The 68883-nt window shown below is 44.5% G+C and overlaps 8 protein-coding genes across 8 annotated transcripts; 6 read left to right on the plus strand and 2 right to left on the minus strand.

Annotated features, from left to right (window-relative positions):
• The first annotated feature begins 4280 nt into the window (after positions 1 to 4280).
• Positions 4281 to 6818, plus strand: LOC136540235 (uncharacterized). Its single transcript, XM_066532239.1, has 4 exons — positions 4281 to 4944; positions 5034 to 5234; positions 5357 to 5590; positions 5681 to 6818. The coding sequence occupies exons 1-4, from the start codon at positions 4561 to 4563 to the stop codon at positions 6431 to 6433; spliced, it is 1572 nt and encodes a 523-aa protein (XP_066388336.1). The 5' UTR covers positions 4281 to 4560; the 3' UTR covers positions 6434 to 6818.
• Positions 6819 to 8513: 1695 nt separating this feature from the next.
• On the plus strand, positions 8514 to 9334 carry LOC136540236 (uncharacterized). Its single transcript, XM_066532240.1, has 4 exons — positions 8514 to 8690; positions 8788 to 8879; positions 8946 to 9111; positions 9227 to 9334. The coding sequence occupies exons 1-4, from the start codon at positions 8514 to 8516 to the stop codon at positions 9332 to 9334; spliced, it is 543 nt and encodes a 180-aa protein (XP_066388337.1).
• A 2373-nt stretch (positions 9335 to 11707) lies between these two features.
• LOC136540237 (uncharacterized) lies at positions 11708 to 13156 on the plus strand. The gene is made up of 5 exons (XM_066532241.1): positions 11708 to 11908; positions 12007 to 12110; positions 12231 to 12337; positions 12691 to 12740; positions 12848 to 13156. The coding sequence occupies exons 1-5, from the start codon at positions 11747 to 11749 to the stop codon at positions 13154 to 13156; spliced, it is 732 nt and encodes a 243-aa protein (XP_066388338.1). The 5' UTR covers positions 11708 to 11746.
• A 1501-nt stretch (positions 13157 to 14657) lies between these two features.
• Positions 14658 to 15203, minus strand: LOC136534274 (uncharacterized). Its single transcript, XM_066526730.1, has one exon. It carries the CDS (start codon positions 15107 to 15109, stop codon positions 14828 to 14830), a length of 282 nt encoding a protein of 93 aa, XP_066382827.1. The 5' UTR covers positions 15110 to 15203; the 3' UTR covers positions 14658 to 14827.
• A 110-nt stretch (positions 15204 to 15313) lies between these two features.
• LOC136534284 (uncharacterized) lies at positions 15314 to 19372 on the plus strand. The gene is made up of 6 exons (XM_066526736.1): positions 15314 to 15554; positions 15651 to 15960; positions 16526 to 16599; positions 17072 to 17151; positions 18659 to 18810; positions 19057 to 19372. The coding sequence occupies exons 2-6, from the start codon at positions 15684 to 15686 to the stop codon at positions 19125 to 19127; spliced, it is 654 nt and encodes a 217-aa protein (XP_066382833.1). The 5' UTR covers positions 15314 to 15554; positions 15651 to 15683; the 3' UTR covers positions 19128 to 19372.
• Positions 19373 to 22043: 2671 nt separating this feature from the next.
• LOC136534294 (rho GTPase-activating protein REN1-like) lies at positions 22044 to 46883 on the plus strand. The gene is made up of 23 exons (XM_066526747.1): positions 22044 to 23267; positions 23697 to 23776; positions 24238 to 24372; positions 24837 to 24873; positions 26830 to 26906; positions 27830 to 27897; positions 27981 to 28059; positions 28263 to 28407; positions 29353 to 29457; positions 31301 to 31378; positions 31623 to 31678; positions 31773 to 31842; positions 32014 to 32098; positions 32307 to 32550; positions 32650 to 32859; positions 39236 to 39448; positions 39531 to 39583; positions 43541 to 43601; positions 43679 to 43762; positions 45259 to 45375; positions 45459 to 45628; positions 45734 to 45998; positions 46137 to 46883. Exons 2-23 carry the CDS (start codon positions 23741 to 23743, stop codon positions 46305 to 46307), a joined length of 2559 nt encoding a protein of 852 aa, XP_066382844.1. The 5' UTR covers positions 22044 to 23267; positions 23697 to 23740; the 3' UTR covers positions 46308 to 46883.
• On the minus strand, positions 32919 to 38730 carry LOC136534265 (uncharacterized). The gene is made up of 5 exons (XM_066526723.1): positions 37967 to 38730; positions 37798 to 37892; positions 35700 to 37694; positions 35474 to 35592; positions 32919 to 35399 (listed from the first exon to the last, which is right to left on the minus strand). The coding sequence occupies exons 2-5, from the start codon at positions 37814 to 37816 to the stop codon at positions 34881 to 34883; spliced, it is 2652 nt and encodes an 883-aa protein (XP_066382820.1). The 5' UTR covers positions 37817 to 37892; positions 37967 to 38730; the 3' UTR covers positions 32919 to 34880.
• A 368-nt stretch (positions 46884 to 47251) lies between the features above and the next one.
• LOC136540238 (imidazole glycerol phosphate synthase hisHF, chloroplastic-like) lies at positions 47252 to 51947 on the plus strand. Its single transcript, XM_066532242.1, has 8 exons — positions 47252 to 47926; positions 48032 to 48201; positions 48296 to 48406; positions 49994 to 50081; positions 50157 to 50194; positions 50328 to 50433; positions 50983 to 51149; positions 51691 to 51947. The coding sequence occupies exons 1-8, from the start codon at positions 47800 to 47802 to the stop codon at positions 51748 to 51750; spliced, it is 867 nt and encodes a 288-aa protein (XP_066388339.1). The 5' UTR covers positions 47252 to 47799; the 3' UTR covers positions 51751 to 51947.
• Positions 51948 to 68883: the final 16936 nt, after the last annotated feature.

A 68883-nucleotide genomic window follows, 5' to 3' on the forward strand; every position in this document is an offset into this window, starting at 1 on the left:
GAGGGGGAGGAGGAGGAGGAGGAGGTGGGGGGCGCCGGCGGTGGGGATGCCGTCAGGGCGCTAGGGCAGCTAGAAAGCTTGGTTTCAAATTGCCGGTCTGTATGATGCACTTTGTGTCCAGCGATTCTGCTGGTTTGGTTGCTTAATGGAATGTAAATTCCCATAAAAAAAATTGTTTGGACTAGTCTTGTGGTGATGGGATGAATGAAGGTCTAAACTGTGAACACTGGACGTATCGCTGTCATGATGGGATGAAGGTCTAAACCGTGAACACTGGACGTATCGCTGTCACGATGGGACCAACGGTGGTCTCAAATTTCGGGATTGCTCATAGGTCCACTTATGACTTATTTAGTTTCCCTAAAGTTTAGTCCCTATCACATCGGATGTTTGATATATGCATGGAGTATTAAATATAGACTAAAAAATAATTAATTGCACAGATTACAACTAATTTGCGAGATGAATTTTTTAAGTGTAATTAGTCCATAATTTGACAATGCGTTGCTACAGTACCTATGTACTAATGACGAAATAATTAGGCTTAATAAATTCGTCTCGCAGATTACTGAGAACTTCTATAATTTATTTTATTATTAATATCCGAACACTCCTATATAACATCCCGACGTGATATCCCTAAACTTTACTTCTTAGATTTAAACACCACCTCATTCACTAGAGATTCTTGCATGGATTCCCACAGTTGGGCGACGAGGACAACTCCACCAACACCGGCAACGATCGAGTCATCACGAACTTGACAACTGTCCCTGACAGGTACGGCAAACTGACGAGCGAATACTGCTGCCGAGCTCCACGCTTTTTGGCACCAACCTGTGGTAAACAAAGAAAGCAGGACGACAAATCGGCAATGGCGACTGAGGAACGCGTAGGCACACTTGTGGTACACTCACCGCGAATTTAGGTGAAAAAGTGTTTCTTGCTGCATGATTATTTGACTCTCGCGGTAACTTCGGCAGGATGCGTGTGTTTCTGAAAAGGGAAAATGGATCCAGGTAGAAGCAGGATTGGTTGCCCAACGGTACACGTTGGAGGAAAGCGCTAGAGATGTTGGTGAATTTGGTGGCGCGGCGGCAAGGCTACCCGGGCAGTGCTTGACCAAGGACAACGCACTGCGTGCGCATCATCGCGTGCATCGCATCATGGCGAATTTGTATCGCGGTGCTGCTCACGGAGAGGCACGTACTATCATCCTATCTGTAGTTATCGGTGCATCTAGCCAACTGGGTAAAGGTAAGCCCGTGTTTAGTTCCCAACCAATTTCTTAAAAAGTGCTACAGTATCCATCACATCGAATCTTGCAATACGTGCATATAACATTGAATGTAGACGAAAAAAAACTAATTGCACAGTTTAGTTAGAAAATTATGAGATGAACGTTTTGAGCCTAATTAATCTATAATTGAACACTAATTGCCAAATAAAAATGAAGTGCTACAGTCGCCCAAATTCCAAACTCCCACCAACTAAACACGCACGCGCTAAGTAGGTAACGTTAGCTACCGCTCTATTTTGGCCGATGCCATGCCATGTCATGCTGAGCAGTTTGGGAAGAATTCAGGCTCATTCCTCGCAAAGAGAGAAACCGAACCGAACGGTGAATAGTTCTCAAACTATTGCTGTACTTGGATGTTGGAACCCGAAGTCCAGCGGTGACACAGACAGAGACCCGTGGAAATCAGTAGCCTCTTCGGTTGGCTGGGCTAGATCGTGGATTATGTACTGTTGATTAGTTTGGTTAGTTTTGTATGAGAGAAAAAAAATACTGTTTCAGCTTATAATCCATGATCGTATACGATCCACTGAACAGGCTGCAGATTAGATTGTTGCAGCGCAGGTTGCTGAGATAAGATTAAGCTCTGTTCACTTGTCTTATAATTCGTACTTTTCAGCTTGTTTTTTTAGCTGGAACCGAGTTTTTCTCTGGTAGCAAATCAGGCAAAACAGCGGTTTGTTTTTTTACGAAGCCATCGGGGCCTAATCCTGTATACTCCGAATCGCCTTCAGCTGCAGGCAGCCACGGATGAGGACGGGAACGACGACAGCCGACAGGTGTCCGCGTCAGTGCAGATGATGGGCTCGGCGCGTCGCTTTACACAACAACCATCACCCGAATAAATTAAAGAATCAGGCGCACGATGGGGCCTTTTTCCCCTACTAGTTTATCTGCAGCTCAAGTGACATGTATTGTATCGCTTGCTCCCCGCTTTGCCTTGGATCCATCACGGCATCATCATCCTTTGGCCTTTCTAATCCTGCCCAATTGCCCTGATCCTTTTATAACGCGCTAATAACTGAAAGATCACGCCGCGCGCGGTCTGTTGTGTGGCAACTGGCAAGAGCAACCTCGCGCGCGCGACGCATGCATGATAGCGCCACGCCTTTTCCCCCGTTTACTACGGCACCAGCACGTTGCAGGGGAACGTCGTCACGCTGAAAGGGGCATCAATGGTAAGCAAAAGCGGACTAGTACAAAATGACTGCAGACCCCCACGGGCCATGATGCGCGGCGGCGGCGGCAGGGTCGCCGATGCTTTTGCGCGGCCGTGCCTTGCAGCCTTCAGCCTGTTCGGCAGCGGTAAACGATCTTTAACGATAGTACATTATAAACTAGAACAATATTTTTCTCTCACATCAAATCAACTAAATCAACTAATAGTAAATAATCTACGATCCAACCCGACTAGCCGAACAGTCTGCTTGCCGATGGGCGACGCCACTCGTGACAAAATTCCCCTGACCATTAAAAGCGGCTTCGGAATTCATAAACTACTCCGGCCAGGCATAGTTGCATACAAACTGCCTTGTCACCGGTCACCACTCGGAGGTTTTAGGCTGTAAAGTGGCTCCAGTGCTCAACCGAAATCTTTTTTTCTTTTTCGAGACGCATATCTAAAAGTGTACTAGTTTGTAAAAATATTCACGGATAGACTCGTACTGTAAAGAGCTAGCTGCGTTGGATGAACGCATGCCTGAATCGATCCGTGTACGTACGAGAATGTTCTGTTAAGAAAAGAAGACGACGACGAGACAGACATTCGTCAATGAATATATTGTACTTTATTTATAGTTATATACATTATACATAGAACTACCAGTACCTTCCTCCGTAGTCAATTAAACATTCTGAAAATAGTAGCTTTCAGCGCTTACACAGTTCAGCTCTTGCGTAGTCTGCACATACGCATGCCAGTGCCACTGTGCATATGTAACCTGCATACACGCTTCGCACTTGTACAGTGTGCTGAACGTTATGATACGACGGTGCCAATTCCAACAAACGACGAGACGACGCTTGTGCGTGCGTGCGGCTAAGGCCCCGTTTGTTTCCGCTTACAAGTGGCTTGTCGGTGAAAATAAGCGAGAATCCTGTCAAACGTTTTTGCTTATTTTCACCGATTCTCATTTATGTGGTAAGCCGCTTTAGAGATTTGAACTACGAGAAGCGAAAAACGAGAAAATCTTCGCTTATATTATAATCGCCAAGAGAAGTGGAAACAAACGGGCCCTAAGTCACAAGCAAGCGCGTCATTTGCTACGAAATGGGGCGCCGACGAGTTTGGACGGGAGCGAGTGGCAGACGACGATGGTAACCCAGTCCGTGAACCATATATGCTGCGGTGGCTCTGCACCAAAATGCAATTCCCCTGGCGCAGGCAAACGAAGACACTTTATTCGTGCCTAAGAAAAGCTACCAATCAAGGATGATTTCGGCCTCTGGCGTTAGCCGGCAAGCCACGAATTGCTCCGATCCGCTCGGCGGCGTGTCCGTGTCTTGTCCACGGCGACATGATAGTGATACCGCTTTACAACTGTTATAGATTGTCCGTCACGGGCAGCAGCCAGCAGGGCTGCCGCCCAACCGCTCTAAATAAACTAAGATTGTGGCTTAGCCGCATAGGGGACTAAGCAAAGCATCAACGCCTGTACTCCAAGGTGGCTATCAACGGAATATTTAGAAGACATAGGCACAATGGAGGTCTAGGTGTGTTTCTCTTGTTTCTTTGTTATATCTGGTGATATGTTGTGTACCATGTGGTTTGCTCCTATGTTGTGTCCCATTGTACTTCTACTTATGTAATTACGTGGTGTACCACATTTATCAATGAGAAGTTCATGTCGTCTAAAACATTTCTATAGGTTTTATGCTTTTCAAAGATTTCAAGGCTTGCTGTTCGTTCGTGGATTGTAGGTCTTAGGATGGTTACAAAAAAAAATGGAATCAGTGATTATTTTTTCCCCTGTGATGAAGTCTCCATTTTGGCGTTTCTCATTTTGGCAAGTGACGCATACAAATGCACATCATTCCATGCACAAAACTTGGAGACTACCCAATTCCCGAAAGAAGAAGGACCGGCGGCACAGCAACAGCAGCGCAGGCTTGCCCGTCCAGAGCAAACTCCGTAGTCCACAAGCAAGTCAGGTTTCTTCGGCACAGAGCACCAATCCAGTGACCAGTATAAGAAGCACGCCATCAGCAGTTCACCGCCACAGCACCAACCCCCGACGCCACCGTTGGCAGCCGCAACCAGAGCCATGGGCCTCTTCGGCAAGAGCACCTCCAAGCAGACCGCCAAGCTCAAGTCCCTGGTCAAGCTCGCCGCGGCGCGCCTCGCCGTCGCCCGCCGGCCGCGCCTCCGCCGCCGGTCCATCGCCCGCAGCGATGTCGGGCAGCTCCTCTCTATCGGTCACCTCGACCGCGCGCTCGTCCGCGTAAGTGCACATCTGTCTGTCTGCTCGTGTCGCGTGTGCCGGTGTCTCTCCTTTTGCCAGTTTGCAGTAGTGATACGGAGTGGTGTGTGTTGTCGTCGAGCAGGCGGAGCAGGTGATCGAAGAGGACAACATGCTGGAGGCGCTGGACGTCATCGAGCTCCACTGCAAAATCCTCATCGAGCAGGCCGCGCAGCTGGAGAAACCCAAGTATGTGCAGAGTCTCCCCGTAATCGTTGCTCTTGGCTTCTCGTTTTGATTCCCCCGTTTCCTCGGTTCCCCCGCTCTCACACGGAAAGACTGCCACTTTGGTTCGTTCGGTGGAGTCCAGGGAATGCAGCGAGGAGATCAAGGAGGCGGCGGCGGGGCTGATGTTCGCGTCCGCGCGGTGCGGCGAGCTGCCGGAGCTGCTGGACGCGCGCGCCATCCTTGCAGACAAGTTCGGCCGGAACTTCGCCAGGGCGGCCAAGGAGGGCGCCCACGGCGTCGTCGACCCCACGGTAGCTTTAACTCCTTTCAACTAACTCGCTAATTAGTTTACAGGTTGTTTCCCCAACTGCACTGCATGATGGGAGTTGGAATTGGAACTGAAACTGGCTGTTGCACTGTTCGTTTGTTGCAGTTGGTGCGGAAGTTGTCCGGCGAGAGGGCGAGCTTGGAGCAGAAGAGGAGGTTGGCCAAGGGGATCGCTGCCGAGAACGACATCTTGCTGGAGTTCCCTGAGAACCCAGTAGAGATTCACCAAGATGGTCGCACGACCTCGCAGATCAACAGTCAGAGAGCAAGCGAACAAACGAAGAATGCACCGGCCAGAATATTTGACGAGGAGAGTGCGGTCAAGACAGATCGTCGTGAGGTTTGTGTCGTGATCGCACTACTACAGGATCATCAGAAATCCAGTATCCTTTGCGGTATTTGATTAAGAATCGATGTGTAACATGTGCAGGGGGAGCGGAATTCTGTTAATGGCAAGGTGAACCCGAGCCTTGCTCAGCTGAGCCTGGATGAGAAGGTGTTGAGGGAATCCAAGAAGTACCCCGACGTAAGGATGGCGGCGGAGGCAGCCTTCGCGTCCGCGAAGTTCGCGGCGATGGCCGCCCGGGCTGCCGTCGAGCTGTCCCGATCGGAGTCCCATGGGAAGGGATCGAGGGGCGGTGGTGGCTACAACAAGGTGCCCTCCGTGCTGACCACGGCGGCAACGGAGCAAGGAACGGCGCCGCCATCGTGGAGGCCGCACAAGTCCCCGTCGCCCTCGTGGAGCGACAGGAGCACGGCGACCTCGGTCGGGTCGGACGCTGCGCACAGGGGGAAGGAGGTCGTGTTCGACCAGAGCGACGAGAAACTGGAGGACGAAGTGACGGAGGACCTCGTCTGGCCCCCGTCGCAGCGCCGGCCATCCTACTGGAGGACGGCCTCCACGGTGGGCACAGGCGTCGGCCCGTGGCACGGGGACGCCGGCAGCACAGGCGCGCCCGGGAACAACACCCCGCCACACGCGCACCAGCAGCACAGGCGTCACGCCACGGAGTTCGCCGCCAGTAACGCCCTTCACGACTCCCTGGCCGGCGGCCAGCGCGGGCAGTACGTGACCCCGCCGTACAGGAGGACCTCGACGGCCAGCACGGGCAGAGACAGCGGCGCTGCGCGGGACGACGGCGGCGCGTACGAGAGCTCGTCGTACGTGCACCCGCCGTACTAGAGGATGGTGTCGGCGCTGGAGCGCAGCAACGAGCACATCGCGCGGCACGAGGAGGTGCGCAGGATGGGCACGGACGCGCGGGCGCTCCAGGAGCGGGTGTACGGCGCGGCGCCAGGGCAGGGGCAGGGGCACGGCCCGCTGAAGCCGGAGAGGAGGGCCATCTCGGTGCGCACGCGGAGATGAGCGGTTTCTGTGGTTTGGTGCGGGAACCATGGAGATTTCCTGCCTCTGGAAATGAAATACACATGGGTAGAATTCATGGAGCTGAATATAGATACATGCATACTGGTGAGTAGGCGGCCTTATTGCACGGAGGAAGGATTGAGTATTGAGTTGTGATTAGCTGCGAGTTGTGTTTTCTTTCCTGTAGAAACTGAGGAGTTTTGCTTCATGGCAGGTGTTCCTAAGCTGCAAAATTTGTCTGCTCGCATAGAGAATCTGATGAATGAAGGTTGCGACGCGTCAGGTCGCCAGCCGCAGCCAGCTCAAGTGCTCAACACCGAGGCCGAGGCCGGGCGATCGCCCTCGCTCGCGCGCGCCTCTGTGTTTGGCCCTTGCACTACTCGCGTGTCACGCGCTCCACCGCCGCACCACCGCGCAATTGATTCGCGCGCCCGTCGGGGCCGTACGGCCGTCACAACTACCGCATGTTCGGCAGCTAACTGCCATCGGACCTGATGATGATGAACTGGACGTTTGGACCACCGCTACTGACCTTTGACTGCGGACTGCCGCTGCGCCTCTGCTCATGTGTTGCAAGGTGTGTGTAGTGACTGCGGACTGCCGCTGCGCCTCGGCTCGGCACCTGTCCACGATGCCTAGTTGTCGAATGGCGGCCTGTCCTTTTATGCCACCTAGCTCCCTCTAGATCGCACGACACGGCTGCAGGTGGCCGGTCAACCGAGTCCCATGCGCTGCCGTGCGGCAGGAATCAGACGAACTTGAGAATTTTTCCCTTTTCATTTCACGTGAAAATTGAAATTAAACTAAGGGTTTGTTTGTATCTCATTTTTGTAGTGAAAATCTTGGTTCTGAATAGTGAACGTAGAATCTGAACTTCGGGGGAAAAAAGAAGAGATGTTTATATATCACTCCATGGTGATTAGTGTTTTTGTTAAATTGAAAACGTCTAAATAATAGGTTTGGTCTAGAATCCAACTACGAATCAATCTCTCTCTGTTGTCTCGGGCAAAAACACCATAATTCCTAAAGTTTAGCCATGTCACATCGGACATTCGGATGCTAACTAGAAGGACTAAACATAAGCTAATTATAAAACTAATTGTACAGGAGCAGACTAATTAGCGAGACGAATCTATTAAGCCTAATTAATCCATAATTAGCAAATGTTCACTATAGCACCACATTGTCAAATCATAGACTAATTAGACTTAATACATTCGTTTCGCAAATCAGTCTCAATATGTGTAATTAGTTTTATAATTAGCCTATGTTTAATACTTCTAATTGGTATCAAAGATTTGATGTGACAGGGCTAAACTTTTACTCAAACCCAGCCATCACTGAGAACAAAATTATGCACCATGCTAAATCTTCTCTTCAAACTTCGCTATATCATCTGGATAAAAAAAATCATCAAAACGGGAGGTGCAAGTTCAGATATCTAATGACTCGTTGAACTGACAGTAAAAATGAACTGAACAAAAGGATAGCCTACACACAGCTACACCACACCATTTTCTGCATGCTCCATTTGGTTACAGACCTTTTGCACGTTTTGTTTGCTTTGCGACCAGTAAATCTGAGCATGTTTAGCTCGCTACCCTTTTTTTAGGCACGCGCTGCAATGAGGCTGTGAACTTGCAAATGCAAAACGAGCTCATTTTAGACAGAACGGACAGCAGAAACACTAAAATTGGACTTCACAAGGCTTCTAGTACACCCCTATAAAATCTCGATCCCGCTAATTCATACTTCAGATCAATCCACAAATAAATCGACATCTTCTGCTCCTCTCTTTTCATCGATCTCCATCAGGCCAAAGACCAAAAAGAAAGCTGAACCACGGTGTTTAGATAAAAGAACAAGACAACAAGGAAGATTATTCGGACTCCACAGCATGGGTTTCTTCCACGGGAACACCTCGAAGCAGACCTCCAGGGTTAAGAAACTTCTCAAGCTGGCCTTGTCGCGCATCGCCATTGCCCAACGTCCTCGGCTTGCTCGCAAGTCAATCTCACGCCGCGATGTCAGCCAGCTCCTCGAGCTCGGCCACCTCCACCGTGCCTTCCTTCGTGTACGGACCTGTGATTTCTAAATGCACATCAATTGTGGTGCCACACTCTCTTCTAATTCGGTTGAACTAATGCTTGTGCACATCTTTCTTGGTGCAGGCAGAGCAGGTCATAGAGGAGGACAACATGCTTCAAGCCTTCGACATCATTGAGCTGTACTGCAAATGTCTTATTGAGCATGCTGCACATTTGCTAGTTATTGGCTCTCGCATGCTTTTCAGTTGCATGACCACTGTGTAACTGTGTTTGGTGTGCAGGGAGTGTAGCGAGGATATCAAAGAAGCGACAGCCGGGATCATGTTTGCCGCTAGGTGGTGCGGCGACGTGCCGGAGTTGCTCGTCGCACGAAACATCCTCGCAGATAAATTCGGTAGCGATTTCACTGTGGCTGCAAAGGAGGGAACCGGAATTGTCAATCCGATGGTAATTAATTTCACATTGTTCATTTCTGCCTTTCTGGCACATCCAATTGATTTGAAACTGAAAAAAAAAGGATTCCTAACATTCTCAGGATTGGTTCGTGTTACTATTGCTGCAGCTGGTGTGGAAATTGTCCGGTGACAGAACAAACGTGGAGCTGAAGAAGAAGGTGGCCAAGGAGATCGCTGCTGAAAACAATATACTGGTGGACTTCTCTGAAGTCTAGGAAGCATTGAAGTGGTAGGACGACATTGGCAACTGTCCAAGCTGCTGAAATTTTTGCCACAGACGATGCGAGAAGAAGGCATGTGTGAAATTTCATGGTCGGACTATGACTGTCCTGCCCTACAAAGACAACTTTCTTTCCCCACAAAAGATAGCTTTGGAGTTTGGAGTCTGGACTCGACAATTCCAATATGGCGGATCAAACTTTCTAGCCTTCAAATGCAACAAAATTTGCTAGCGTAACAGATGGATTGTGCGTGAAGCCATTGAGAATGTGCATATCTATGTTACTGATCTTTTGTATATACTAGTAGACGTGTACGTCTCGTACACACGTGTTTAGGGTTAATGATAGCAACGTTATATATTATCATTATTTTAGATAAAGTTTTAGATTGATCGGTACTTAAAGTAACATATGATACATCCATTATTTTGTTAATGGGACATCATGATTGTTTTTTTTTTTCTAAAAAGATGTTTTAAAGAGATTGTATGCAGTAAATAATCAAAGCAAATTAAATTAATAAATATTAAGAAAGGTCATAACTTGTAATAAATATATTAACGTGGTATGAAATGTAACAGTGCTTAAATTCAATTTGTCAACAACACTTCTCGTACATGGGTTAATCTTGAAGTACGGTGACGTCTAAGAAAGGAGGTTTTGAATTAGGCTACTTAAAAACTAATGGTCTCTAAAAACCTACTTATCAAAACCTATGCTACATATCTATCTAGATGTGCACTACGATTTTGCAAAGCATTACTATCTCTAATACAAAAAGAGTTATGCAATCTAGGTTCCAATCCTATTCAACTAACCTAACAAGCTAGAATAGAAATGGTGAAACACACAACCTAGGAAAAAAAAGTAAATGCAGAAAGCGTAAATGAGTTAGCGACAAGCTCGAATAGAAATGGTAAAACACACGACCCTATGAAAATAAGTAAATGCAAAAAGCGTAAATGAGTTAGAGATATACAAACTCCCGTGATGACGATTTTCCAGAAACGAATACGGATTTGGTTATGGATATTTTGGATAAGATTTGATTGGAAATTGACATCATGTATGTCCAAATTTGAGTATTCATATACAAATACAGTACTGATACTATATAACCTCGGATACGATACATTTCATATGAATAATCAATCCTTTGGCCGCTCTCTGGTCTACCTATACGGGCAATGGAGCAACAAAACAGATGGGCACAATTGAGTTTTTTTTTTTTTTTTGTTTTGGAATGGATTATTTTTTTATTTTGTCAAAATTTATGAAAAAGATGCATCATCTATATTATCATATTAGTTTCATATACCTGCTTGTGTAAATATAGACACAGCCACCTTCTCTTCCAACCACCACCGCCGCCTCCCTCCCTAAGGACACTGGCTCGGTCCCCCTCCTCTCTCCCAACTGGTGAGCTCGCTGGTGGACACAGGAGTGGGGAACCGTTTCCTTTCCTCTTTGTTGTTTTAGGTTAGGGCTGTGGATTCTAATTAATCTAGGACTTGGTTTCTAGTGTCATCGATGATGTGGTGGTGATGATGACACTTTGGAATAAGGTCTCTTCGGCATCTCCTCTCGATGACGTTCAATCTGATGTTGGCAAAGAGACGGTGAGACTTTGATCTATCGGATCTATTGATATTCTTTAGATCTTGACATTTTGTGTGCTTATCAGATGAAGCAGATGGTCGGAGAGTATATAGAACTCCTTCATGAATCCTGTGGAAACGGGGTTACATTTGAACTTACACAAAACCCAACATATTGAAATGGGGATAACTAGGATTCCATTCAATTTTGCACCAGTGTAGTGTTCCATACTAAAGATTTGTTTGCGTTTTTTTTTGGGTAGGGGTGAGGGGAATTCCTGCACCAAAATCAAAATCAGTGCCACACTTTCTCCTGAAGTCAGTAAAACAGATAGTAAAAATCTAACAAAAGACAGCAAAAACGAGCTAGTAACACAAAATATCAGACAACTTAGAGATAGCAAGACTATCTCTTTGCGCGTGTTCCATTTGCTCTCTGGCAAATATATTGCATGTGTAATTCGCTGCACCTCTATTAACTTTTCTTTCCACGTTTACCTCAGCTCCTTTCTTTAGGCATGTGTGCAAGTGCAACGGAGCTGTGATCTTGCAAATGCAGAAGGAGTGCGTTTAAACCGAACTGACAGCAGATACACCAAAATTGGAGTTCCCAAACAAGAACGGCGCTATAAAACCTTTGCCCCTCCGACAGACTTCCTCATCAGTTCACAAGCAAGTCATCTTCTTCTTCCCTGTCCTCTCAACCAAGCAAAGGACCAACGGGGCAACCAGGCTTGGCATTTACATAACAGAGTAACGAAGGCAGCACCAGGAACACCGTCCAAACTCCGGCAACAGGCGATCAACAATGGGCTTCATCCACAGGAGGACCTCCAAGCAGACCAGCAAGGTTAAGACCCTTCCAGGGCTCGCCTTGTCCCGCCGTCCCCGCCTCGCTCGCAAGTCAATTTCCCGCAGCGATGTGGGACAGCTACTAGCACTCAGACACCTCGATCGTGCTCTCCACCGTGTATGGCCAGACTATCATCCCTAACATCCTGTTAAATGAAGCTTCATACTCCTCAAATGCAGGCTTACCGATGCTGCACCGTCTCTATCTCCATGTAGGCAGAGCAGCTCATAGAGGAGGACAACATGCTGGAGGCATTCAACATAATAGAGCTATACTGCAATCGTTTCATCGAGCACGCAAAGCAGTTAGACAAGCCCCAGTATGCATCTTCTTTACACCCTAACATCTGAGCTTATCTTGTTCTCATATTTGGCACTAATGTTTGACACCACTTTCATGTTTGCATGACTAATCTGTTCAAATTTAATCTTGTGTGTAGTGAATGCGGCGTAGACATTCGGGAGGCAGCCGCCGGGATCATGTTTGCAGCCGGGAGGTGCAGTGATCTGCCGGAGCTCCTGTTTGCACGCAGCCACGCACTATACTGTCGCCTTGTTTAGTTCCTCCTCCCTTTCTAAAGTTTACTCCCTATCACATCGGATGTTTCAACATATATATAAAGTATTAAATATAGATTAAAAAAATAACTAATCGTACAGATTACGACTAATTTACAAGACGGATTTTTTAAACCTAATTAGGCCATGATTTGACAATGTAGTGCTGCAGTAAACATGTGCTAATGATGAATTAATTAGGCTTAATAAATTCGTCTCACGGATTACTGATGACTTCTATAATTTATTTTATTATTACTATTCAAACATCTCCATGTAACACCCTAACGTGACATCCCTAAACTTTATTCCCTAGATTTAAACACCACCTAAGTTTGGAAGCAGACTTTGCAATGATGGCAAAGGAAGGCACTGGCGTCGTCGACCCCATGGTAACTAGAACAATATCCTATATTCATTCATGGTCCCATCACATTCAATCGGAACTGGAAGCAGGAATAGCTGGAATTTACACGGTTCGTTTGTGCTGCCCTTTCAGTTGGTCTGGAAGCTATCTGGCAACAAAAGAAACATGGAGATGAAGAAAAAGGTGGTGAAAGAGATTGCTGCTGAGAACAATGTGCTACTGGACTTTTCTGAGCAGGATGGCAGCAGCAACGTTCCGCACGATCATGAACTCAACCACGAAGCTATATACCAAACTGACATGGATGAAAGTTCAGAGTCAGACTCTTATCATTCTCCCTCGCGCAACAAGGATCCATGCGATATGTCCAACTCTGATGGAACAAACAATGGGCAGCCGAAACAAAAGAACATGAAAACTTCGGTGCGCACAAGAAGATGAACTTTCAGAGCATCCAGCTCAGATGCAACAATCCAGAATGAGGAAATGCAATGTTTAGCTTCCAAACTTACCAAGTTATGGGTGTGCACATGTTAAATCTGTAACTGTAAAGCAACTAACAATGTCCAATTAATTGAGTCAGCAAAACCTTCCATTTCTTCATGAACAGCCACAGCAGTAGCCACCAGTTATATAATCAACATAATACTGCCCTTTCTTCTCCAATCCATCAAGTCTCTAAAAAGAGAAGCCTACCTTGCCACAGAATTTACATACAACCTAATACAGGTTCTTGACCATAGGCCATAGAACCTGTTAAAATATGTGAAAGATCTCCACTTGATGTGGTGTTTGTCTTTTGAAAATTCTTTGTGGATATATATTTGTGAAATCTACTTTTTTATGTTGTACATGTACTTGATGGGTTAATATGAGATCGCTACAAATGATGTTGAGAGGTCTCTTATGCACTGAGAAAATCACATGCTACTAAAACATGTGGTTTTAAACTTACTGTGTTTTAAAATGAATGACCTAAATATCTAAGGTGTTTTAAAATCAAAGTTAGCAAGAGGAAAAGAAAAATATGAAAGCACCAGCTAGCAGAGAGGGGCGGAGGACAGGCCACCACACCATGCTTGTGTGCTATGCAAGTCAGAATAAGGCACAACAGCCTGACACCAGATCTTCTCAGACTGAGAGACACGAATGATGGAATAACATAGGGCCTCTACCACAATAGCTTTCCTCTATCCCCCCTATCTAAGACTCCTAATTGCTGCACTCTCAAGAAACTAAGGAATCATGATTCGCCAGCAACCAAGAGGAATCTACTGGGTAACTTGACACGAAACATGTATGTCAGCAGGTATCGGTATCGCTTCATTCAGTCAGTCACACATTGCCTAATGCCAGTAGTTGTAGCCTAGCTGCCTAGGGCTCCAGAATAAGGTACTACATAGATAATCAGTAATCTAGTCTGAAGAAAGCCATAAGCTATCTAGTCTGGTTTTGGTTTTGTACCCTCCGTAAGAAAAAAAAGGATGCAATTTTGGCTTTGGACTAAGTAAAACTTTCTTAAGTTTAACTAAGTTTATATAAAATATTAGTAACATTTGGGACTCCAAATAGGTATACTATGAAAATATATTTCATGATGAGTCTAACAATAATTATTTGGTACCATAAATAATATTATTATTTTATATATTTGGTCCAAGTTGAGATAAATTGACTTGGTAGAAAGCTAGAATTGCATCTTTTTGGGATAGAGGGAGTAACTGAGATCAGTGTGTCAGTGGGGAAATTTCATCAAATAGCTGATGAGCACTACAATTGGCCCCAGTGCCCCACTGCGACCATGCCAATTCGGTACTGTGCTAACATAGTCGCGTCCAAAGTGCAAGCAAACAACCACAGCCAAAAATCAGCGTCAGCGGAAGAGTACTAGCGCAAGGCAATAACCGCAATCACTCAAGCAGATTGCTTTGCAGACGATAGCAAGAGATAATGGCAGTAGAATTTAGTAATTTATTGTACAGAAAGAAGCTATATCATGACAATCATCCAGCAAAGGTGATAACACAGCAGTTCATAGTTTCATCACCACACAAAAGGATCGAATCCGGAAAGGGAAACGACGAGGAAGAAAAGGGCGCAGCACCTCGTCCATCACTGTACCTTCAACTCCATCACGCTCTTGGCCTTGGGGGCGTAGAGCGAGTAAACCAACGCTTGCCGCTTCGCAACCTCTAGCTGCTTCTTCCCCTCCGCGAACGCCGCCGCGGCTGCCGGCGCGTCGGCGAGGGCGCGGTTTTCGCGGAAGGCGTCCGCGGCGCGTCGGCGCGTGTACTCGCGGATGTTGTAGTCCGAGAACTGCTTCGCCGTGCGGAGTAGGGACCGGAAGAGCGCCAGCACTTCTGCCCTCGTCGGGGCCGCCGCCGCCGCCGCCATCCTACCGTGCCGCGGTGCCGAAAGCGCTCGAGGAGGGGAGAGTCGGAGGCGGAGAGGCCTTTTGCGACTGCGAGTTGGTCTCCGCTCGCGAAGTTTTTTCTGGGTAGTGCGCCGTCCGATCCGAGGGCCTAATGGGCCAGATAGGGGTGTGTTTGTAACGGTGGCCCAAAACATGTAGAAAGGCTGAAAGGGCCTTCCAAATTGTCCCTTCTACACACTGTCGAGGAGGGCAGCGGCCAGCGGAAGGGACGAGCCGGCGGCGGCGGCGGTCGCGCAGCAGCGTTATCCTTCAGCTTCGATCACGTTGGTGGCGGCGCCGGCCACAAAAGGCTCACCCACCGAGGATTTGACGGAGTGCATTTTTCTCCTTCCCCCCGTCGTACCCGTTTCTTGGGCTTGGGTAACAACAGCTGAAGCGGTGGTGCGTAGTTCGTTCGTCGATTTGGTAATATCCGATCCATGTGGTGTTTGAACTTGTTTATAGGGCATGCCCTGAGTCGTGAGAGGTGACAGGAAACTTGTTTAATTTTCGCTGCCGTAGGTGCCGCAGTCGGTGTTCGGCGCAGGGGGAACAATGGGCTCGGTCTCGGACTGCCAGGCGAATGGCAACCACCAGCCGGCGGCGGCGGCAGAGGCGGAGCAGGTCGTCGAGGAGGGCGATGCCGGCGACACGATCAATGGCAACTACCAGCCGCCGCAGCCGGTGGCTCAGGCGGGGCAGGTCGTCGAGGAGGGCGATGCCGGCGTGACGATGGAAGGCGTCGCTTCCATCGCCTTGCTGCCTACCGGTGCAATCTCCGGCCATTTCATTCGGCTCCCGGGCTCCATCTGCTACGGGCTACACGGCACCCGTATTCATCTCTCCCCATTCCCCCTACAGCTGTTGCTGATTTGTTCCAAGTTTCACGCTTGAGAAAAATATTGTTATGCTGTTCTCATTTCTAACAAAAATCACCAAAACATTTTTTTTTCAATGCACAAGATGAATGGTAGTGTTATATATCATAAGGATGGTTTCTCATCTGTTGGAATTATTTTACCTCTTTTTGGTGCCACCATCCCGACCAATACCAGTCACCAGACCAACATTTATGCTCTTACCCAGCATTTTTTGGCAATAAAAAGTATGTATAAAATTGTATAACGTCTTGAGCTAGGAGCTCCCCTTTTATGTTATTGATTTTTTTAGATTCTAAAAAGGGGCTATATCTTCTTGGTAGCTTTGGTGAGATAACATGTTCTTAATTATTTTAGTGGATTTGAGATGGTTGGTTGGGAATACTTTGTTCTTTGCACTAGTTCACCATCTGCGTCTTTAATTTTTGCAATATGGAACAGGAGATAAGTTTGAAATTATATTGTCATAAGAAGATATTAGCTTATTTTGTTATTTTCTTCCCTTTTCTATTATGTAAGCGATATCTTGCGAGAGGGAATGTAGCCGAGGAGAGGACTACCGCCTTATAAAGCTCATCATCATTGATTTTAAGGTGAGGCATGTCTTATGTATTTGCTTTGCTCATCAACCATATCTTGTACTAATCAATAATCCTGTTTTAACTAAAAAACTATCTTGGTCATTTTTGGTCCATCGTAGTTGATGTAAAAAGATCATGCACATACACCTAGTTATTATATTTATCATCAAAGGATGAAATGAGTAAATGACATTTTTTTTTAGAGGGGAATGGGGAACTTGAACCCATGCCTCATCTACTACCATTTTGTGCTCAAGGCTCAAGCAGTAGGATAAATGTGTGCCCTCATGAAACTGTGAAGTCTGTGCGACAGAGCCAAAAGAGATAATCTTTTGTCATGGAACTATGTGGCTTCTGTGACAGAGGCTAATTTTTCTCATTAAACTGTGCATTTTGTGAAACAGAGAATAACTTTCTCCACAATGTATGATGTTTCTGGGCTGAGGTTAGCTTTTCTCATCAATCTGTGATGCTGATGTAACAGAGCAAGAGAGAGAAGGTGCTTGTGGTGGAATGCAGGGGCCATGATGCTGCTCGATTACAAAACATTGACCATTTGCATGGGTAAATTTTTATTATTAGATTTCACAGCTCAGTTTGGTGCTACTGAATTTACCTTTTGTCAAGTGGTGTTTTTGTTGCTCAGAGCCTCAGACGTAAGGGTTTGCGTAAATTTCTGTCAGGGTACATGAATGGAGAATCGATATGGCTTCTTGTGTCCCATTTCCAGTTAACATGTTATGTTAGGAATTCTTGTCTTATTATTTTGGGCACGTTTGGAACATAACAATCTTGTGTGAAGTTCCATATTGCATCACGCTGTATTTTCAGCAGAGTTTTTTTTGTAGTGTCTTCGAGCTAGGCTTATCAAGGGTATGTTTTGCCAGACATTTAGAGTAATCTAATCTAGAAATGATAGTAGCTTGGAGTACCGCTAAGTTTTCTAACACACACTTGACCTCCAGTGTTCAAATCGCGGAACAGATTCACTGCACACTCTGCACATTTTGGTGGTGCATCTGGTCTGTTAGCATCGATGTATATCTCCCAAGTTGCTATTATCTCTTAATTTTGGATATGGGAGGTGAGGCATGGTGTGTCACAAAGCATACCAACTTACAGTCTTTTCTAATTAGATTATTCAAGATGACTGTGGAGCTATGTGCTTGATAATCTCAGCATGCTCTATATGTAAAATCTATCTGTTTTTAGGGATTTTTATTTAGCTATTTCATTATGGCGTGTTATTCGAACAGCCAAAGAGCTATGACTGATCAGCTCTTAATCTTACTTGTAACGAAGATGTGCTACTACTTTAACACTTCTTCATAATTCACAACTGCTTATTAATGTAGATGGTGTGGCATCTACATACCATGAGTCATGCCCAGTGCTTTAAAGCTAGCAAGGCCCCTTTTTTTCGAAGAAACTTGGGAAAGGGCATGGAGCTCCTACAATTCAGTTAAGAAGAAATAATTGACCTGGTTTATGAGGGAATCTGGGCCTAAAAACCATACAACCACACAATTTCAAAAAAAAAAAAAAAAACAACCACACGGTTAACTAAAGGAAAACCAGTGAAAAAACCTAACCATGACAGCCCAGGTGACTCACCCACCCAACAAGGTCCTTTCTACACAGTGTCACATCAGTCAAACATTAGAGCAAGCCTTAGCTGCATAATGGACCGATGCTTAAGTTCTTTTCTGAGTTAATACACTTGAATATTGATGAACTCAAGCCCCTATTCCCTTTTTTATTTTTCTTTTTGGTCTCTGAAGTCCAACTTGGCAATCTCTGAGTTTTTTCTAGCACAAAAAAGTCTTCAAACATGTCATCCTTTTACAAGATAATAGTGATTCTTTGGACAACGGTAAACAGTTGCATGGTGGTGCCAATAAAATTAATGCGCCAACACTGATGCTTCTGTTCTGTAAGTAATACCATGCTCAATTCTCTAAGACTGATAATCTCCTTGCCGTGGATGAACCCTCACTGGTATTTACTGATACCTGTTAGTGAGTTCCTAGAATGATTTCGGTTTCCCTAAGACAAATAAACTACTGTGCAGGTGGGAAGATGACATTGTTGGCTTGGTTGAGAAGGAACATGGAAATCAGAAAGTCTTGCTCTCTTTTGAATGTGAGACGCTGAAGGCTGATAAAGACGCTGAAGATCATATTACCAAATATATGCCAAATCTATGTGGACTGGATGCAGTTGGTAAGCACTAAGACTAGAATATCTGCATAAATTACGAGAAGCGTCAACATGAATACCAGTAATTTAGCGTAAATATGCCATGTATGCGCGAAATCTGCTGGGATGAACAGCATTAGATAGCATGGATAACCATTAAGTCTACAAAGTGCTACACAGTGTGCACAGGATTTTCCAGCAGCTGTGGCCACAACCACAACCTTTATGTGCTGTAGTATATTTCATTATTCATTCTTCCTTGATTTGCAGTAAATATAGGGAAAATGAGCATCTCGGGCATCAATCTCGACGAGGACGACGAACCAAGAGGGGACAACTGAGAGCAGATGCGCTTTGCTAGAGCGTGTGAACAGTGGCCATTGTTCACCCTCCTGTTGCTTTTTAGAGGCACCGGTATACTCTGCACGAGTCACCATCAAACGCCTACTACACTGCACTGAATATAGCAATCTGATAAATGTCTCACTACCAATGCATGTACTTAAAATTCTGTGGCTGTGGATCGGATTCGTCATATGTTTCAACTTTCAAGGGTTGGTTGCTCCTGCTGGGTGCATTTCTTGTCCTTGGCGGTACTGTTTGTCATGCTTTGTAGTTTGTACGTATGCCTAGCATTGCTTTGTCTGTTTATGAGAGTGGTGCTGACTTCAAGGTCGTCTTCTCCCACGGCTTCATCGGCAACCGCGTCGACACCGGCTCCCATGACTGCCGCACTGTACCTCGCCGCGTGGCGTGGAGCGGCCGCGCCTCGGTCGTCCACGGTTCCGACGCCGTGCTCTGCTCGGACTTTGTATAGGAGAATGCCTTTGCTGTGGTGCCGTAGGACCTCCATGGCCGCGCCCGTGCAGTTGCCGAGGATCAGCCCCGCGTCTGCGTCCGCGAAGACAGCACCTGGCGTGCGGATGCGGCTTCATGGCGCGGTGACGACAGCACCTGGCGGGATCTACGACGACTTGCCGTGGACACCCCCTTCCTTACCCCATCGTCGCCTCCGCCGCCGGCATCGGCATCGAGTAGGCTGTAGGCGCGTGTCCAAGGCCAGGATCGCGTTCGTAGGCTGTAGGCGCGGTGATGCACTAATGTTGGAGTCGCTGACGGGGCGGCGCACCATCTTCAAGGAGGCGGAGAGCGGGAGCCCCACGGCCGCTTTTGCACGCTGCGCAGCCTTGGCTGTTCCACCGCTACCTCGCGCACAAGCCGCTGCTGGTGTTGCTTTCGGCCGGCGACGTCGATCTCTTGGGCGCCATGGACGCTGGTTTCACGTGCTCGGACGCCGAAGATCATATTGCCAAATACATGCCAAATCTATGTGACTGGATGCAGTTGGTAAAGCACTAAGACTCTGCATAAATTACGAGAAATGTTCAACATGAATACGAGTAATTTAGCGTAAATATGCAATGCATGCACGAAATCTGCTCGGATGAACAGCATTGGATAGCATGGATGTCAGCCTGTTCGGTTGGCTGGTTCGTATCATTGCTGGTTCGTGAAGAAGTACTGCTGGCTGGTTTGTGTGAGAGAAAAATATTGTTCCGGCTGGAAATTTACGATCGTTTACGACAAGCCACAGCCAAACGAACAGGCTTACAAAGACACAAAGTGCTACACAGTGTGCAACCCCTTATCAGTAGCACAGGATTTTCATTCAACAGCTAGATTTTTCAGCAGCTGTGGCCACAACCGTGTTGTAGTATTTCATTCATTCTTCCTTGATTTGCAGTAAATATAGGGAAAATGAGCATCTCAGGCATCAATCTCGACGAGGACGACGAACCAAAACCAAGAGGGGACAACTGAGAGCAGATGCGCTTTGCTAGAGCGTGTGAAACAGTGGTCATTGTTCACCAGCGCTGGTAAACTCTGCACGAGTCACTATCAAACGCTTACACTGCACTGAATATAGCAATCTGATAAATGTCTCACTACCAATGCATGTACTTAAAATTCTGTGGCTGTGAATCGGATTTCAAAACTCTTTATACGTTTCAACTTTCAAGTTACCACGCCGCTTCTGGCACGAATCCCAAGGGTTGGTTGCTCCTGCTGGGTGCATTTCTTGTCCCTGGCTGCACTGTTTGTCACGCTTTATACGTATGCCTAGCATTGCTTGTTTGTTAGAGTGGTGCTGTGGTTCGTCTGTTCTATTGCGGCCATGAAGAGGGCCCGGGGTCATCCGTGACGCACATGGCTTTGCATGCTGCACGGCACAGCAGGTACCGTCCTTTTGCGGTTTTGCCATTGCACTGCAGCCTGATGTGCACTGCCATGGGTCGATCTCGGTCCTCCGGTTGAAGTTCCAGTGGTTTTCAGATCAGTCAGGGCCTCAGGGGGATCGTTCGGACTTCGGATGCAAGCATGCAGCCGAACAGGTTGGTTGCTGGCTGCTCCAACGGAACCGTTTTTTTTTTTTTATCGTGCACTCATCATGCCTTGTTTGTTTATAGTTTTCTCTCCGTCACCTCGAATGTTTGACATGGTATTAAATATAAACTAAAAAAATAATAAATTACACATATTGCGACTAATTTACGAGACGAATTTTTTAAGCCTAATTAGTTCATGATTTGACAATATGATGCTATAGTAAACATATGCTAATGACGGATTAATTAGGCTTAATAAATTCGTCTCGCGGATTACTAAGGACTTCTGTAATTTGTTTTATTATTACTATCAAACACTCTTATATGATATTCCAATATAACATCCGATATGACACCTCTAAACTTTACTCACTTAAACACCGCCCGAAATCATCACGTGAGAATCCTAGATTGATCATTACCCAAAGAGACCACACAGGAATATACAGATACTTCCACAATGTATACGTACAACGGCAGGTGAGCAGGTGGGGAAAAGCGAGGCATCGGGGCCCACGCCCAAGAGCAAGTAGTTCATGGTTGCATGCCCATCCCCACGGCTCTGCTCTTTCGTCAGGACGTGCTTCACACTCCGCCCGCACAAAATTGTCACCCCGGGTGAGCCTCTGATCTGCCGCCACGTGCCTACCATCGAGATCCTACGGACCCAGCCGCTTGACCCGGTCCGCACGCCCGCTCTAGCTCGTGGCGGAACGACCGTGGAGAACGCGAGGGGAATCGTACCGTTGTTCTGACACGTCGGGCCCGGAGGCTGCGGTCCCAGGTTGCAGTGAGGTTGAGGGTCGTTAGGCTGTGTATTTCCCTGGGCTCGCCCGTGCCACGGAATTACCCGGAGAAAGTGCGGGCGTGAGCGACGAGCCTGAGCGGCGAGAGAAAATAGAGCGGGGAGACCGGAGCGGAGGAGGAGGCCAGGAGGGAGGGAGGGGATCGAGAGGAACGCGCGCCAACAGAAGAGAGGAAGAGGAAGGTGGCGGGGCCGGTTCCGCGCGCGCCGACGTGAGATTCCGGGCCGCCCGTGCCCGCAGGATTGCCGCCTCCGCTCTTCCATCGGTGCGCGTCGCGCATTTCAGGGGGTGGTGTGCGGAATCCTTCGTAGGTTGGGATCGAGGCACATTTGAGGCAATGGGGTTGCCGGGTGCTCATCTGGCTTCAGGATGCTGTGCAGGCTGCATTCGTTTTGGGGGACACCGCTTGCGCGTCAGAAGAGCCTTTCTCCGCCGTGTTGCTGTTGCATGCGGGAGGGGGTGGCCCATTTTGTGCTTCATTTATTGACGAATTAGATCAATTGTTGTAGGGTGCAGTGCATCAGATCGTTGCGGGTGTGGCTTTTGACCCAGGAGTTTTTTTTGTTAGCGGGCAGAAATGACAAGATTTTCAAAACAATTCTGGGTCCGTGTCATGTGTAGTGTAAACTTCTCTCTTCTATATTTTAGTGCAAAATTTCTTGGTGATATCGTGTTCCCGACCCATTGAAGAAAGGTGCTCTGATGCCGTGCAGCTTTAACTCTCTCCTCAGAAGCAAAATGTTTTGGCTGAATTGCAGTCAGCATGTTGAGTGAGGCGAGACATAGCAAAGCTTATGAGTGGAATGCTGCTTCAAAGCACTGCGGTTTTAATTCTAGAAGAAAGAGGGCATATAGACAATTATGCAGTTACTTCTGTGTTAAGAATCATTTAGAGGTTTTCCCAAAAAAAAAAAGAATCATTTAGAAAGTTAATGCTTTGGCAGTTTGGCACCCGAAATTCTACCATGAACCCAAGTTCAATTATTTGCGTGCTTCATGATGTTGGAACTGTAACTCTTATCTGCCTATCATTTCTACTATAGTTTTCGTTCTCTAAAATGTATATTATATATACTATTACATTGAACAAGACCACGAGAGTTTCCATAGTTTTATTAAGTTTTCTCTCTCTTTGTGACTATGTGGTGTTGTGCTATATGATACCCCAGGTTCAAATAATGGATTAAAAACTTAAGCTGACACTTATGGTGGATGCTGAATTCAACCCAGTGAATCCGAAGCTGACCCATGAAGAACTAAAATAAGCTTTATGCTTCAGTGCCTTCTGGTAACCTCCCTATTCCTGTGAAAATCTAGATTGGAATTCAGAAGATCACATCACAGCCGCTCTTGCTTAGCTATAATTTGTATGATACTACAAATCGATAGGATTGGTAGGTCAGCAATTGGGCTAACTGGTAGTTCGTGCACATATTTTCAGTCACTGTGCATGATCATGGCTTAGCTAATGTTGTTGTTAAAATTTTTTTTCTCATAACATGGGGAATTGGAGTTTATGCATGAGGATTATTACTCGAAGAATTTATAAGCTAGTTCAAATTTTAAAGAATTCATCCATATTACCAGGTTCCAACAGAAAACCACTAAAACATGATTTCCTGTTGGAACCTGGTAGTTTCTTTCTTTTCTATTATTCCTGCATAGAATAACTCTAATGAAATCATCATTAGTAACACTGTACTTATCGGTGGGACAGAAATCATCCTGAGGTCTTCATAAGTCAGCAACCTAGAGCACAAAATGTCAGCTCCGGAATTCAGGACTTCTTACCAGCAAGTAAGGGGGGGCATATGTTTGATGTTTCACTTACATTCTTAATTCGCCTATCTTTTCCATGTCCTGATCACTGTTAGTGAATTTATTAGTAGTTTTTATTGGACTTTACCATGTCAGTTTAGTGAAGTTCAGTTGATTCTTAGTTTCACTTAAAAGATACTGGATTAATGTAATGTTGCAACACAAAGCGAGTTGATAGAGCTCAGTTTGGTTGATCAACGGGTAAAATGGCTGTTATGTTATTCATATAGTTCATTGTTCGACTGGAATGGTACCATTGTTCTCTCTGATTTGCTCTCGAGATTGTTTTTGCTAACAGTATATACACATAATTGCTCATGTAAAAAGGTTGCACTTTTCCTCTTTTTAATTAAACTGAAGTTCCAAAAGGTCTTGCATCCTTGGATTGTTGCATTTTTCTGAGTATTAATTTAACCTTCTTTGTTTCATATTCTTGACAGGTATCATCTTCACAGTCCCCTGAGAATGTCGGTGAACTCAAGGTCTGCCGATGTGGGTCGGGAGACTCTAACTTTCAGATCACTAATAAATCTGACGCTGGTGAAAATTCACCGACAACTTGTCCAAACTGTCAGGTCCGTTGGATTTTCTTGCAGTTAAAAAAAATGTGTTTTCACAAAGCTGTGCTTGGTTGTACATAAAAACAAAGACGCAAAGGGCATTCTCCCAATGGCCTTTCAATGTTCTATAACTAGAAGATACCCCGCCCATTCCTGATGTGGATATCTTGCAATTAAGAGGTTGGAAGTTAATGGGATGACATGGCTATTAGTGGGAGATGATGTGGATAGTTAGTGGAGGATGATCAATGATGTAGATGGCTTGCATGTTGAGATAGACTTGCAGTGGAGATTAGCTTTATAAGAAATATATATATAGACATAGATTTCCTAGGGCAAGTGATACACTGTAGAGCTATGCATCACTTACTTCAGATTTACCGTTCCTAAGTCTCAGTTGCACTTCAACCAGCATTTAGTCATATCGGATAACTGCATAAACACTACTAATTCAGAATCCACATATTCTTTTACTGCAGGTTCTTAAGAGTGGAAATTTACTGCTCTCATCTAAAGGTATTATTTCCTGCTGATACTACGCATAAATTCTGTTTTCACATGGCTACGTTAACTTGTGGTAACATTTTCATATGTATATAACATAGGATGATTATCCTTCTGATGTTCTAAAATTAGACCAACATAACCTTCTAACTTCTAAATTTACCAATGGTCGAGCTTTCAAGTACGGAAGACAGAAAAACGTACATCTTGAGAAGTCATAGCAGTAATCTCAATATCTTATGTGTATCAGAATATTCATCATGCAGATTTTGGAACCATGGCAAACTGTATTGTGATGTGTATTGTTATATGCCATGATTTTTAGATGATAGGATATCAGCCAGCAGAATGGATTACATATAAAATAAAAGGTAGATACCACGAGTAAAATTCACGGCTGGTCCTTGAACTTGGCAAGGGGTTTCATCTGGGTCCCTGTACTCCCAAAATATTATTTTTGGCTCCCTAGACTTGGTTTCGGATCTCATCTGGGTCCAAAAGTGGCTCAACCCACTCCATGTGTTTATTCCTTTTCTCCCATTTTCTCTCTCCTTCTGTATCTTCAAGCGTGGCTACCGCGAGTGCCGCTGGCAAGGCCACTGCAGGCGCGGGGACGCTGCGGGCGCTACAATTGGGGCCGCCACAGACGAAGCGCCATTGGTGGGGGTGAGGCGAGGACGGCCACGGGCGCCGCTGGTGGATCCATTGCGGACGCTGCGGATGGGGCGAGGCTGACCGCGGGCGAAGCATGGCAGGCGAGCTTGGCCTCAGACCATGGGCGCCATGTCGAGGCAAGCTGGGCCTCCGGCTGGCTGGCGCTGCACGGACCAAGAATGGATCCATGCTGCCACCGAGCGAGGCCCCCACGCGGGCGAGGGCCCACATGCCAGGTCGGGGCTGGACGTGGAGGCAGCTGCACCGGCGGCGCACAGCAGGATGAGGGAGAGATGGCTGAGTCGATGGGTGGTAGAGAAGAGGGCGAGAGAAAAGGAGAGAAGAGAAAAATTAAAATAGCAATATATTCTACTGATGGATGGGTCCCACATGAGAGGAATGGTGGACATGACATGTGGACACATGTCGGGTCCACCACATCAGCATACAGAGCGGGTTAGGCCCTTTTTGGACGTGGATGAGACCCGGAAGCAAGTTTAAGGACCTGAAAATAGCATTTTGAGAGTATAGGGACCAGGTGACACCCCCTCTACCAAGTTTGAGGACCGCCCATGAATTTTACTCATCATTTTGAGTGGCATCTGAGTTAGAGTAGACCATGGTACAATCTACTTGCTCTAAACGGCATGGCCAAAAAACATATGGTATCTGTTTATAATTCTTATAAAATCATATGCTTAAAAATTTTGGCGCAGGGTCAAACAAGCTTTGGTCAAGTCTCAGCTGTTGGTATTGAGGTGAATGTGTGTGTGTTGTCTTTGTATTTTTGTACTATACTCTTCCAGGGGTGAAGCTAGCAGCAAATCCACCCTGGTGCACCACTAAAAGTGTATATATGTTTTTATAGAGATATGTGGTAAATCTTAGGATCTTTAGTAGCAAAAATTATATTTACCCTTATGCATCAACATCAGGAAAGCTGAAACCCCTGTACTCTTCTTCTTAATGAGATGATGCGCAACCCTCTTGCATATTCAAGAAAAATGGTGGAACGTCTATAGGATAGTTGTCCATGTTGCTTACACCTATACTTAGCCCAACAGGCCAACATAGAACAATAAGAATTTTCCATATTTTCACTACATTTAGCAGGGGATGTTATCTTTGCAGTTTAATTAGGTGGGTCAGGATATTTCTGCTTTCACCTGATCCTTTTTAATGTGGAACCTTTTATAGAAGCTTGGTTGCTTCATTCTGTCATCTTTACATCTGACCACTTCTGTTTCAACATGAAGTTTTACATATTTCTGTCTACTCTATGCTTCCCATTTCATTAAATTGGATAGCTTACAGGGATTGGCTGGACAGTATGGAAAAAGCGTTGGTTTATTCTTACAAGGACATCGTTAGTGTTCTTCAGGAGCGATCCTGTAAGATGAATTGTTATCATTCCTTCTATACTGTTTCCCTTTTCTTTAACTAATTAGTCTAATACCATTTTGTAGAAAATGTACTTTGTTGTGTCTCTTTGCTTCAGTTACAAACTTGCAACGCTCTGAATTTAAATTGTTGTTTGGACTAGAATAAATTTTGTTGTAATAAAGCACACTCCAAGATGAAGTGTATTCTGAAAGAAGACATTAGGTGATGAGATACCTTTATCCAGTGGGGTTAGACCCCTTGATACCTATACTATATGGCACACAGTTCAACTAGGGGTAGGATGCCAGCTGGGGAAGCTACAAACTGTACCTCGTCGTATACCCAATGGGCCCTCACACCCTGATCAGATCTCGTTTGATCTTTTCTGTTCTAATGTTTTGTTAGCCTTATGAAACTTGGTATATAAATTCCACAAATTTGTTTTGAGGAAGAGCAAGTATATGAATCCAACTCTTAGCATCTACACCTAAACTCTACAGAATATTTTTAACAAGAAGTTTGTGTTGCTCACTATCCCCATCTGCTTGCTTAGATTTACCTGAGCTGTAATCAAGTAAAGCAAGGTATACCCACTGTTAGCACCGTAGCAGATGAACTACAAACTAGCATCCTGATTTGATCTAGGTCATTGTATCATTATTCACTATACCTACATAGTGTACAGGAAAGCTGAATGAACCTATAACTATAAGTGAAGTGGTACTATAGTTTGATTCTGTGCAAAAAACAAAATGATAATTCTACTAATGTCTGTGCATGTAACCATTTTCAAGAGCTAAACATGCTTGCAGCTACATGTAAAACTGGTGAAATTTTCCTATGGATTTGGCTCAGTAATTTATTCAAACTGAAATGTTAGGTTATGCACTAACATTGCAATTATCCTCAATTTTCTGATTTACTTGCAGAGTGTTCCCCTCCCAAAGGAAGTGAACCAATTGTTACACTTGGTGGAATTGACTTGAATAACACTGCAAGGTATGAATTTAATGCTGATATTTGTTGAAGTATAAATCTCCTTCAATAATGTCTTATAAGCTTATATCTTGTGCATGTTTCAGTATGATAGTCAAAGAAGAAAGGAAAGTTATAACAGTCGTCTTTCCTGATGGCCGTGATGGGCGCACTTTCACCCTTAAGGTTGGTTGTGTACCGCGGTTCAGTTCCTTAGTTACTATAGGAGGGTTGGCATTTGGGAGTGTGTAACAATGTTACTGCTGCAGTGACTAGTGGGGCAACAGGTGCGTCAGTGAGATTGGGGTTGCAATGTGGGTGTCCAACAATAATTAATAAGGCTCATGGTATCATCTAGGGATTTAATGGTGTGATTTTTCATCAAGCAGGCAGAAACTACAGAAGACCTAAATGAGTGGAGAAGTGCATTGGAGAATGCTCTGGCTCAGGCACCCAGTGTTGTGAATACAGCGGAACAACATCCGATAGTCAGCACTGACATAACAGAACCTGTTGAAGCTGCTGTTGAACAATGTAAGCTATGTTTACTTCATCATAAGTTGCATGTATGACTCTCTTTTACTTACTGATAAGTCATAATTTCTAGACCAAAAGAAATTCGACTTTTTTGGGGAAACAATAGGCTACTCAAAATTTCAATGGATATATCAATTCCTAACAGAAATTGATAGCTCTTGGCTCCTCCCTTTGTACTTTATCTCCTTTCTTAATGAAATGACACACAGCTCTCCTGATTGTTCGAGAAAATAGCTATTGACTCCTGTCTTTTTCATTTCTGATAGCTGTGCCTGTAAAAGTGTGGTGATATTGTTCCAATTTGTGTTCAGCTACCTTTGTTTTACATGTCCTTAATGTGTTGTTGATTTAGAAGTTCTGTAAGGCCTGGATGAAAATGACTTATGCTGCGAAAAATGACTGTGCCAGATAAACATTCCAATTCTTTGTTCGATTCTGTTTGTTTGTGCTTGTACTTAGAAACCAGAGTTTCTAGGACACTAACTTAATCAAGTTGCATGCTCCGTACAGGGGCTTGGCCAATCATTTGTTAGTCAATATACATGATGTACCTCACATATTTCATCAAAATCACTGCATCCAGTCATCTCAAGAGTTAAAAAGAGAATGGAGGATATCTACAATTGCACCATTCATCCATTATCCATGAGTATATATAAATAGATTTTGGGCCTCATGGACCAAGATGGGATATACACACCAAGCTACCATGTATACATATAATACAGGTGGCATAAAAAATGAAAATTTGCATCAGATGTCGGATAATGCAGTATATATTTGCTGACATATTAAAACCAGAGACTTCTCACAATGGAACTTGAGACTACAATATTTGGAATAGTTGTTTTTGTCTATTTCTTTCTTACTGTGATTTGGTGGGGAGGGACTGAATCTTATCATGGAGTTGGAATACAAGTAAGCAAATTCGATCCATTGCAGTGGAGGATAAGTCTGTAATCGGCAGACCAGCAGAATTTGCACTTGTCGATGCTGATGGCAATACAGCATTCCTGGAGAAGGCATTAAAGTTCATCGAGGATTATGGTAAATCCTTTTTCCATGTTTTAATAATTCAATACACATGTTTGCCTGCAATTTCCGGTAGTTACGAATTTGTGAAATAAATATCCTGGTGAAATAAATATTCAGTACATGCCTATATATATATATATATATATATATAAGTAGCCAGCTACAAAATAAGTTATTATGTAGCCACCTCCATTTACGATAATTTTATATACTAATTTATGATAATGTCAATACATATTTACGATAGTTGGGTTACTATAACACATGGGGATATTTACCATAACGTTACAGTAAACCACTTAGTAAAGAGTTACTATAATCTCGTAAATTAACATAATAATTATCGTAACTCAAAGTGGCTACAGTATAAGTTATTTTGTAGCCAACTACAGGGTAGTAGTTCTCTATATATATATATATATAGCGCTATTCTACACCCTAGGTGTAGAATATATTCTACACCGCAAGCCAAAACTGACCTGAAAAAATACTGAGTAGTACTATATACACGCGCTATTCTACACCTAGGGTGTAGAATAGCGCTGCCGTATATACGTGCTATTCTACTACACCCTAGGTGTAGAATACTATTCTACACCAAGCTGTTATACTGAACAAAAATTCAGTACTGTACTCACGTTCCAGTAGTATTCAGTATTTCGGGATACTGGGTGTAGTACTGACTGCCGGACGTGGTTCAGTACTACTCAGTATTTTTTTCTGATCAGTTTTGGCTTGTGGTGTAGAATAATATTCTATACCTAGGGTGTAGAATAGCGCTTAGAATACTATTCTACACCAAGCTGTTATATTGAACAAAATTTAGTACTGTTCAGTACTCATTCAGTATTTCGTGGTCCTGTGCGTAGTACTGACTGATACTGAACATGGTTCAGTAGTACTCATTTTTCTGGTCAGTTTTGGCTTGTGGTGTAGAATAGCGCTGCCGTATATATACATACATACATACATATATATATATATATATAGGGTGAGTTTTCTATACTTTCGGGAGTAGTTACTCCCACCGAGAGTATATGCATCAAGCAGGAGTCGGGGCTGGTTAACGGGCGGAGAAACGCGGGCCCGTTTGGACTGGTGGCGGTGGCTAAACGGCAGCCGTATTAATCTGGACGTATATACGCGAATTAAAAAAGGCCTGTGTCCAGATAATTACCGGAAAAAACAGATCTGGGCTATGGTGGGATGCTTATATATGGAGGCAGGTTTGAGCGTTAGTACGTCTCCATACTTGCGGCGTTAGGTTTCTGAAATTGTATACACCATACATAATATTTTCGTAAAGTAGTATGTATACATACTCTCTTTTCAGAAGTATGTACTAATACTAGCTCGTCAAAAAGTATGCACGCATACTAGCGAGTATGTGTACATACCAGCGTCTGCAAATTATACGGTCCATAATATATATAATATACACGAATGTACCATCTTATCAAAACAGCATGTATTTGTCAAAATAATAGAATAGTATGTACACATACTCCCTTGTAGCGAAAAGTATATACATATACACTCCAAGTATGAATGCATACGTCCTAAAAACTGTAATGTGCACATATATACACTCCAGCATATAGATCCGCTTTGTGCGTTAATAGTTATCCGGCCAGGTGCACCTCCGATGATTATTACGTTTTCCGAGCGCGTGACTGGCTGGACGGCGCGTATACTCTCAGGTGCGTGTAGATACTCGTGCGTGTAGGGAAAACTCACCTGGTTTAGAGGAGGGAGTAACTACTCCCAGGGAGTAGAAATTTTTTCCCCATATATATATATATATATATATATACCAAGTTTATATTCAATGACAAGTGGACCCCCTCCTTTGTAGGTGTCAAGGTTGAAGGAATTCTCCGTCAGTCTGCTGATGTTGAAGAAGTCAAACGCAGGGTTCAGGATTACGAAAAGGGTGAGTTATTGTACTTTGACCATTTTACCTTTTAAGTAAAGATAACTAGGTTTGGCACTTCGCAGTGTCTTACCAAGAGCTTATTGTATGTAGTTCTAGTAAGTTATTTTTCTTTTTATTATATCCATGCATACTTTCATGAAGCTAGTTTGGGAGGATGTAAGTTTGGATAACCCGAGAGTTGTATTTCCTCTGGCTTACTAGCTATGTGTTTAAAATCACATCTTTCAATATGAATTTGTAGGAAAGAACGAGTTCTCCCCAGAAGAGGATGCACATGTTATTGGTGACTGTATTAAGGTATTTATTTGACAAGCATTTACTATGATCTACAATAGGAATAAACTGTGGTTCTATTCTTTTAGTAATGTTTGTTGATTCTCATTCACTGCAGTGCATTCTTCGAGAGATGCCATCTTCTCCAATTCCGGCACTATGTTGCACTGCCCTGGTTAGAGCTTACCGTAAGACTGACTTGAAACTTACTTATTTTTTCAGCAATCTGCCCCATCTTGATTTTCAGTGCCTAACTACCTTTCATGGAGTACATACCAAAATACGAGCTTAACCCCTTATCTACTAAACATTGTGTTATGCTAAAAAATATAAACTGATCAAAACAAACGGTTGTACAGGAACTGACAAGACAAAAAGACTTGATGCTATGAATAGAGTGATATATGAAGTATTCCCAGAACCAAATCGTCAATTGTTGCAGAGGTATCTACCTATAATGGTTTGTTTCCAATGTGTTATCAACCAAATTGTAGACTGCACAAGTAATGTTCGTGGTGTCATGACCCCTACTGTATATGTTCATTCTTGAAGAATATGTACATGGTTTTTTTCATATTTAATAGTTTCCTTTAGACTGTATGGTAAGCTGATTATTGCAGAAATCCATGAGACTCGTTGCTTTTTCTTTTAGGATTCTCAAAATGATGCAGATTGTTGGATCACACAAAGCTGTAAATAGGATGTCTCCATCTGCTTTGGCAGCTTGCATGGCACCGCTTCTTCTGCGTCCTCTTCTTCTTGGTGAATGTGAAGTTGATAGTGAATTCAGTATGGCTGGGGATGGTTCATTCCAGTTGCTTCAAGCTGCTGCTGCTGCCAACCATGCTCAAGCTATTGTTATTATTATGCTTGAGGAATATGATCAGATCTTTGATGTACCTGCTTTTCCCTGGACATGCTTTTCTTTGCAAACTCGCTCCATTTGAATCCGTACTGTATTGTTATGGATTTTAATCCAACAATTACCTGTTTAGGATATTGAAGACGGTTCGTACTCTTCAGATGCTTATACCGAGTCTGACGTTGACAAGGAATATTCGACAGACAATGACATCCCTGAAGATGATGGTTCCTATGGTTCTGGCGAAGATGTTGAAGAAGATTTAAATGATGATACTGAACACTCTTCTGGTATGAGGGTTGAATGTGATAGTAACATTAGGATTGATAATGCTGATGATAAGGTACTTCATCTAATCACTGGGTTCTTTTCTAATATTATCGAAAGGAGGATATCTCTTTTCCTGTAAATCTTTATGATGGATATCTTGTTTTTATCATGCTATTCATTGTCTTGCTTTTAGCATTCAGAGCTTATCTTCCTAAACGTAACCATTCAGTGTTCACAGACCTGGTAAAACATTTTCCGTTTTCACCAACTTTTTTTTCTTGAACACGCAGGAGAGCTGCATATCATTATATTAGGAAGAAACATTTTCACCAACAATATTTTTGTTAAAAAGAAATTCTAAATTATCTACTTGAAATGATGATTATGGATTCTGGTTTTCTGTCAAAAGTTCCTCCACTGGTCATTAATTTATTATATGATAAAATTCACTTTTCAAAATTGTACCTTGGAGACCCTTAAAAAATCAACAAGATTTTGTACTAACTTTCCCTAGAATGAATATCTTATCATATTGTACTATTAGAGACAGTCTGTTCCATAGCGTTTTTAATCCACCTCAGACAGTATCTGAAGGAGAATAAAAGGAGAAGATGCTTTATGAACTAACTCTGTGGTGGTCTCTGGCCCTCCCTCCATAAACTAACAGAAAATTGCTAAAAGAAACCAGGAAAAAAATGCTTCACCTAACAAACACCTCAAGACAGAACTTTAAAAAATCCCACTTGTACCAATAGTTCATATTGCAACAGCTTTGTGACCTCTATCTAGTTGATATGTTGCTATCAGATTGTGCTTGTTAAATTTTCAAAAGAAGCAGTAATTTCGTTACGGAACAGAAATTGCTGTTCTGGACATAAGTCCTTATCCTAGTCCTTCCTTATCTAAAGTAAATTTAATGTGAAGTCAGCAGTCAAATGGGCCTCATTCATTGAATTCTTACTTGACCGTGTGTTTTTGTAGGATCATTTTTAGCAGAATATGTCAATAACAAGTAGTCCTAGTACGAACAAAGTTATGCTAATTGATTGGTTAAACAAAAGCCTTTGCAAATATCCTCACTAGCCATAAAAACTTCCCCATTGTACATAACTTAAAACTTGAACCGGTAAATTATATGTTGAGCATGTTCATTCATCAGGCAGTACCTTCTTGATGTGCATAAACCAACACTGAAGCTTATTCTCAATTGCACATGATGATATGCTGTAAGAAGAAAAACTCGCCTTGGGGGAGAGATGTCTGGCCTAGCATCATCATATATATAGGAGGTGCAAATTGAACCTGGTTGTCTGAGTAGCAACTACCTCCACCGGCGAGTATATCTCAGGGAGACTCAATAAACAGTCTCTTAAGAAGAACTCAAACTAGTTATTTGTTGTATCTGAACTGACTTGAAGATTTTATGCTTTCATATTCAACCGATAGTCCAAAATCCCATTAATTGTGTTCTGGTAACACGTGTCAGCAATTTATTCAGTATTTGAAGGCAATGTTTTCAGGTCGTCTAGTCGAACCTAGTCGCTATAGGACCGACCAGGCGACTAATCGTGATTAGTCGTCGACCAGGCCGATTAGTCGAGCCTAGTCGACCCTGGTCGTCCATATAATCGTCCTATGCATCAGGACATATACATACTATATATATACCTATATGTACTATATAGTGTACACAATATAGCAAGCATCAAGACTACATTAGTGTTTAGCAAGTGACTTACTTGTGTCCTTGTGGGAGTTGTTTTCTTGCCTTTTCTTCACTGTCCAACTGTCCCAAACTCCATTCCTTTGCTGACTTGTTGCTGGAAGCCTGCAATACCAAAGAACACCATAATTAGCAACACTAATGTAGTCTTGATCTTGAGTTATTGACACATATCAATAGCAGCACTGCTGCAGTAGCAAATATCTAGCATTTAGCAGACCATGGCAGCCACACGGGCAGCATATTACATAACCAAATTAGTTTAGTACAGATAAGCAAATTAGTTTAGTACAGATAAGCAAAAGTGTTCAACACAAAGTCGCAAACATCAACACACAATAGTCCAACAAAAGTAGGCAACTAGTAGCCATCTAATAAAGCAAATCATCATTGAAATGGAAGCCTCCATGTCCATCTGCAGTTGCTGTTGGTGGTGGTGCAGATTCTTCATCCTCATCCATATGTGTTGCTGAATCAGATTCTACTTGCTGATCTTGTTCTTCATCATCTATTTCATCAAGATCTTGAGCCACTGTGTTCCTTGGACGCTTCCTAGCATAAGTATGCCTCATAGGGGCAGGAATAGCAGTACGAGCAGCAGCAGCCCTAGGCAAGTTACGGCCCTCTAGACCCTGAGTTGCACCAATAGCATCATCCACATTAGCCCAAGTAATAGCATTGGCAGCACCTTCATGAACTGGTTCACAATTGTCATTGACCCATTCATTTTCCCAATGAAATTCATCAAGCAAGAGTGGATTTGATCGCTTTCCTTTGGAACCCAGCTCTCTAATGTTTTTAAATCTGTTTTCCATCTTGCGGTTGTAGCTGACATATACCAACTTATTTAACCTTTTGTGCTCTAACCGGTTTCTCTTTTTTGTATGGATCTACACAAAAGATTGCAGAATTAGATACCATACTCAATTACTTAGCACAACAATAGCTGTAGCATAGCACTTACAGTAGAAAATTCACTCCAATTACGCTCGCATCCAGATGCAGAACAACAAAGGCTAACAATCCTTTTTGCTAAACATTGAAGTTCATATGTCAGGCCACCATATGCACCCCACCAAAGAACTGCAAATTCCATTCCAAAGTATAGAAATCCATTATTAGTTCATTGCTGATATCTTTCAGAAAAGGTAAGGAAATAATTATACAAAATTTCAGATTGGAGAACTTACTAGGATTTTTTCTATCTCTGTCTCTTATTGCTCCTGGCTTTGAGAAGGATTGGCCTTCAGACCTCTCATAGTCATCTGCTTGCTTGCTTATCTTGTTTTGGTCCTCATCATCACTCACCATCTTCCACATAACTTGATTAAACATAATTCTCAGCTTTGTGGCTTGTCTCCTATCTTTTTCCCTTATGGCAAAGTACTTGCCTGGATTCAAGTATAGGGCTGCTCCATACAACTGCTGCTCCATTTGGTTTTCCCATCTCTTGTCAAAATATTCTAGTACCTCTTTGAGTAAATTTGGTTTGTCTTTCAAAGAATCCTTGATTGCAGCCTTTGCATGATCCATGGCTGCCATAATCTCAGGAGCCGCAGGTGTCTCATCTCCATCTGCAATCCTAAGAGCAACAAGAAGTGGCTGTGTAGCTCTTATGCATAATTCCACTTTATTCCAAAATGGCATTGAAAGGATAATGTTCTCAACTTGCCGGCCTTCTGTAGTGCTAGAGAAATTGGTAGCTTGCCATTCCTCACTAACCACTAAATTCCTCAATCCAGTCTTGTTCTTATGCATGCTTGCCAATGTGAGAAATGAAGTGGCAAAGCGAGTTATAGCTGGCCTCACAAGATCTCCTCCAATCTTATCTCGCATGAGATCTAGAATCCTCCCATGCTTGTACATGAACCTACACACCTTCTTTGCCATGTTGATGCAAGTGTTGAATTCCTTGATCTTCCCAATGTCCTCTAATAACAAATCCAAGCAATGGGCAGCACATGGTGTCCAAAATAGATGTGGGATCCTCTCCATTAAAAGCCTCCCTGCAGCCTTGAAGTTGGCTCCATTGTCAGTGACAATCTGTACCACATGTTCCTTCCCAACCTTATCTATTTGCTTCTCCAACAAATCAGCCAACAATGGTCCATTTGCTATCTCACTTGAAGCATCAACAGACCCTAGAAAGAAAGTCCCTGCTGGACTGTTAGCAAGGAAATTGATGAGATGGCGATGGCTTGTGTCAGTCCACCCATCGGACATCATGGTGCAGCCATATTCCTTCCAAGCCTCCTCATGCTTCTTCCTCAACTCTGATGTCCTGTTCACAGCCTTTTCAAGCAGTGGTACCCTTATATCATGATATGATGGTGAGCGGTACCCAGGGCCGTATTGTCCAATTGACTCAATCAAAACTTCCCAGCTTCTAGAATTAATGACTTTCAATGGAATGCGATTCTCATAGAAGAAATCTGCAACATGATCATCAACAACTACTTTGGCCTCCTTACTTTTCTTTGTGCAATGCTCAAGTGTAGGTTGACTATGCTTGGATTTGTGCCTCTCTTCAACTACTTCTTCCGGTGACTTGCAAAGCATTGAGCTCACTGATCTGGACATTTTTTGATTGGCTGGTTTTGGTGCAGCAGTGACAGTGAAAGAAGAGATGGCAGCCTGAGCAATCCTCTTCTTTTGCTTGACTTTTGTTCCAGAGCTTGGTTCTGGTACAGCTGCTGGTTCTTCTGCAGCAGTAGCATCATCTTGTTGCTCTTCATCTTCACCTAATGTAGGATTCAAAGCTAGAATAGTTCTTGAGTTCTTTTTCAGGTAATCAGCCATCTCCTTCTTAACTACTTCTGGAGCACTAGGACATCCAACTGCATCTCCATACCCCCCGGCAAGGTGCTGCTTGAATCTTTTTATTCCAGAGGGGACAATCTTTTTGCAAAATATGCACTGCACAAAATCCTTCTTCGAAGCATCTGGCCACCACCCATACTTCCATCCTGGATCTTGTGATTTTGCCTTCCTCTTGGTGTCAACAGCTTGGGCAGCAAGCTCTGGAGGTAGCTTTGCAATAGCCCTCTCAACTAGTGTTGCAACATCTGGACTAGCTGAGGAAGCCGTGGCAGCTGCACCTGACCCAGATGATGAATGTAGAACACCTCCGTCAAGGTCAGGCATCGGCATTATCACTTCCACGTTTGCACGTCGTTGCTCCACAGCTGTACAAGCACAAGGCTGATAGTTAGCAGCATTACTAGCAGAGCCAGAGAGGATGCAGCCATGTAGGTCAGGAGAGCAGATGGGGAGGGAAAATGGACATACAGTCGTCAGAGCAGCTCATCACCAACGAGCAGAGGGCCGGCACCTTCAGGCCTTCAAATCAGAGGAATGCAGCTCTAACTCTGAGCCCCTGACCCCTGAGAGAACATGAAGCATCCAAATCAGAGGAGCAGAGATGAGAGGGCAGAGGAGCAGGGGATGAGGGAAGGACCTGAACGGCAGGGAGGCAGCTGCGGCGGGAATAGATCAGCAGAGGGCCGGCCACCTGCTGGAGCAGAGGGCGGCGGGAGGAGATGGCAGGCGACGGGAGCAGACACCTGAGCAGAGGGCTGAGCGACCAGGCACCTGCAGGAACAGAGGGCGGGCGGGCGCAGAGCCGCAGATGGCCAGCCACCGCGGAGCAGAGGGCGAGCGGACTGGCGCAGATGGCCGCCGGCGGGAGCAGGATGCAGAGGGCTGGGCGTCTGGCCACCGCGGGAGCAGAGGGCGGGCGGGACCGCCGGAGCAGAGGGCCGCCGGCAGGAGCAGGCTGCAGGGGCGCCGGCCACCGGCGGAGCAGAGGGCGGGCGCGACTCGCGAGTCGGGAGCACAGGGCCGGCGACGGCTGTTAATTTCCCGTGAAATTTTTGTCGCTACCAGCCAAAACCCCTTATCCCTCCCACGCTCGCGCGCGCCCGTGACCCGCGCGCCCGTGACCCCGCGCGCGCGCGCTCACGCAGCTGCGTTTTCGCGCTCTGGCGCGCTCGCCCAGTGGCCCGCGCGCGGCAGCCAAAAAAGACAGCCAAGCTGGTCGTCCCACCCCTAATCGGACGACTAATCGCGATTAGGCGACGATTAGTCGGACGACCAGGCCCCTAATCGAGCTAATCGGGTCGAGGTCCCTAATCGAGCACCCAGGACCGATTAGGACGATTAATCGCGATTAATCGCGATTAATCGGACGACTTGAAATCATTGTTTGAAGGTATCATATAATTGCAATGCTAATAAGATACATCTTTATAGACTGCTATTATGTATTTCATTCAGACAGCAACTCTATAGGATGCATGCAGCCATGAGAAAATCACTCCTGACATCTGAAATGACGCGGGTGATTTTTTTTTTGTGAAATACTTTTTCTAAATCACACTCTTGAAAAAATAGTGGTTAAAATAGCATTCTTTTTACTCTGAAAAGACAAAAAAAGGCCTTTCTTTTCTTGACTGAAGGGATTACTCTAGGCATCTTCTTTTTTTGAAAATACTCTAGGCATCTTCTTAAACCATCTAATTTCATTCTAAGATGAGAAAAATCATGGTCGCAGTAACTCAATATTCTTGGAAATTATATTGATAAGACTAAGATTCTATGCATAACACTGCACGAAGTCTGAAATTACTACGTTACATTTTAAATTTTTAAAACATATAAACTTTCCTTTCTCATTAAATGCCCTTGCAACCTGTTTGTTGCCCTTACAATTTCTCATTACCCATAGGTTAATAACAATATCTCGAGCACTACGTGTGATGACAATGATAAAGTTGTTCAACCTCCTGCAAGGGTCATGGAAGACAGTAATCAAATTTCTTCTCTTCCAAAAGTGGAGGATACATCTAAAATGCAGAGCAACAGTTCATCCACAGATCATATACAAAAACAAAATGCTCATTCGTCAGTAAGCAAAAGGAACTCATGGGGCCGTACTTCAGTAAGTTTAATTGTTATTCACGTAATTCTGTGTATTAGAATTAGTGTTATCCTACAGTTTGGATGAAACACTTTATTTACAGGCAAGAAAAGGCTTGTCAACAGAGGAGACTGGCTGTTGCAGTGATAACGACGAGTAAGTAGCCTTATATGCAATGCAACTGGGCATGTGCTATGTATCGGAAGAGTTATAGACATCACCTACAACAACAACAACAACATAGCCTTTCAGTCTCAAGCAAGTTAGGGTAGGCTAGACTTGAAACCCATCAAGAGCCCCAAGTCACGGTTCAGGCACTTCAATAGTTGCTTTCCAAGCACTCCTATTCAAACATAGATCTCTAGGTATATCCCAAGCTTTCAAATCTCTTTTTATTGTTTCCGCCCATGTCAATTTTGGTCTTCCTCTACCTCTCCTCATATTATTAGCTTGGCTTAGGACTCCACAATGCACTGGTGTCTCTGGAGGTCTCCTTTGGACATGGCCAAACCACCTCAACCGATGTTGGACAAGCTTTTCTTCAATTTGTGCTACCCCTAGGTGATCACGTATATCATCGTTCCGAACTCGGCCCATTCTTGTGTGACCACAAATCCATCGCAACATACGTATTTCTGCAACACTCAGTTGTTGAACATGTCGAATCTTTGTACGTCAACATTCTGCTCCATACAATATAGCCGGTCTAATCGCCGTTCTATAAAACTTGCCTTTTAACTTTTGTAGTACCCTCTTGCCTCTTGTCACAGAGAATGACAAAAGCTTGTCGTCACTTGATCCACCCTGCTTTGATTCTATGACTAACGTCCGCATCAATATCTCCATCCCTCTGTAGCATCGATCCCAGATACCGAAAGGTATCCTTCTTAGGCATTACTTGACCTTCCAAACTCACATCTCCCTCCTCCTGTGCAGCTCCGTCAAAATCACATCTCATGTATTCGGTTTTAGTTATGCTCAATCTAAAACCTTTAGACTCAAGGGTCTGCCTCCATAACTCTAGTTTTCTATTTACTCCTGCCTGACTTTCGTCCAAATTACATCATCAGCGAACAACATACACTAAGGGATATCCCCTTGTATGTTCCTAGTAACTTCATCCATTACCAAGGCAAAGAGATACGAGCTTAAGGCTGACCTTTGATGAAGTTCAATTTTAATCGGGAAGTAATCTGTGTTACCATCGTTTGTTCGAACACTAGTCACAACATTGTTGTACATGTCCTTGACGAGGGTCACGCACTTTGATGGGACTTATGTTTGTCCAAAGCCCACCACATAACATTTCTTGGTATCTTGTCATAAGCCTTCTCTAAGTCAATGAAAACTATGTGGATGTCCTTCTTCTGCTCTCTAAACTGCTCTATAACTTGTCTTATTAAGAAGATTGCTTCTGTGGTTGACCTTCCGGGTATGAAACCAAATTGGTTTGTTGATATCTGCGTTGTTCCTTGCAGGCGCTGATCGATGACTCTCTCCCATAGCTTCGTAGTGTGGCTCATCAACTTAATTCCCCGATAATTAGTACAACTTTGGATATCTCCCTTGTTCTTGTAGATTGGTACCAATATGCTTCTTCACTCCTCAGGCATCTTGTTCGATCGAAAGATATTGTTGAACATCTTGGTTAGCCATACTATAGCTATATCCCCGAGACGTCTCGACACCTTGATTGGGATATCATCAGGGCCCATCGCTTTGCCCCCTTTCATCCTTTTCAAGGCTTCTCTGACCTCCGATTCCTGAATCATCTGCACAAAACGCCTATTAGTGTCATCAAACGAGTCGTCCAGCTAAACAGTGGTGTTCTCGTTCTCACCATTGAACAATTTATCAAAATACTCTTGTCATCTATGTCTGATCTCATCCTCCTTCACCAAAAGCTGCTCCCTCTCATCCTTTATGCACTTGACTTGGTTGAAGTCCTTTGTCTTCCTATCGCGAGCCCTAGCCATCCTATAAATGTCTTTCTCTCCTTCCTTTGTACTCAAACGTTGGTAAATGTCTTCATACACCCGCCCCTTTGCCTCACTCACCGCTCGTTTTGTAGTCTTCTTTGCCATCTTATACTTCTCTATGTTGTCTGCACACCTGTCATGATACAAGCGTTTATAGCACTCCTTCTTTTCTTTAATAGCCTTTTGCACATCTTTATTCCACCACCGAGTGTCTTTCGAGTTGCATCCGCTCCCTTTGGTCACTCCAAGCACCTCTGAAGCAACCTTCCGAACGCATATTGCCATCTTTTTCCACATGTTGTTTGCATCGCCTTCATCCTTCCAAGGGCCCTCTTCAATGACCTTTTCCTTAAAGACCTTTGATGCCTCCTCTTTTAATTTTCACCACTTCGTACTAGCAACCCTAGTTTGTTTGTTCCCACGAGCTTGCACCAGAAAGCGGAAGTCAGCCACCACTAGCTTGTGTTGAGCGACCTCACATTCTCCAGGTATCACCTTACAGTCCACGCATGTTCGTTTATCCCTCCTTGTAATGACAAAGTCGATTTGATTAGAGGACTGGCCGCTACTAAAGGTCACTAAATGGGACTGTCTCTTACGAAAGAAAGTGTTAGCTATCATCAGATCAAAAGCTATAGCGAAGTCTAAGACTTCCTCTCCCTCCTGGTTCGTACTACCATATCTGAAACCCCCATGAACCGCCTCGAAACCCGCACTTGATGTACCTACATGGTCATTAAGATCATCTCCTATAAAGAGCTTCTCGCTACTAGGGACAGCTCTAACCAAGCGATCCAAGTTTTCCCAGAAAAGCCGCTTAGCACTCTCATCATGGCCTACTTGGGGGGCATACGCACTAATTACGTTTAAGACCATATCACTAATGACAAGTTTAACTAAGATGATCCTATCCCCTTGGCTTCTCACCTCCACCACACCATCCTTGAGGCTCTTATCAATCAAAACTCCTACTCCATTTTTATTTGAAGTTGTCCCTGTGTACCAGAGCTTGAAGCCGGTATTGTCCACTTCCTTTGCCTTCTGCCCCTTCCATTTAGTCTCTTGGACGTAGAAAATATTTACACGCCTCCTAACCGTTGTGTCCACTGACTCTCTTAACTTACCCATAAGGGACCCTACATTCCAGCTACCTAAACAGATACTAGTTGGCTCGACTAGCTTCCTTACCCTTCGCACCCGCCGAGGTAGGTGTGAAGACCCTTGCTCATTTTGCACCACACTCGGGCGCCGATGTGGCACGCCACTAAGGATGCGACAACCCGATCCTTGCTTACTGGACATCGTGCCCAGATCGCGACACGACGCGTCACGGGGGTGACGACCCTGCCCTTGCTCATTTAACACCATACCCGGGTTCCGACATGGTGCGTCGCTAAGAGGGTTACGCCCCAACGGGATTCTTTTAGGTTTTATCTCCATAAAAAGTGGCTAGGTTTTTACATTGGCTCGCCGCGTCTAACACAACCCTCCTCCTTTACCAGGGCTTGAGACCTGCTATGCTGGGACACCAAAGGCGCCCCACCATAGGCGGAGTTTATAGACATCTCCTAAAAGCAGCAAATTCTTTTTTGTTTGTTGTTTGGCTAGTTCTCCTCAGCAACCAAGAACTCATCACATGACGTCCCAAAGAGAATAACTGGAATAGCCCAATGTTAGGATTTAGTAATGGGAATAAACTATTTCTGCTCTTACATGGTTGCCCAGTTCTATTAGTTGGTGTGATTAAAAAGAATGTGATGGTTGACTGCTATGGACCAAACCACCTTTAGCTAAAAAAAGGTTATATTCCTTTTTCCATTCTTCTCAACTCCCACTTGTAGGATGAGTAGTGCATATAAATTGAAACTTGCTTTTCAATTCATACATAGAAAGTTTTTTTTCCTTTCACTGCATATAGGTTCATTTGCCCTTTGATTCTCCAAAATTTGTAGGTTTTATGAACTTTGCTAACTATTAACAGTTTCCTGTTACCTTTCACTCTAAATAAAAATATAAAATATATTAAAAAGGACAGATGGAAACTTATAAAGATAAAAATACAAGTCAGCTTTAGAATTTACATCTGTTGTTATTTTGAGCTGCCTTTTCTTTTCTAATTCAGCTTCTGAACTAGGGCTCATATTGCGAAGCTTGAAAACAAGAAGACCCATCTCCAATCTAAACTTACAGAGGAGGTACAACCTTTTCCCTAGGATCACACGAAAATCATGTAACATAGCATTCTTCCATGTAAGATGATTCTATTTTTCAGGTAAAAGAAAATACAGTCCTCCAGGCAAATTTAGAAAGGCGAAAAGAAGCACTACATGAGCGTCGTGTAGCACTTGAAAAAGAAGTAAGAGTTCAAACTTAAGGCCTGGCTTATTATTTATTATTATTGTTGTTGTTGTTGTTGGTGGTGGTGCTGCTGCTGCTGTTCTGGAAAGAGAATACTCCTACCAGGCAGGGTTTGAACTTAAATAATTAAGAAAGACATAAGATATCATGCATTATGTTGAAGGTAAGATTGTTCTACTAGCAGTTATGCTGCAAGTACTATCCAAACATCCAAACCCAAGCTATAGCCTAATAAGTTTGATAAATTGATCCTTACTCATGTTTTAAGAGTCAGCAAATGGACTCCCTGCAGTTTGCTCAAGGCATGGTCATGGTACTCGGTCAGATTGCTGTTTGTTCTTGTCATTTTGGATGCCCAGGACAACCGATATGCAATATCTTAACATGATTCTTGTTCTTCTTTTTTCCCTTTTTAAAGCATGAGTACATTCAAAACAAACATCTTCTTGCCGCCCAAACTTATCCAATGCAATCATGTTTTATTGTTGTAGGAATATCTCCCTGATAACAACAAACTGAATGAAGTTCTGATTCTATTGGATGTTCTAATGTCATTACGCAGCCAACTTTTTTTTGAACGTAAGTGGCAGGAGCTCTGCCTTTCAATTAAGAAGAAGAGAGTTATATGTACAGGGAGGGGCAAAAGCCCAAAAGACACCGGATGCATGCCTCAGCACGTGAGAGCACACAAACAAACAAACTCCGCACTAAGAGAAACAACCACTAAGGAGGTTGCCGGTGGTGCGCCCTTTTGTGTAGGTCTAGGTTTTCCTTTGCAGCCAACTTTTTTTACCTCACATTTATCAAAAGCGTATGGTTCTTTACTTGACCTGGGTTATTGCCATGGTCAGCAAAGGATTTGAACATGGTGCCACAGTGAAGCAACAGTTTATTTCTTCCTTCAGATAAAAAAAGTTTCTAGCTGTTTGGGTGCAGAGGCAGGGGTGAGGGCAATGCCATTTAATAAACCATTAATAAAATATTAAAATGTCACTTTGTCATAGCCATGTATCCATCTGGCACTGGACCATATAGTCTGCTTCTATACACTGGAGATAGAAGTTTTTTTTTTCTCTAACATGCAGGAGAGCTGTGTATCATTATATTAAGAAGAATGAAAAAAAGGTGGTCTTACAGCACCACACACAAACCCACACCCACACACTCACATCACACTCAACCTTAGTACAGAACCTCTCACTAGCACACTAAGAAACCTGACCCTTGACCAAAAGAAAAACCAAGAGTTCACTCATTGGTAGGCACTGGAGATACAAGTATAGAACACGAACTTAACAGGTGGATTTTTCCATCCTTCTTCCTGTGTTTCAGCTGCCTTCTGATTTCTCAGTCGCTCCTGTTTCATATTTGTTCTATACAGGGAGTTCTTACTCAGAACTATGCTGCATTTACATGCTTCTGGAAATTGTTTGTTGTGCTTGCAATGTTCTGCTTTTTTCTCTGTTCAACAAGAATACTTTGCACATTCAACAGGTGGAAAATTTACGAGACCAGCTGCAGAAGGAGAGAAATTTGAGGGCTTCATTGGAGTCTGGGCTAATGAATATGCGAAGAGGACAAGTGTCCTTCCTGTCAACGATAGACTCCAAGGTACCCTTTCTTAATCTGGCTATTGAGATAGATAATGTTTTTCGCCATTTGAAGCTTTTTTCTTTTCTTTTTGTTGATAATAGACTAAGGCTGATCTTGAGGAAGTTGCTGCTGCTGAAGCTGATATTATGAACTTGAAGCAAAAGGTTTCTGATCTTCGGGGACAACTCAACAACCAAGTCCAGTTGAGTTCCACCTCGTTATGTGAATCATGCAACAGCAAGCAATCCATAAATGCAGACAAGTTTGTCGAGTAAGGTTTTACTGCCAAGCATTCAATATTACTTTCTCACTGTTCATAATATTTGCTTCCTTTTAGAATCCTTGGTTGAGACATAATTGGCCTCCCTTTCTGCAGAGGTGAACAAAATGCCGGCCTTTCTCCACAGAATGGCTCCTCAGTCGAAGCACAACCAATTGTAGGGTCTAATTCTGTACCTGACATGTTCTGGGCTACAAACCAAATGGTTCAGAAGATGTTGTATTCAAAGGGTGAGATTGGGAAGGACGGCCAAGACAGATCACTTACATCAAGATGGAACTTTGCACAGAGACCGCACTCAAATAGTCCAGTTACGAGCAGGGTTCAAGGTTCAAATGCCTATTCAAGTACTAAAACCGAGGTGATCACATTCTGCACCATAATAAACACTGATTTTACTACCCTGGGTCACCATAATCACCCTTTTCTGTGTCTTGATAAGATTATGTTAACGATGCCACTTTGACTTAAGAAGTTACTAATGCAACTCTATTATCAGGAATCTGGGGCCGCACCATCCTCTGCATTAGCCAAGCTGACTACTCGACTCAACTTTCTGAAAGAAAGAAGGGCCTTGCTTGCCAGTGAGATGCAAAACTTAGATCTGGGTCGCTCCCAGGCCCAGAGGCAGACAGCTCCTCCGAAAACTGAGACTCCAACTGAGAAGTAGAATCGTGTTACTGCATCTTTGTTAGGCCACAAGCTCACAAAAGCATTGTGCCATCGAAGTGGGACAAGTCCAGCTGCCACGATCGATGCTCATGTAGGATTGCAGGCAGTGACAGAAAACTTCGATTGGACAATGGACGGACTATCTAGCTATAGAGTAACTTGATTTGTAAATTGCACAGGTAAATCGTGCCTTCACCATGATGATTCATATGTCAAGTTTTGTAGCGACACCGACGACCAACCTGGTTTGTACTATTATCTCCAAATACACAATACTCCGGGACAAAGCCAAAGTGCGCTTGCAAATAATTTGTCGGTCTGTCTGGGTACTCTGGTATGTACATCAACTTCATTTATATGATCAAGCTTAGTAAGTGTACCGTACGTATGGCCTAATAGTAATTCCACTGAAGTTGGCAGTCCCAGACTCCCAGTGCTAAAAAGAGCGACTTTGTATACCTGCGTGAACATTGTGCTCCGTTTTGTTTCGTCCATTTGCACTATTTTTTAAAATCGTGATAGATTCTGTTGTTTCATGCTTACCATTTTCTCAAGAATATTCATCAATACTCTATTATTTCATGCTTACAATTTTCTCAATAATAGTTTTTTGTTGAAAATCATTACTCTGGCTAGGCCATTGAGGCCCAACGTCTATTTATTCCGTTATCTAAAAGTGGCCTACCGGGCCAGCGGGGCGTCAGCGGAGGCCCGCTAGGGCGCCGAGACATTGAGTGAGGGCCTATTTAGATTAAAAAAATTTACACAGTACGTATCACATCAAATCTAAATGTAGACGAAAAAAAACTAATTAAATAGTTAGGTGAAAAATTACGAGATAAAACTTTTAAATCTAATTAGTTTATAATTAGATACTAATTGTTAAATACAAATAAAAGTAGCTAAATCAAAAAAAATTTGGATCTAAGCGGGGCCTGAGTGACCGCGTGAACGTGTCTCTGAGCACGACCTCCCCGGCGCCGCCGTACGTCCCCTTCCGGCGTCGCCAGTCACCTCCTGCCTCCTCCTCCTTCGTCGCCAGCTCCATCGTACCTGCGTGGCATTAGCGTCGATTGATTGGAGAGAAAGGGGACGAATGCAGCCGCCGCTGCAGGCGCAGGGAGCAATGGCTACCGTCGCCGCCATCCTCACCATCCCCTGCTCCGCGAGCCGCCGCCCGAAGCGGAGCAGCGAGCCCCACGGATGCGGCTCCGGCTCCCTCTCCGTCCGTGCATCCTCCGGAGCAAACAGTAAGCGCTGCGAACCACGCGTCCTTCCCTTTCCCTTCTGGGGCTCGAGCCATGGCTTGACTGCTGCGTTTCGCTTAAAATTGCCTCCCCGCTGCGGTGACGCTGCTGGACTACGGCGCGGGGAACGTGCGCAACGCCATCCGCCACCTCGGCTTCGGCATCCGCGACGTGCAGAGCCCAGAGGACATCCTCGCAGCGGAACGGCTCGTCTTTCCCGGTGTCGGCGCCTTCGGCTCCGCCATGGACGTCCTCAACAGCACGGGCATGGCCGACGCACTCCGTGAGTACATCCAAAGGGATCGCCCCTTCCTAGGCATCTGCCTCGGTCTCCAGCTGCTCTTCGACTCCAGCGAGGAGAACGGCCCGGGTAAGCTCTTCTCACTCTCCGACCCCACTTCGCCTGCGACTTGCTTACTAAGCTGTGGAGTATGGATAAACGGTACTGTTGTTGATTTTGCATTTACCGTCACAGTGAGCGGCCTTGGTGTGATACCGGGCGTGGTCAGGCGATTCGACTCCTCAAATGGCCTCATAGTTCCACATATTGGCTGGAACGCTCTCCAGATCACCAAGGACACGCCACTGCTGCAGGGAGCTGATGGCCAACATGTGTACTTTGTTCACTCATACCACATACTGCCTGTAAGTATAACAAGTAACAACACCATTTAGATTCCGGTGCTTTGGTTGACTCATGAGGTGTGACTTGTTCTTTTCTTTCTACATGCTTAGTCAGATGCTAATAGAGACTGCATTTCCTCGATATGCAATTATGGTGACAGCTTTATATCCTCCATTTCAATGGGCAACGTTCAGGCAGTTCAATTTCACCCAGAAAAGAGCGGAGGTAAACATTTACTCCATCTGACCTTAAATATAAGGGCCTGCTTTGGTTCTTTCGCCAAGGATGGCCAGCAGAGCAAGGGTTACCTAGCCTAGCTGAGCAAAGGTTAGGCAAGAAAGGAGTGATGCTGTTTGGTTGTTTTATGAGGAAGCAAGCTTGTTCGGTGCTTTTACAAGAGCAGTAGGAAGCATATGCTTTTGAGACATCAAGTGCATTCGTATAAAATTGTGGAGAGTAAACAGTTATCGTGTCCCATTGGCTAGTGATGCAAGTAGGTGGTTAGCTCATGAAACCTGTTTAGTGTCAGAATGTGACACCCGACCCAGTCGATTTCGTCCATAGTGCCCCATGTCTATATTGCTCTCTCTCTGTGTGTGTGTGTGTGTGTGTGTGTGGGTGGGTGGGTGGGGGGGGGGGGGGGGGGGGGGGGTAGGGCCTGTTTGGTGCGGCTTCTCCATGCGCGCTCCACGGCTGGAGCCCTTCGGCTTCTCCGTGCGCGCTCCACGGCTGGAGCCCTTCGGGCGAAGCCAATTTTTGCGGCTCCGCCTCCGTACGCGAAAACGGCTCTGGCTCTGTGTCTTTCTGGCAAGAAGCACTTCTCTGTGTGGGAGCATTTGGTGCGGCTTTGTCCGCTCCGCCCGCGGAGCCGGTGGAGGAGCTGGGGTGGATTAGATCAACATATAGGGCTCCTGGAGTCCATACCACCATCCCTGGATTAACCCTGTATGTGAAGCAAGGACGAAAGAGTAAGTGGGTTGGTGGTAGTGTGTTTCACTCAACGTGCATAGTAGATCTGACTCTGGGGCGTTTTTTTCCTAGGCTAGAGAACCAATTTGGCTCGCCTGGATGGCTGGATCAGCAAGCCTTTTCTTGCTCAGACAAGCAAGCTCGCCCAGCAAATCTACTTTCTAAAGCTGCTACCAAACACATATTCTTACCCAGCAAGGTTTGGCAAAGGATCCAAGCAGGCCCTAAGTCAATTAGGACAGCAACACGGTCTCCAATACGTCACCTTGACTCGCAATATATTCAAGTAACATCACAAAATATCATATTCAAGTCTTTGTTCTGCCATCCATATGCCACCAAATTTCAGAGGTCCTTTCTATGTTTATCTTTTTCGTTTTGCTGAAACTCTGATTTGTGGTTACATATCCTATGAAACTATTAAAGCTCTTCTAGATGTCACCATCTATTAACATGATGACTCATGGCAGCCTATCAAGGTTCAATAAGCAGAAGTTCCTTATCACTCAAAATCATTAAAAAATGAATCGACTTAGTTGGAAACTGAGGTTAAAACGAGATGATATCCTATTTGCCATTGATGACCAATTTGATCAAAAGCCAATGGCAACCATTTGGTTCCTGCCAGTCTTTTCGGCTGTGCTGCTCATACACTGACAAATCAATCCAGTAAAATTGTACTTTTATATGTGCCTCATTTTGCTAGAAATATTTAACAGTATCCACAATCTGCCTTGCTGTTTAGCATTCAACTTAACCATCTACATATAAATAGCTATTTCTATTTATCAGTATTGTTATATAACCTATAAATCGCTCATTGTAATTATTTCCATTATTTAGGCCGTAGTTGTCAGTATTGATCCTCGGCGGGTATATGTCAAAAGTCAAGAAGATGTGCCATTTAAAACTGTAAAGGTGTCCACTAAAGGTACATTCTTATTCCTTGTCTATGTTGTAAACTAGCAGTTGTGTTTTACGTTGTCACGTCTCAATGTATTTCCAGGTCCATCAGGAGAAGAATATGCATGGTACCAGTGCACAGTAAGTCATTCTTGTCTGACTTAACCACATAGACTGTTTAAACTTTGTGTATATTCTTGTTGGGCTGAATTTTAGGTTAGTACCGGCAACTATGATTTACAGTGGCATGATTGCTGATTTATTTCTGTTTCAGGTGAATGGTGGGCGTGATAGCCGACCTATAGGAGCATATGAACTAGTGAAAGCTGTGGAAGAATTGGGTGCAGGAGAAATACTTCTTAACTGCATTGATTGTGATGGTATATTCACAGTTGCTGAATGATTTATGTTTTGCATGCATGCATGCTATGGCATAGTTACAGTGTTTCAGCTTTACTGCGCTATGGTTTTGTAATCCATTTCATAGTTTTGTGACATGCGCTTTTCCAGTTTTCCAGTCTAGAATTATATTTCACCCTATTCATTCGTCTACACAAGAATGGCCGGGTTTTAAGTTGGCTCTCCAAGCCTACCACAAACCCTCTCCATTTATCTTGGCTAGGGATGGGCTATGTTGAAACAACCTGTTAAACGCCCTATTCACATATAATCTTTTTTCGCGACTGTGCCTTAGCACGTTTTTTTTCCTCGAATACACAGGGAGATGTGTATCAATATATTAGGAATAAAAGGGTTTTGACCCCATAGAACACCACACAGTCAGACCACACAACACCTTAGCACGTTTTTCAGAAAGGACCCCTACTCACATATAATCTTATTGTCTATTGCAAAAATGCATAATGTTTGAATTTGTTACTTTTTTATGGGGGATATATAGTCATGATTGCAATAAACTTATCCTGCAGGCCAAGGCTGTGGATTTGACATAGATTTGGTTAAAATGGTTTCTGATGCTGTGACAATCCCAGTCATTGCGAGCAGTGGTGCTGGTGCTGTTCAACATTTTTCTGAAGTCTTTGAGAAAACAAATGCTTCTGCTGCCCTTGCTGCTGGCATTTTCCACCGGAAAGAGGTTTTGATGTTTATTCTACTTCCTCTTCTATCGCAATGCTATGCCATAAACTATTTCCTGAGATTTTCTTTTATCTAGCAACTTACATGTATCTTATCTCTTATCAGACTGGATTTAAAATCTCTTGCATAGCTTTTGGAATTCTCTTCCGCAAAAATTATATGATTACTCAATAATTCAGCCGTGTTAGGTAGCATGGATGCCAAGTTAGCAACTCTTGTTTACAGCATATTAAAATTATATGATTACTCAATAATCACTGCTACTATGCTAGACTTTAAGGGAACCATTGATCTAGAAGTCGAATTTCTTTTAGTAGTATTATTATTACTCGAACTTGGTTATTATTATTGTTTTGTTTTCGTTCATATAACCTGCACAACTTTGTTGCGACAGTGTTAGATTCTCGTAGAGTAATGTTTTGCTTAATCTGTTGTTATTCTCAATAGATCAACTCCCTGCATGCATTCCGTATGCAGTATGATATAGATAGGATATGCCTGATATATTGAATTGACGTCCGAGCTTTTACTCGTCACAGGTTCCCATACTAGCAGTGAAAGAGCATCTGGTCAATGCTGGTGTGGAGGTCAGGGTGTAGAAGGGAGATCCAGGTCAGGGTGTAGCAGGGAGATCCTTCGGTTTGTCGAAAGATTCCTGTCTGATGTCGCAACTGCCATCAGTTCTGTTTCTGGAGCATGTTGTTGGCAGTGCATAGGCCCATGACGGGAAGTGCAATTTGGTAATAAGTTAATAATGTGATTGCTTAATAATTGATTAAGCATCAGTTTCTTTTGCTTGTGTTTCTGTTTTCCCGGTGTGGATGACCTGTTTCGCGTCATAATCGTCACCTTTGTTGCATTGTAATGTTTGAGGCCACGTTGCTCATCACTAAGTGTATCAATACCATAGAAAGACACGCCGCCGGCGAGAGCGACTTGATGAGGCGGAGGAGCGCGGTGGAGAGCGTGAGCGGGTGCATGGGGCCACGCCGCCGGCTGCAGGTTTACAAACTTTCAGATAGAGGGATTTCTCGATCAGAGCCAAAATTCAGGGTTCCCCACACATGCTTACACCTGGGCCACGGATGCTATTACGATTACAGGTGGGCCACGGGCTTGGCCGTGCTCGCGCAGTCGTATCGTGCAGCCACGGCATCGACTGTCACCGGCTCACCGCCGCAACGCAATGCCATCGACATCGCGTACATGGACAACGATAGGCTACAGCCCACGGGCCAGAGGTGGATGATTCGGTGACGACGCTCAAGTACAAGGCGCAACGCAAGGCAGCTGAATGCAAAAATTGCCGAGAGACCGAGGCAATTGGAATCTGGAGAGATTCATTTTGATTTGGGGGCTGTTACTATTTGTAGAACTTTTACATGCCAATTACCAGCAGAACTAGACTAGACACAACCCTGATTCTTGTAGTCAACCATGAGGCACTTGTCTTTGACTAATGCCGGTACAAGCAGTAAATATTCTTACATTCAGGAATGCTAATTCTCAGTCAAGATGTCAGCATAGGATAGGAGTCGCAGCCATGGACAATGGAAGGTGCTGGGGGCGCTGAGACCGACTCCAAGAGACTGAGTGTGGCTTGGAGTTTTGCGGGGCCACGGTTGGAGTGAAATGGACGGTCGTAAATGATTGTAAATTTTCAGTTAGAACTATATTTTTTTCTTACACTAAATCAGTCAAGTAATAACCCACAATTATATACGATCATTTCTCCACCCGACCAGTCTGGGTATTGATCCGTGACTGCAGAGGATCTGATTCCCACTCCACCACTAGTCCACTCCACGGCGTGTACGACACCTCTCACTTTCACATCATCACATGGCCGGTGGGCCAGGCGTGTGTGACAGGGAGTCGTCCGCTTTCAGTTCAGGCTATCCTTTGTTTGGAATGCTAAAACCTTCCCAGGGAGTGTCAGCCTTATGGTTTGGCTTGTCATAAATGATCGTAAATTTTTAGTCGAAATAATATTTTTCTCTCACATAAATCAGCCAACGGTACTTCTTTATGAATCAGCCAACCGAACAGGATGTGTACTGCTCGACATCTATAAATTGATGGAAATCCGATAGATTGATCTTCTGTAAAACTCTCGCGAAAATGCTGCTACTTTAATAAATGGTGTCATCGTTTCAAATTGAGAAGTGCTGTACGTCAACCGGTTGATTCGTGAGACTCTGTCGACCGAATTTTTGAGCGTCGGATTGACTCGTGCGGCCCGAGCTGCCGCACGATCTGCCGCCGCCCTTGGAGGTAGCTGCGTCCGGCCATGGGGAACCCTACGGCAGCCGGTGATAGTGGGCCTTCGCGTCGACGTCGCAGCACGGGGGCACGTCGCGGAGCGAGGGCCAGAGCGCGAGGCAGAGCGCGCGCCAGGCGGTCGGGTCAGCGGCGAGGTCGCGGAAGGCGGCGCACGAACAGCCGAGCGCGGCCAGCGACGCACCGTCAAGGCGGCGGAGCACGAGCGCCAGGTCGTCCGCGGGCAGGTCCTCGATGGACTTCGCGCTCTCGGCGTAGTCGTCCCCCGCGAACGCCGGGCAGCACCGGTCGTCGTCGTCGTCGATCACCGTGAGCGTGCGGATAGGATCGCAGTCTGGTTGCAACGGAAGTTTTTTTTTTAATTCTACATATTTCTCTAACGTCCGAAATCCATAGAAATAATATATATATATATATATATATATATATATATATATATATATATATATATATATATATATATATATACTATCCTGTAGCTGGCTACAGAATAACTTATTCTGTAGCCACTTTGAGTTACGATAATTACTATGTTATTTTACGAGATTATAGTAACTCCTTACTAAGTGGTTTAATATAACATTATGATAAATATCCCCATGTGTTATAGTAACCCAACTATCGTAAATATGTATTTATATTATGGTAAATTAGTATATAAAATTATAGTAAATGGAGGTGGCTACAGAATAACTTATTTTGTAGCCGGCTACTGAATAGCCTCTCCCTATATATATATATATATATATATATATATATATATATATATATATATATATATATTTAAATGACATATATTTGTGTTATTCTAAATTACATCACCCTGTCCAATAAATTACACTGAAGAAATCATTATAAATATAGTAATAAAGCGGTGTAAATAAGCTATAAGACAATGGAAGTGCATGAAAAATTCAATTGTTGGGAGGGGCTAAAACAACCGTTTGTTGGCTTGACTGACTCTTTAAAATCGAGCACACATGACATCATTTGACGTTGACAAAGATGTCTTAGTCTATGTTCGAGTTACGGTGAGGTGGCGTTTAATTCTTTATCGGTAATTCTATGGTTCATTACCATAATATCACCATACCGCATAATAAAATGCTAAATCAAACCACCTTATTATATTATTTATTACAACACCAAAACTATCATACGCACCCTCGCTCCACATGACATTATACCATACCACCTCGATACGGCATCCCATGCAGGATTGGCCACAAACTATCATCATTACATGTCCGCACACCACACAACACTAAACCAAGCCATCTCAAGAGACGCCATCCTATGCAGCACCGATCAGAATCCATCGCCACCGCAACACCTCAACTCCAAGCACGCTGAACACAAAGCCACCTCAGTAAGTCATAGTGTCGATCACCAGCTGTCAGCACCGTGACACCCTCGCTTCACATAACACCAAATCAAATGACCTCAACATGTTGTCCCATACATGTTGACCACCATCCGCTAGCATCGTGTTGCCATAGCATTGTACCAGACAGCACAAAGTTAAGTCACCGTAACATTATACATCAACATCATCGTCAGTTCTACATTCCTCTGACCGCATTGACATGTTATATGCCACCACCCTTCGTCCTGATGCACCACCTCAACACGACGCTCTATGTAGCGATGACCATCATACGTTGCACCACAACACCACTCACCACGAAAAATGCCAAACCAAACCATCGCATTCGTCAACCTATGCAAGTATACTACGTTAACCACTCTCCACCGCCACAACAAATTGGACCACATACACACAACCGCCGCAATACAAATTAAGGGCCTCGCATTTGTCGGTTCCACTTTATTACTGACCGCCCAAAAATCACACACACCAAATGTAACGTCCCGCCTCTACAAGGCCGGGCCCGCTTACATCTGACAGTTTTTCTAGGACATAGACTGCCCTCACAGACCAACACAGGTCTTTTCTGCGCACTTTGTCCTCACTCGTGCGCACCTGGGAAGAACTTCCCGGTCGGTCACCCATCGCTCCAGGCCAAGCACGCTTAACCTCAGAGTTATTTGTAGATGGGCTTCCAAAAAAGAAGTTGCAACTTATTGATATGAGTATCCTATTAATCCTGTTAAGCCCTGGGCCGGGATGTTACATCCTCATCCGCTTAAGAGATCGACGTCCTCGTCGATCAATCCCAAGCCAGGAGCGTCCTCTCTTGGCCACGTCCGTGTGTCCAGAGCCAGCGCATGTGCCATGCTGTGTGACCACGCCGGATCCACACCAGCCATGCGCACCATGCCTGCGCAACTGCGACACACGCGCCCGTGAAACCGCAAGAGTCGGCTCTGATACCATTCTGTAACGTCCCGCCTCTACAAGGCCTGGCCCGCTTACATCTGATAGCTTTTCTAGGACATAGACTGTCCTCACAGACCAACACAGGTCTTTTCTACGCACTTTGTCCTCACTCGTGTGCACCCGGGAAGAACTTCCTAGTCGGTCACCCATCGCTCCAGACCAAGCACGCTTAACCTCGGAGTTATTTGTAGATGGGCTTCCGAAAAAGAAGTTGCAACTTATTGGTATGAGTATCCTATTAATCCTGTTAAGCCCTGGGCCGGGATGTTACACCAAAATATTAAACTAGTCTGTTGAGTCAGGAATCAATAATTGCTGAATCAGTTATAATAAAATGTTAAAACATGCATCAAGGATTCAGGGGTCAAACTGGACCCATGAAATGTTGGATTAGACTATATGAAATGTTGATGTAGGATTAATAGATTGTTAAATTAAGTGTAAGAAAACATTAGATTATACGTGAAAGGAGATTGATAGACTTTAAAATTATAAAGTTTAACTAGCTTGTAGAAGCTACAGCCCCTAGCAGCTGTCGGAAGGTGAGCCTCCCGCACGCAGCAAGGCAGATACTCGTCTCTCCTTGCCCCAAATGGCCACCACGCTAGGCCGGCCGCTGGCGCTACCACGCCTCCACCGAGTCTGCTCCCGCTTTCTCACGTCCAGACTGGTCTCGACCACAAGTTCTCTACTTCGCTCCCTCTGGTGCAGAGCCTCACCGCATGTACGATCTCTCGGATGGTTTTTTTTTCTCTCCCTTCTCGTTCTCAAATTCTCTCCTTCTAACCCTAGATCTATTCTTTTTTAAGGCAGTAGAGGAGGACGGGGGCAACGAAAGGATCTGGAGGGGAAGGGTGAGGAGGGCGGCGAAAGGATCTAGCAGGGTGGACTGTACGCGCCTGCTCTGTTCCAGGAACACCGCCTAGAGCATCATTTCCTTGCCACAACCAACTAGGTTGATCGCCTCCTCCTTTTGTGCCGTGCTTATGAATTTAATATATTTTTGTTGCTGAATTAGTTGTTGGCTGCTCTATTTAGTATATACTATGACTAAATCTTAGTGCTTACTAGTGATGTCTGTTACTGGAAGGTATTTTTCAAGCTTCGTTGGCAGCATCAATATATGTTTATGCCACTAAAATGTTGTGTTAGCTTGCTATGGTAGGTTAGGATATTTATATGTTGTGTCTCGCCTTGGAAGTCTTTAGTGTTTTTAATTGGCTAGCTGCTACCTCATCTTACTGCCTCAACAACCAAATTTTCTAGGTTATGGAGCTGGCGCTAACATGCAGGAATTCTTTGCCAATTTGCGATAAAGGGTTGTTACCCACCAACTATGGTTGCCTAGAGTCTCTATAAGAATCCTGGATCCTTTGGTGATGATATTGGAAATGTTCTCACTGTGGCAACACAAGAAAAAGTTAGAATCTACCACCAGAAAGAGTCCTAGGAAGAGGTTTTGAAGGTTGAATGGAGCTTCGGGGATGAATGGAAATTTGAAGACATAGGTCCAGTCAAATGTTTGGAATGTGATCCTGAGTTTGCTGAGTTGGCTGCTAGTGATCAGGATGGGAGCATCACCGTGTTTATCCATAAAAAGAAAGTGATAAATGACAAAAACTATAGCTACCAGTGCTAGTTTCACGATGTGAGTATAACCTTTTTATCATCTCATAATTGCTTTATTGGTCCTGAATCTCTCTGTTGATATCCATGGTAAATGTAATCCAAAGTATGATCCTTAACGTTTCTATTGACACAGGAGTTTTGTGAAGATATGTTCTATTTCTGGGAGCATAAAAGGTGAATACATGGTTGCTGCATTCAAAAATTATATGACAATTATCAAGAGGGTTTGATGCAACGACCTTCAATGTGTGAAGCAGTTGGTATTACCTAATGGAGAGCATACAATTAAGTTCCACCCATTCCTACCATACATTTTCTGGGGCGCTAGGGGTTGTGGTAATGTTGAGGTATAAATATTTTTCCTTTTACCTTTTTAAATTCAGTTCTTGTAGGAGTAAAAATTTAAGATACACTACCGATCCCTAGTCTGGGGATGTCACCTAGGGCTCTAAAATTGTTAAATATGTTGTTTAAGTCGAAAATTCTAATATTCCCACTAGCTTATCATGTGACTGGGAGACCATTGAGATAGCATGCTGATTATGTAGCCTCGCACACCCACACACATCCTGTCTCTTGTTACTAACATTTGGGATTTGAGAAGATGATCATTCCATTAGTGGAGATAACTATATATAGAGAGCTACATGTGCCATATGGGCCTATACTAGGGCCCTGTTTGGTTGAGCTGTGGCTGTGGAAAAAAGCTGCTGTGGGCTGTGAGCTGTGGAAAAGCTGCTGTGGGCTGTGAGCTGTAGAAAAGCTGAAAGCTGTTTGGTTAAACAAGTATAAAATATACCTTCTATCTTTATTTCTCTTGAAACAACTATGGAAGAGCTTTTTATTCCACCAATTTTGAAAAGCAGAAAGCCAAAAGCCAAAAGCAGGGTCAAACCAGCTTTCAAAAATGTACTACGGAAAAGCAGCTACTTCTGGAAAAGCAGCCTCCAAAAGCAGCCCCTTTGGTTGGGCTTTTGGCTTTTGGGGCCAAAAGCCAAAGCCAGAAGCCCAACCAACAGGGCCTAGATGGGACTTCATATACTTAACACCCAGTAGGATCTCTGGTTAGCCTAGAGGGGGATGAATAGGCATGTTAAAACAAAACTCGAACAAATGTCAATTTCGACCCGCGGCACTGCAGCTCTAACCCCGCGGCACGGCCGGGCCAGGACAACGGCACTGCCACACCTGCAGACAACTTCGAACCACAGTTCAAAATCTATGAATCGAAAATTAGATCGGAGAAATTACTGAGCTTCCTGCAGGTGTATAGACCACAGATCGACAGCATAGGTTGTAGGAGAAGCACATACAAGTAGATCGGCACAATGGTTTTACAAGAATGTCATAACAGAACAAGTATAAATCACATCATTGGTACAAATAGTTTTCTCCTGTAGGGAATAGTTAACTATGTAACTTAAAAGAGTGTAATGGCCAACTAAGAAGCTTCATTTAGCCTTTTGAGTACTCCCTCCCGTCCGGTTTGTTGGGCGCCGAGGCCATATATACAGATACTAAGAAGTAATTGATTAGCCATAATTATCTGGCCAGATTAATCACGCGAAGCATCATACTTGACCTCGCACCTGATTGGCTTAGCGTCCTCTACATGTGGCCATGCAACCGGTCCCTTTGCTGCATGCAAGTGGAGCACTTGGAATCTGCTGCGCTTGATTTAATTGCTGCTAGCCATGCCTAACATATCGGTCTTTCTACAGAATGCTGTTGCGCCTTACAAACCGGATGGGAGGGAGTATTTCTTATACACATTGTTTTTGCAAATATGTGACTCAGAGTTTTGACCTTGTTGCACCATTCAGGGGTTCTATGTAAACTCAATGGCAACTTTACAGCAACAATAGTTCCAAGTCCCAAGCAAGTTAGGGTACAGCTATAGATGAAACCCCAGAAGGGCCCACTTAAATTTTCAACCTATTCTTTGGAGTTTATTTCTTTTATTTGAAAGTCTTAAAAAATTTATTTTTCATGATTTGCATATCTGACCATTATTTCTTTCCTCAAAAGTGTTTAGAGAAGGAGAAAGCCTTGAGCTCTGAGTTGAAGGCTAAGAGGGGCAAAGTCGTTCCTTTTAACATGGAGCTGAGCAAAGACATCCAAGAATGCATGTCAAACCTTGTGAATGATGCAGGAAGTGAATCAAGACGACCCTTTTCCACCTATGCTGCTGCTGTATGTATCTGTCTCTAAAAATCAGAATAAAAAGTGCCTTTTAGCACATTCACTGTTCACTTTTACCAAATTGCTTGTCATAAATGAAAGAGGCTCACAATTTTCTTTTCATCAATCCTTTGCCAAAATAATGGATGAATGGCTTCAAGTGTATCATGAAGGAGGCTGAGTTGATGATTGAGTGGCTGAGGCAGGGGTCCCATGTTCCCTTCGAAGAGTACAACACAAGCAACGAGATTCGGCAGTGGACCTTGGACCTTGCCATGTTCGAAGGGAATTCGAATACCCACACTGCTGCAGTCCTTCTGGTACGTGCATGCCTGCGTTTTACCAAAGAGAACTGTAGTGTACATATGCGAATTATTTACACCTTGATTTTGATCTTTTTGTTTACATCGGCTGCAAAATCAATGATCTGAAGGGTATCACAAAGGAGGCTGGGTCTTTGCTAAAAAGTGCGAGTCTTGGTTGCTTGGTCTCCACAGACATTTCCATGAGAATCCGGACTTATGGCTTAAACTTTCTAATCCGTAAATTGGATGAATTTGAATCGGATGCTGAGCTCACACCGGGAGTTAGTGATGAGATGACTTCTGCAACTGAAATAAATCAACTTACATGGTATGTTCTCTTGTTTTCTACTGCACACACATTGATGGATATTGTCTCATCTTATGTGACAAGTCAGATATGTGGCCATTCAGTAAGATGCATAGTAATGTAATTATTGCTTTTCATATCTAGGGGTAACACTGAAAGTGTTAGCTTTGGGAAGAGTGAGGAGATGCAGGAACAATGCGTCTCAAAGAAAATCATTGACCCGAAGGTAGGATATTTAAATAGAAAAAAGCAGCAGTGTTTCATTTTAAGTTTTACTTATCTTTCATTCATAATGGTATGCATTGATTTTTTTTTTACCCTTTTCAAGCAGAAAATTACCGATGAGCGGTATTCAATAATAATTCTTCGTAGGCCCAATGTTGTGGATGAGGAAGGTGATAGGCCCAATGTTGGATGAGGAAGGTACGTATTGATATTTAGGAAGAATGTTATGTCAATAGTATTTGGTTGAAACACTTTTCTTTGTTATGTATCAGGCAGACCCTGATTCTTTCATGCTATATTCCATCACTGCAGCAGACTAGAAGCAATGCTGAAAGCATGACGGCGTGACCAAGACTGCTGGGCAAATGATGAAGTCCGATTGTGTTACGGACCACGGACCGGAGAGCCTAAGAATGCGAGGTGGGAGGTCGGGGCTTGAAGGACCGGCGACGAACAGGCGGAGCCGTCATTGATAGATGGGTTTTGGATGGGAAATAGCAGGTCACGAGAGGAGTCGCCAGGGAGCAAAGGGAGATTAAATCTCAACCCTGGCTAGTCTCTTCCATTAAAGATTTGCGGTACTTATACAACCAAATCCTAACAAACTCAATAACAACTCAAACAAAATATCTTTCCTAAACTCTAGGACTCTGATAACTGATTGACGGCAGCTCGGCTGCGCCCTGGTAACCGCACACTGGCCCTTGCCCGACTTAGCCACGGTGCCTGCGCTGGTACACATTGCTCGTCATGACATCTGTTCCCTCCTTGGGAAACAGCTCGTCCTTGAGCTAAAATGAGGGAAAGCGAGCGCGTAAGTCGTCGACGGCCTCCCAAGTTGCGTCGTCTTCAGGCAACCCTTCCCACTGGATAAGCACGTGCCAGACATCGCGACGAAGCTGACCACGGAGCGCCCGAGCAGGTCGGTGAAGAACTCAGCCATTGTGCATAGGTGGCAGAGCAGGTGTCGCTGTCGGAGAAGGACCTCGGAATGGCTTCACAACGCCCACATGGAATACATCATGGATGCGGGCGCCTTCGGGCAGCCGGAGGCGATAAGCTGCTGCACCCACGCGCTCCACCACCCGAAAGGGTCCAGCAAAACGCGGACTGAGCTTGCCGCGGAAACCCAGGACGAGCGACTGTGCTGGCCGATGAAGGATGCGGAGCAGCACCCAATCGTCGACCTGAAACTCCAGCGGCCGGTGATGTGCATCATAATGTTTCTTGGCATACTCCTAGGCCTGCAACAGACGATCGCGCACCTCTACCAGGAACTCGTCGCGGTCGCGCCAGTGGCCGTCCACAATCTCCGTGCGTGCAGTCCCTGCTGTATATGGCAGCAGTGCCGGTGGAGGTCTGCCATACACGACCTAAAATGGTGTCGTCCCCAACGAAGTATGGTAAGAAGTGTTGTAACAAAATTCCACCCAAGGAAGCCAATCCAGCCATGAACGAGGGCGATCACCACTGAAGCAGCGAAGATACATCGCAATAGTGCGGTTGACAACTTCGGATTGCCCATCGGTTTGTAGATGGAAGGCGGTGCTCATCCACAATTTGACCCCTGCTAACCTGAACAGATCACGCCACACATTCCCAGTGAATACCGGATCACGATCACTGACAATTGAAGATGAAAATCCATGCAGACGAACAATGCCCTTGAAAAAGGCCTTGGCCACCGAGGCTGCTGTGTACGGGTGACTGAGAGCCAAGAAATGAGCCTGCTTCGAGAAGCGATCAACCACAGTCAAAATAACACTCTTGCCATGGACATGGGGCAGACCTTCGACAAAATCCATTGTAATGTCGGATCACACTTGAGTAGGCACATCGAGGGGCTGCAGTAATCCTGCTGGGTGCAAGTGGTCAGTCTTGTTACGCTGGCAAGTGACACAGGAATTAACGAAGTCATGCACCAAGCGACGATCATGATCCACCACAAAATCCTGACGAAGGCGATGCAAAGTTTTCTGAATGCCTTCATGTCCTGCCGTGTGAGCCAGCTCAATCACCGTGGGCAGTGCAGCAGATGTGGGTGGCACATAGATGTGTGAGCCACGCATGATGAGGCCATCGGTGATGTGCCACGGCTCCCCACGGTCTGCCACCACGGAGTCATGAAGGGCGCAGAGCGTGGCGTCCTGCTGGAGTTCCTGACGCATTTCATCGAAGAGTCAGAAAGATGGCCTAGAGAGAGCGTTGAGGTGGGCAAGCTGACCCTCACTGTCCTCCTTTCTGGACAGGGCATCAGCCACCACATTGAGACGTCCGGGCCGATATTCCACAGCAAAATCATATCCAAAGAGCTTACTGACCCACTGGTGCCGAGGGACCGTTGATAGCCGTTGATCGAGTAAAAATTTGAGAGCATCATGATCTGTCCGCACCAAAAACTATCTGCCCCAAAGATAAGGTCGCCAATGGCGAACAACCTGCACTAACCCGATCAACTCCCTTTCATAAGCTGCTAACTTGAGATGGCGAGCTGCAAAAGGCCCGCTGAAAAATGCCAGAGCGCCTTGGCCTTGATGAAGAACCACACCAAACGCTATCCTTGAGGCATCACAATCAACAACGAAAGTGTTATCAAAGTTGGGAAGTTGAAGCACTGGAGCTGCCGAGAGGGCCTTCTTGAGAGTTTCAAAAGCCTCGGTAGCTTCTGGTGACCACACGAACGCCGCCTTTCGGAGCAGCGTGGTTAGCGGCGCTGCAATAGTTCCGTAGTTCTAGATAAAACGGCGATAGTAGCCGGCGAGCCCCAGAAACCCCCTGAGGCCCCGCGGTGAATGAGGCTGCGGCCACGACGAGACAACTTCCACTTTGTCCTGATCCATGGCCACACCGTGGGCCGTAATGACATGGCCCAAGTAACTGACTGAAGAAGTTGCGAAGGAACATTTGGAGCGTTTCAACTTAAGCTGATTATCGCGCGGTGTAGAGAGGACCATGTTGATATGTTGCAAGTGTTGTGACCATGAGGGGCTATAGATCATGATATCATCAAAAAACATGAGGACAAACTTACGCAAAAACGGTTGCAGGACGGCGTTCATCAAGCTTTGAAAAGTTGCCGGCGTGTTTGTAAGCCCGAAGGGCATAACCAAGAACTCAAAATGACCTTCATGTGTGCGGAAGGCTGTCTTCTCAATGTCATCAACATGCATCCGCACCTGGTGATAACCTGAACGCAGATCAAGTTTGGTGAAAAAGCGGGCGCCTTCCAACTCATCCAACAGCTCCTCGACGATCGGAATTGGAAATTTATCTTTCACTGTCTGCTGATTCAGGGCACGGTAATCTACACAAAAGCGCCATGTGTTGTCATGCTTCTTCACCAACAGGACAGGGGCCGAGAAGGCTGAGGTGCTGTGGCGGATGACGCCCTGCTGTAACATAGAGGCGCGCTGGGACTCAAGTTCATCTTTCTGAAGCTGCGGGTAACGGTATGGCCTTACTGCCACTGGAGCTGTATTGGGTAGCAAATGGATTCGATGGTCACACGGTCTCGCCGGCGGTAGCCCTTGCGGCGTGGTAAAAACGTCCTCAAAGGACCGCAGTAGTGTGTCCAAGAGGGTCGGCACCTTGCTGATCGTATTAAGACAGCGGGTGGACTGAACATCATACCGTGTGGAACCAATGACGCGCCAGAACACGCGATGCACCCCGCGCGTGAACGCCATGCATAGATCATCAAAATCCCAAAGGATCGGGCCCAAAGTGCGGAGAAATTTGATGCCAAGCACCATGTCCCACTTGTCCAGAGGTAAAGAATAACAGTCCACTGAAAAGACTTCGTCGGCAATGCGAATACCAACATCGTGCGCTAGCCCGTGGCACTCGACGCAGTCACCGTTGGCAACTATGACTCCAGCGCCAGGGCACGGGGAGAAGTGAAGACCAACCCGACGTGCGATGTCCCCGCGTATAAAATTGTGAGTAGAGCCAAAGTCCAGGAGCGCAACACACTGCTCATTGCCGATCTGGACGTACACCTGCATGGTGTCCTCCGTGCGGATGCCGGCAATGGCAGCCAAGGAGATCTTAGGGGATTCTGTATCATCGGCTGTAGGCTGCTCTTCATCATCGGAGTCGCTTGGCTCTTCCACCAGATAATCTGATACTTCCAGATAGAACAGCCGGGCGCACTTGTGGCCTTGCACGTACGGCTCATCACAATTATAGCATAATCCCATCTTGCGGCGTTCACTCATCTCGGCCAGGCGGAGACGCGCAGCGACAGGTCGCCTACTTGGTGCTGCAACCCTTGGATGGCGGTCAGGATCAGGTTGAGCGGGTCGGACGATGCAGGGTGTGGTGGGGGGGCGGCGGGATTGACAATGGGTGCGGTGGTGGTAGGCAGGGCATCGTCGATGGCGGTGGTGGTGACGCCCGATGAAGCCATGGTCTCTGATACCAGATTGTTACGGACCAGGGACCGGAGAGCGTAAGAATGCAAGGTGGGAGGTCGGGGCTTGAAGGACCGGCGACGAACAGGCGGAGCCGTCGTCAACAGATGGGTTTTGGACGGGAAATATCAGGTCACGAGAGGAGTCACCAGGGAGCAAAGGGAGATTAAATCTCAACCCTGGCTAGTCTCTTCATTAAAGATTTACAGTACTTATACAACTCAATCATAACAAATTCAATAACAACTCAAACCAAATATCTTTCCTAAACTCTAGGACTCTGATAACTGATTGGCAGCAGCTTGGCTGCGCCCTGGTAACCGTGCACTGGCCCTTGCCCGACTCAGCCACGGTGCCTGCACTGGTACATATTGCCCGTCATGACAGATTGTGTTTCTGGATTGTGACTCCTTGTGGGACATGCCCTTTGTATCTGTGTTTGTTTTGCTTTACTTTTGAACAAGCTTTCGCTCACCTCCGCGTCATTGAGCCTAAAGAAACCTGCTTGGCTCACTTATGTACTGAACAGTATCACATCTCCGCAGTTTCAGATATCTGCTTTTGTGTGTGTCCACTCAGGTGTCTGTCCTGCTCGGCAGCTCGGGGAATGTGGCCGTGCGTTATACTCCCGTTTCAAATCAAATTATGTTGTCCTAATAGAAAAATATAATAAACATATAGGATATTAAACAAATGCACTATAATACAATGAAACTAATGTGATGTTGTAGATGTTGATGTTTCTCTATAATCTTGATTGAGGCTAGAAAAGTTTTAGTCTAGAGCTTACACCTCGAATCCTCAGCCCTCCCGAAGTAATGAATCTTCCCCAAATATGTGTGTTTTAGCATGGATAATATAATAATATATATCAGTGTCCTTTTTATTTGTAGTAAAAACATGACTTGTAATATATCTCTGTCTTTTTAGCATAGTGTCTAGAATACGACATGTATTTTCAGGATAGTAAAACAGGACGTCTATAAACATATAAAAAGTTGACTAAGGTGATGAACTGTTGATTAACTCCACTAGACCTCTATGCCCAGCCTTATAGAGTGTTAAGCGAATGTTTAGACCAGCTGGGGGAAAGGAAGGTTTCTACAAACTTCGCCATGAATATTCATTCAAAACAAAAAGTTCAGCATAAATATGTTTTTCACTTCTCCTATATTTTAGGTACCTAAATTTTAAGATGATTTCAGGCAACACTCTTATACTATCAATTAGTACAAGTAAATTGTCACTTCTGTTATTTGTTATTTGTCTTAATGCCATGACATATCAAATTTTTGTCCTTGTCTAACTATAGAAATAATTGTAAATTGTTATGTCAACACATATTAGATTTTGTCAGGTTTGTAGTTTTATTTAATAGATTTTTTATTCTCAGAACAAAAAATGATAGATTGTGTCTATAGAAATTGCAACGAACTAAAACTGTAATTTTAATATAAAATATATGCAATAACTGTCGTCTAAAAAAACTAAAATTCAGACACCTGAAATTTAGCAAATCCCTATGTTCTCCGTCGGTACAAACTTCACCATGTATAGAAATGGGGCTTCATCACATATCTCTTTGAATTGACTCTTTAACAAGCCTTCACCCATCTAGGTCGATTGCTGAAGTATTTTTTTCTTGCATGGCCTATTACACCAATCTATACCTAATAATAAAGAGACAAAATTTCTCTCAATCTATTTTTTGGTCCGGCCATCCCTTAACTAACTTTGTGAATATGGAAACCCACCAACAACCCTTCTCTTTAGATAACTAGGAATCATAATCCAATTAGATATCCCTGATTTCGGGTGAATAAGAATCTTAATTCAAATAGGAAAATATAATAATATGGACAACTAGAATTTTTTTAATCCAAATAGATCTCTCCAACTCAGAGTACCCGGAATAGGAATCTTAATTCAAATGCAAAAATATAAGAATAGAAATCTAATAAAGAGGAAAGAAGGGTAAGAATTTCTTTGTTTAGTTTTTTTTCTGTTCTTTTTTTTTACTTTTTTTTTGTTTGTCCATTTTTACTTGCTCCAAGTACGTATTGCTTTACGTTCATTTGAACGCTTTTCACTTGGCTCCGAACATGTTTTGATTTTTTCCGTACCTATTTTCTAGAGTACATTCCAATTTTTATCATGACTGTTTTCTACTTGACTTCGAGTATGCTCAGATTTTTTTCCCATGGATGTTTTTGACACTAGCCGGGATTCTTGAGAATTTTTGTCACGACGTTCAGAATAGCTTTATCAATTCAGAGCGTTGGCGGGATATCATCTCCATACTATGGGCTACAACATCCTCAAGGATCATGTAAATGGCAAACCTGGGCAACCAATCAAACACCGTCGGGGACTACGTGTCAGGGAGATCCCCTCTCTCAAATGCTATTCATCCTTGCCGTGAAACCATTTTTCAACAGTCTCATCAATACAATTAGATCAGAATAAAAAATAAAAGTCAATTTATTCGCGATGAGATAAAGAAAAGAGTTTAGAGACGACTCAAAAAATTTCGAAGGGTTTTTCTTTTGAAGTTTGTCAGTCAAAATTAGCCAACTTGCCATGAGTATAAATGAAATTCGTTTTTTTATTTTCTTTAAGGAAATTAATGCAAGTCACAATCAAATTTCTATCTATTTGCATTATTATAGATAGAAGTACGAGGAGGTTGGATCGGACCACTTGCTTGGGCACCAATCACCAATCGGCGCTGCACCGATTCGTTGCCGGACAAGTTTGTATGCTGATGACGCGGCGCTATTTGTGAGGCCAACAATCAGTGATGATGTGATCAATGTCCGCCTACTTCTCCAAGTTTTTGGTACTGCATCTGGACTGATGACCAATATATACAAAAAAAAATCTGAACTCTACCACACATAAGGTGTGAGTCACTGGACATTTTGTTTTATTTTTAGTAAAAAAACAGATAAAACCTCGGTAACCGATATCTTCCAGTTTCGCTTTCATCCCTAAAATAGGGAAATCATCTGAGCAGACAATGAACAACCTGACCAGGAAAGATAAATTGGAACCAAATCTGAAGAGAATGTGAACAACCTAAGCTACCTAAAAGAACGGCGGCCTCAAGTTGATACGCACATCCACCGTGCCGCGCACCACAGCCCGTGGGTTCCCGTACTCGTCCCCGGGTGCCGGCAACTCCCAGTCTAGCAGCTTCACCACCTCGCCGAACGGCATCGTCCCTTCCAGCAGCCTTGGGTTCCCCTCCACCACCTCGTTGCGGCGCCTCTTCATCTTCTTCTCCTCCTCCTCCTCATCGTCCATGTCCCTGAGCACCAGCGCGTCGAGCAGCCGCACCCGTGCCCTACTGATGACGGCGGTGTGGCCCGAGGTGTGGGGTCCCCCGCGGGTCACCACCGTCATGTTCGTCCTCCTTCGGAAGAGGAAGTCGGCACGCTCCACGAAGATGTCTAGAGATAGGTCCGGCCAGTTCGACGCGACGGGGATCCTGATCGCCAGCCTCCACGTCTTGAAGTCATCCTTGTCAAAGTCGAACGGAAGCGTTTGACAGGCGACTACCTCGTCGGCGATGGCAACGTAGATGGTGCAGGTCCGTGGCCACGCCGGACCAGCGAAGCCGCTCATCATCGGCCCGGTGAGGCTGACCTCCAGAAAGCCCACGGTTTGAGGGACCTGGTCTTGCTTCACCCCAGCCATGTCGTGACTCGTAGCTAGCTAGGTCGGCGCCTCCGCGTCTCGCGTTGATGGCACCTCCTCCGCCTGCTGCTCGGATCTGTTTTTTATTTTTTTTCCAGATATATGTTTTTCTTTTAAAGGAAGCAAGCAGTAGCCGGGGACGCGGTTAACAAGTTTGTTTTTATTTTTCTCCAATATCTTTTTTCCCCCCAACAAACCTATCTACAAACAAAATCAAATGTCCAGGTCTATCACGAGCAGGGGCGGATCCACGAACGGGCTCGCGGGGCTGCAGCCCCGGTCGTCGGCCGAATTCCAAAGGGGCAAGTCTTCAGCCCAGCATCCCAAAATCCACATCAACCCTGGTGCCAGCC

The sequence above is a fragment of the Miscanthus floridulus genome, chromosome 2 (genome assembly GCF_019320115.1).
Source record: "Miscanthus floridulus cultivar M001 chromosome 2, ASM1932011v1, whole genome shotgun sequence".
Lineage (NCBI taxonomy): Eukaryota > Viridiplantae > Streptophyta > Magnoliopsida > Poales > Poaceae > Miscanthus > Miscanthus floridulus.

What these genes read in the sequence shown, in the direction of transcription:
- LOC136534294 (XM_066526747.1), top strand. Translation starts at nt 23,741, where the DNA reads ATGTCAGCTCCGGAATTCAGGACTTCTTACCAGCAA. An exon ending in TGCCCTGGTTAGAGCTTACC is followed by an intron (nt 31,843 to 32,013) that starts GTAAGACTGACT and finishes ACGGTTGTACAG; the next exon opens with GAACTGACAAGACAAAAAGA. An exon ending in TGTTGCAGTGATAACGACGA is followed by an intron (nt 39,584 to 43,540) that starts GTAAGTAGCCTT and finishes CTTCTGAACTAG; the next exon opens with GGCTCATATTGCGAAGCTTG.
- LOC136540235 (XM_066532239.1), top strand. Translation starts at nt 4,561, where the DNA reads ATGGGCCTCTTCGGCAAGAGCACCTCCAAGCAGACCGCCAAGCTCAAG. An exon ending in GCGCAGCTGGAGAAACCCAA is followed by an intron (nt 4,945 to 5,033) that starts GTATGTGCAGAG and finishes TCACACGGAAAG; the next exon opens with ACTGCCACTTTGGTTCGTTC. An exon ending in TCAAGACAGATCGTCGTGAG is followed by an intron (nt 5,591 to 5,680) that starts GTTTGTGTCGTG and finishes TAACATGTGCAG; the next exon opens with GGGGAGCGGAATTCTGTTAA.
- LOC136540238 (XM_066532242.1), top strand. Translation starts at nt 47,800, where the DNA reads ATGGACGTCCTCAACAGCACGGGCATGGCCGACGCACTCCGTGAGTAC. An exon ending in ACTCATACCACATACTGCCT is followed by an intron (nt 48,202 to 48,295) that starts GTAAGTATAACA and finishes ATGCTTAGTCAG; the next exon opens with ATGCTAATAGAGACTGCATT. An exon ending in TAACTGCATTGATTGTGATG is followed by an intron (nt 50,434 to 50,982) that starts GTATATTCACAG and finishes CTTATCCTGCAG; the next exon opens with GCCAAGGCTGTGGATTTGAC.
- LOC136534265 (XM_066526723.1), bottom strand. An exon ending in CAGAGATAGAAAAAATCCTA is followed by an intron (nt 35,593 to 35,699) that starts GTAAGTTCTCCA and finishes TGGAATTTGCAG; the next exon opens with TTCTTTGGTGGGGTGCATAT. An exon ending in ATTGGAGTGAATTTTCTACT is followed by an intron (nt 35,400 to 35,473) that starts GTAAGTGCTATG and finishes TCTTTTGTGTAG; the next exon opens with ATCCATACAAAAAAGAGAAA.
- LOC136534284 (XM_066526736.1), top strand. Translation starts at nt 15,684, where the DNA reads ATGGGCTCGGTCTCGGACTGCCAGGCGAATGGCAACCACCAGCCGGCG. An exon ending in CTACGGGCTACACGGCACCC is followed by an intron (nt 15,961 to 16,525) that starts GTATTCATCTCT and finishes CTATTATGTAAG; the next exon opens with CGATATCTTGCGAGAGGGAA. An exon ending in AACATTGACCATTTGCATGG is followed by an intron (nt 17,152 to 18,658) that starts GTAAATTTTTAT and finishes ACTACTGTGCAG; the next exon opens with GTGGGAAGATGACATTGTTG.
- LOC136534274 (XM_066526730.1), bottom strand. Translation starts at nt 15,109, where the DNA reads ATGGCGGCGGCGGCGGCGGCCCCGACGAGGGCAGAAGTGCTGGCGCTC.
- LOC136540237 (XM_066532241.1), top strand. Translation starts at nt 11,747, where the DNA reads ATGGGCTTCATCCACAGGAGGACCTCCAAGCAGACCAGCAAGGTTAAG. An exon ending in AAGCAGTTAGACAAGCCCCA is followed by an intron (nt 12,111 to 12,230) that starts GTATGCATCTTC and finishes TCTTGTGTGTAG; the next exon opens with TGAATGCGGCGTAGACATTC. An exon ending in CTGGCGTCGTCGACCCCATG is followed by an intron (nt 12,741 to 12,847) that starts GTAACTAGAACA and finishes CTGCCCTTTCAG; the next exon opens with TTGGTCTGGAAGCTATCTGG.
- LOC136540236 (XM_066532240.1), top strand. Translation starts at nt 8,514, where the DNA reads ATGGGTTTCTTCCACGGGAACACCTCGAAGCAGACCTCCAGGGTTAAG. An exon ending in TCCACCGTGCCTTCCTTCGT is followed by an intron (nt 8,691 to 8,787) that starts GTACGGACCTGT and finishes TTCTTGGTGCAG; the next exon opens with GCAGAGCAGGTCATAGAGGA. An exon ending in ATTGAGCATGCTGCACATTT is followed by an intron (nt 8,880 to 8,945) that starts GCTAGTTATTGG and finishes TTTGGTGTGCAG; the next exon opens with GGAGTGTAGCGAGGATATCA.